The following is a 72089-nucleotide window of genomic DNA, read 5'->3' on the forward strand; positions in this document are numbered from 1 at the left end:
ATAAGAACACCGTGAATTCATTGTCCCAGGAAGGGGAAACTTTATTGACACATTCCTGGGGTCAGATACATCACATGATCACACTGACAGAACCACAGGCACATAGACACAGGCAACAGAGCATGCACAATGTCGGCACTAGTACAGTGTATATCCACCTTTCGCAGCAATGCAGGCTGCTATTCTCCCATGGAGACGATCGTAGAGATGCTGGATGTAGTCCTGTGGAACGGCTTGCCATGCAATTTCCACCTGGCGCCTCAGTTGGACCAGCGTTCGTGCTGGACGTGCAGACCGCGTGAGACGACGCTTCATCCAGTCCCAAACATGCTCAATGGGGGACAGATCCGGAGATCTTGCTGGCCAGGGTAGTTGACTTACACCTTCTAGAGCACGTTGGGTGGCACGGGATACATGCAGACGTGCATGGTCCTGTTGGAACAGCAAGTTCCCTTGCCGGTGTAGGAATGGTAGAACGATGGGTTCGATGACGGTTTGGAAGTACCGTGCACTATTCAGTGTCCCTCGACGATCACCAGTGGTGTACGGCCAGTGTAGGAGATCGCTCCCCACACCATGATGCCGGGTGTTGGCCCTGTGTGCCTCGGTCGTGTGCAGTCCTGATCGTGGCGCTCACCTGCACGGCGCCAAACACGCATACGACCATCATTGGCACCAAGGCAGAAGCGACTCTCATCGCTGAAGACGACACGTCTCCATTCGTCCCTCCATTCACGCCTGTCGCGACACCACTGGAGGCGGGCTGCACGATGTTGAGGCGTGAGCGGAAGACGGCCTAACGGTGTGCGGGACCGTAGCCCAGCTTCATGGAGACGGTTGCGAATGGTCCTCGCCGATACCCCAGGAGCAACAGTGTCCCTAATTTGCTGGGAAGTGGCGGTGCGGTCCCCGACGGCACTGCGTAGGATCCTACGGTCTTGGCGTGCATCCGTGCGTCGCTGCGGTCTGGTCCCAGGTCGACGGGCACGTGCACCTTCCGCCGACCACTGGCGACAACATCGATGTACTGTGGAGACCTCACGCCCCACGTGTTGAGCAAGTCGGCGGTACGTCCACCCGGCCTCCCGCATGCCCACTATACGCCCTCGCTCAAAGTCCGTCAACTGCACATACGGTTCACGTCCACGCTGTCGCGGCATGCTACCAGTGTTAAAGACTGCGATGGAGCTCCGTATGCCACGGCAAACTGGCTGACACTGACGGCGGCGGTGCACAAATGCTGCGCAGCTAGCGCCATTCGACGGCCAACACCGCGGTTCCTGGTGTGTCCGCTGTGCCGTGCGTGTGATCATTGCTTGTACAGCCCTCTCGCAGTGTCCGGAGCAAGTATGGTGGGTCTGACACACCGGTGTCAATGTGTTCTTTTTTTCATTTCCAGGAGTGTATTTTGCACCTTTGTAATTGTATTCTCATGTTATAAAATTGTAATTGACTCCAGTTCATCAAATTAAGTAACTTGTACGCATTCATTTCAGCGCACACATTTCTGTTGGTCATAGTATATGCACAATATGTGAGAAGTTGGGACTGTTAGTGTTTGCACATGTGTTAATAATTCAGCAAGGGACTGGGTAACAGCATTGCTGGTTCTAAGAACAATTACAAAAACTTTGTGAGTGCACAAGTGGTGGTTTATTGACTTGCTATATTGTCCGCAAGACTCTTCGATGGTGATTGTGCACCTGCACAGTCGCAGCAGATGGCTGCTGGCCATCTCTACAAGGACTACAGTGGGTCTACACCTTTGATGACCCACCAATACCATTATTTCCACAAGTACTGTAGTGGGTCTGCACCTTTGGTGGCTCACCCATACCGTAATCTCTGACAGGAATACAGCTGGTCTGCTCTGTGATGACCTACCTACCAATATTCTTCAAAACTTCGACTGACTCTGCTGTGGGTTTGCTCTGTTGTGGCGCATTACCTGTCTGCATGGCAAGAGTCAGCACTGTCTTCCAGTTGGAAGGACAATACTACTTCTGCAAGACTGCATGGAAATCCACATCTTCCATGTGCATTTTCTTCTACTGCTCAGACTTTGAGAAAAGAAAACTCTAATTACTATTGTGATGAATGATCAGGACTGTATTTATGAGAACAATTTTTGATTTTGACCAACACTGCATCAATAAGTGTGTGCGTTTGATATATTTGTTATTGTAATTATGAAAAATTTTGTCAAATCGTTATTGGCCACTGCCCAAAACAATTTGTAAAATTTTTTGTGGAGAGCATGGGGGCTATGTAAGGAGGCTGTTTAGGTTTTTACGTTGGTAACGACACGTAGCGCTCTACATGAAAATCACTGACTGTGCTGTGTGAAGTCTGTGGCTGGTTGGCATTGTTGGAATATTTGCTATTGTAGTATTCGGCAGTTGGATGTGAACAGCATGTAGCGTTGCGCAGTTGGAGGTGAGCCGCCAGCAGTGGTGGATGTGGGGAGAGAGATGGCGGAGTTTTGAGAGCGGATGATCTGGACGTGTGTCTTTCAGAGACAGTAAATTTGAAAGACTGGATGTCGTGAACTGATATATATATATATATTATGACTTTTGAACACTATTAAGGTAAATACATTGTTTGTTCTCTATCAAAATCTTTCATTTGCTAACTATGCCTATCAGTAGTTAGTGCCTTCAGTAGTTAGAATCTTTTATTTAGCTGGCAGTATTGGCGCTCGCTGTATTGCAGTAGTTCGAGTAAGTGAGGTAAGTGATTCGTGAAAGGTATAGGTTAATGTTAGTCAGGGCCATTCTTTTGTAGGGATGACTGAAAGTCAGATTGCGTTGCGCTAAAAATATTGTGTGTCATTTTAGTGTTGATCAGAATAAGTAAAGAGAGAAATGTCTGAGTACGTCTAGTTTTTCTCAGTTGTTTGAAAATCAAATAACGTAAGAGGTTTATCAACACAGTAATTCATAAATTTTTCTGAGGGGATGTTTCAAAGTTCAACGGTGACAAGACATATGTTAAAAGTGACGAATCTTTCAAAATTAGGTTTTGCAATTAAATCATCCGCCCCAACGTACCCCTCAAAGATGTTGCAAGTCTAAAGTCCAGTATCTTCCGCAAATTTTGTACGGTTTTGCCAAATATGGCGTTGTTCATGAGGTTGATTAAATTTTCTCAAAAGAATTCCGTGCACTCATGCTGTTACTAAACGATAAGGTTCGATGAATTTTCTGAAAAACAGTTCACTTTTCAAACATTGCTTCAAATTTCTGTAATGAATGACACAAATTTTCTTATAATTCAAGGTCGAAGACAGTTTTTTTTTCTTGTTATCTGATGGAGGTGCCATTTTTTGCAGACATAGGGAAAATCTGGATGTAAATTGTGAATACACTCACGATATTCAAGATCTACTACCAGTATGTACCCTGTGTTTACCTGATCTTGTGGTACCTTTCCTACATCAAAATTTATGGGCTCTCTGATGGAAGCCACTCAAAATTAAATACGAGTAGATGTTGCAAAATCGCCGAACTACAGAAGCCGTTCACATCAAGGTATATTATTAAGATTCACTGACATATTTGTCGTAATCAGACATGAATCTGTTGTTGGTAACTGCATGTCTGCAAGAACAATGAACAATTCCGCCTCTGATGCCACGTTACGCAATTTGGATTTCTCGTTTATTAGCCGCGACTCCTCTTTGGTAATTTTCTGCAGAGCGCCCGTCCCACGCCAAACCAGGTGCACTAATACAGCATGGTCAGTCTGAAAAGCTTTTAGGGGTGCTTCATGTATAGGTTCTGCTGAGAAAAAACTGTTAAGAAAATAATTTGATACGTTGCACCATTTTCGAGTTAATTACCATTGAAGTTAGCCAATGGGGCCGTGGCACAGGCAAACTCAAGTAGAGGTGTTTTTAGTTAGGTTTTGTGAAACTGAACAAAAGAGAGATACAAGAATTGGACCTGGGACGGTAGTAATTATCGAATCCGTGCCAAACGCTGAGCAGTCTCGTACGCCATCATTTGCGCCATGGGAACAACTAACTAATTATATCTGGCGAGCCGCTTGAACACGCGCGCAGTGACCTGACTGACTAAGTTCAGTGCTAATTAACTAGGAAACAGTACAAAGAATCTACATTTTTTCCGTGTCAATTATTTCTCAGCACAATCTGCCATGCAACACCCTTACAAGCTTCTCACAATGATTCAGACCAACTTGTATAATGTTACAAGCAGAATAAGTTGTTGTGAGCTGTTCTCAGAGAATGTTGCTGGTTTCAGTCCAAGTGTGGAAATCTAATTTTGGTAAGGTTGAACAGCACGTTCTTGTATCATTATTAGTACGGCTTTTAAGAAAAATTGTTAAGTTTCGATATTTTACGTAACTGCAGTTTCAATTAACTGAGGCTGGTTTATAGAAACATATTTAAATTTAAGCGAATTTTAGATTGTATCGAGCGTTCATTAGTGTTATACGCTGCAGCCTACACTTCCACTCTGTGATTGAGCCCATTAAATTGTTTTTCTTGATTTACTTTCATAAAGCATAATTTACTGCAGAACAGTGTCAAAATTTTACCTTGTAAACAAAATAACTTGAATGTTCAGGTCAACGGTTTTGAATAGAGTCATTGATCATTTCATACAGATGTTTAAAGCTATGCTCTTTTCATAATATTTTTAACTGCGTATTGAAACGGAATGTGGTAAAATCTTTTTCAAGGTGGATCACCTTCGCCCAGCATCTTACCAGTCCATGCACGCTCCTTACCATTACAATTGGATTATTGAGTCACCATATACCTTAGCCATTTAGCCGTTCTGCGGTACTCGCTAAGATTCGACTGCTTTCTAGGCGTTCTTATTCATAAACAAAATGAATTCAAAATATAATGAGTAGACACCAAAATCACGAAGCAAATTTAAGAAATCGTTTTCCATAGCGAAGAATATAAAGAAAACCTATGAAAGCAGCAAAGCAACGTCGTTAAATTTTCAACATATAATGAGAGGTCAGTAAATCCGTATATCCTAGCCAAGTAAAATCAACGATGTTATGTATTCGTAAACATAACATTGCAGCGCCGTATTCTGTCACTGATGTAAACTCCGGAAGACGCTTCTCTTACTGAGGTGGGAAAGCTAATAGCGCCACCTATAGGGTTTTCGGTGTACTACGAAACTAATAACGTCGTCTGTTGGTTCCTTGGTGTACTACTCCATGACGACTAACAACCGAATTACTAAGCGCAGTAGAGGACTTTAGATAAGACTTTAAATTACGATGTCCTTTCTTCCGAGATCCGATTTTGATGAAATAAAGCCTATATGTTGCCCCAAGCTACGCTCAAATCTCCAGTGAACTCTCCATGAAAATTCGTTTGGTTATTTTGGAGATTAGCGTGTTTACAAGCACAGAAGGACACAGCAGTTATACAGTTTTATTATTAGGTAACATTCCAGAGAAGTACACTGAGACCCGTACTGTTCGTGGTGTATATTACTAAGCTTGCAGGCAGTACTAACAGTAACCTCAGACTTTTCGCCGATTATCCAGTTATTTATATTGAGATGACTAAAGTCATGGGGCATGCACATATGCAAATGACGGCAGTATCTCGTACACAAGGGAAAAAGGGGCAGTGCATCGGAAGAGCTGTAATTTGTACTCAGGTTATTCATGTGGAAAGGTTTCCGACGTGATTACGGCCGCACGACGGGAATTAACAGACTTTGAAAGGAGAATGGTAGTTGGAGCTAGACGCATGGGACATTCCATTTCGGAAATCGTTAGGGAATTTAGTATTCCGAGACCCACATTGTCAACAGTACGCTGAGAATAGCAAATTTCACGCATTACCTCTGCGGACAAGGCAGCGATCAACGGCCTTCACTTTACGACTGAGAACAGCAGCGTTTGTGTTCAGTTGTCCGTGCTAACAGACAAGCAACACTGAAGAAAATAACCGCATAAATCAATGTGGGGCGTACGACGAAAGTATCCGTTAGGACAGCACGGGGAAGTTTGGAGTTAATGGGCTATGGCAGCAGACGACCGACGCGAATGTCTTTTCTGACGGCACGACTTCGCCTGATGCATGTCTCCTGGGCTCGTGACCATATCGGGTGCACTGTAGACAACTGGAAAACGATGCCCTGGTCAGATGAGACCGGATTTCAGATGGTAAGAGCTGATGGTAGGGCTAGTGGCTAGTGTGTCCGCGCAGACCCCAAGAAGCCATTGATAGAAGATACCAACAAGGTACTGTGCAAGTTGGTGGTGACTCCATAATGATGTAGGCTGTGTTCAAAATGGAATGTACTAGGTCCTCTGGCCCGACTAAACTTGTCATTGACTGGTAGTGGTTAGGAGGTTTGACAATAAAGTAATGATTTTCTTTGCAAGATGTGGCAACCCTGCCGGCTTGCGTAGGCGCAATATCTTTGACCTTGGTCTATAAACTGCTTCTTGTCCAAGCGGCACATCGATGCAACTGCTCAGTCCTGAGTTGTGCTGTAATAAATTAACATGTGTTTGTGTCTCTCGTCATGGAAATGGAACCGCATAACATCGCGCAACGGTATGCCATTTCTTTTTGCGTTAAATTGGGTGAAAACGTGACGACAACTTACAGTAAGCTTCAGAAGGCTTTTGGAGAGGAGGCTATGTCAAGAGTTCAAGTTTTTCGTTAGCATAAAATGTTTAGTGAAAGCAGAACGAATGTTGAAGATGAAGACCGCAGTGGACGACCATCAACCTCTCGGATGGATGTCAACTTGGCCAGGGTGCGTGAACTCGTACGATCTCGTCGAAGATTATCCGTGAAAGTGATTGCAGAAGAACAGAGTATCAATCGAGAAAGGGTTCGTCTAATAATAACTGAAGATCTTGGCATGAGAAAGATTTGTGCAAAGTTTTGTGCAAAAATGGTCCCCAAAAATCTCACACCACAACAGCGAGGAACACGGAAAAATGTGGCAGCCGATCTGTTAGAGCAAACGGAAATCAAGCCAGAATTTTGAGCCGTGTTATCACTGGTGATGAAAGTTGTTTTTTTTCAGTATGATCCACAGACAAAACGCCGAAGTTCGCAATGGTGCTCAGTCAAAGGGATCACCCAGACCAAAAAAAGCTCACATGTCAAAGTCAAAACTGAAAAGTGAAATGCATGCTTGTGCGCTTCTGTGACTCCAACGGAATTGTTCATAAAGAGTGGGTGCCTCCTGGGCAAACAGTGAACTCATATTACTACAAAGAAATTTTAGAAAGACTTCGTAAAAGAGTTCTTCGTGTCCGTGCCAACAATGCTAATAATTGGATTCTACATCACGATAATGCGCCATCCCATACTGCTCTGTCAGTACAGCAATTTTTAACCTCAAAACAAATTTCAGTACAACCACAGCCATCTTATTCATCAGATATCGCTCCGTGCGACTTTTTTCTATTTACAAGAGTCAAAATGACGGTCAAGGGACACCATTTCCAAACAACACAAGATGTCCGAAAAACTGTGACGAGGATCTTGGAGAATATTACAGAAGATGAGTTCCAGAAAAGTTACCATCAATGGCAGAAGAGATGGAAGAAGTGTGTGCAATCAGAAGGGAACTACTTTGAAGGAGACAACACTAAACATGACTAAAATGGTAAGCAACATTTTTTTTTTCACATGAGTCTCATTATTTTGTTGTCGCACCTCGTACAGATTTCATGTTCACAAACTCAGATGTCCTGCCACCCGGCCACAATTGTTGTGAATGGTTTAAAGCGCATTTTGGACAGTTCAAGCGAATGATTTGGCCACCCAGACCGCTCGACGCGAATCCCATGGAAAATTTATGGGACATAATAGAGAGGTGAGTTCATGCAAGACATACTGCAGCGGCAACACTTTCGCAATTGTGGACAGCTATTGAGCCAGCATGTCTCATTATTTCTTCCGCAAATTCCAACGAAATGTTGAGTCCATGCCAAGTCGAGCTGCAGCTATACGCCGGGCAAAACGGAGATCCAGCACGATGTTAGGAGGTACCCTATGACCATTGTCACCTCAGTATACAATGAAGTAGGTAGAGTCTGTCCTAAATTTTCCAAAAGAAGTCATACTAACTTTCTCAAATGAAAATGATAAGGGTAGGATTTCCCCAAGATTATTTGAAAGTAGAGTGAACATATTTTTTCATTATTTTCTTTCTTAAAAAGGCTGTACAGTCGTTCTAGTATTACCACTATAGGAGATTGTAGCACATATACATGTGATCAGCTCGCAGAAACACACTTCCCACCCATTCTCTCTGTATTTTGCAGTCTGCACATCGAATAATCTCGTCAGCAGACAATAACACAGTAGTCAGTTTCCCCCCTTGTGTGAACCGAATCTATCGGTGGACTTCTTATGAATAATGTTTTGTGAATAACACCATTCTGGTGGTGTGCAATAATGCTTATCTTTGATCACCGCACATTTTTGCATATAATAAGTGAAGCATTATGTATAAGAATTAAGCATTTTGTATTGTTACACGTTTAACTTGGATACCCTCCATTGTAATGTTGTTGCTTGGAGGCATTATGCGTTAAATGTTAGGCATTACGCACTAGGTGTAGGTGTTGTAATGCTGTGTACAGTCTTCTGATGCACAGACACGGCCAGCTACTGGGTCAGCTTGATACAATTTCTTTTTTTTTGCGAGGGTGGGGGGTATTTGATACACTTTGGGCAAGTCTATGCACTTCTGGGACAAGGTGATGCAGTTTGAGGTATAACTGAAGACACTTTCGGGGTATGTTGATACAGTTTGATGGCAGTAATCACTGATGGTCAGTGATCAATGATGGTCAGTGACCAATACGTAAAATGTATTAGGCATTTATTGTTTAGTTTTTACCGTTGGGTGTTTAGGATTTACTGATCAGCGTTAAGCATTTAGTGTTTACTGTTAGCATTCACTGTTTAGCGTTTACCGTTTAGCGTTTACCATTAGGCATTTAGAATTTAATGTTAACATTTACTGTTTAGCATTAAGTGTTTACTAGAAGGGGACATTGGGTATTGGTCTATTTCCATCAACTTGGATTGTTAATACTGTGCTGAAACGAGGAGGGGAGTGGGGTTATGATGCACTTAATTGGTCAGTATGTTACGTATGTAATTTGACTCGATTTTAATAGAAAAAAAAGGTTCAAATGGCTCTGAGCACTATGCGACTCAACATCTGAGGTCATCAGTCCCCTAGAACTTAGAGCTACTTAAACCTAACTAACCTAAGGACATCACACACATCCATGCCGGAGGCAGGATTCGAACCTGCGACCGTAGCGGTCGGGGTAGAAGGCACACAACTGGTCAGTTTGCGCTCGAGAAGAGGAGGCGCGCATCACTGGTGAAGCGCGCTACCTGTGCTCGGCCAGATGAAGAGCTGTGCCGTGACGCTAAGCAAATTGTCGTGCGTCGTTATTACGGCACAACAAAATAGTCGTGTCCTCGCGTCACAGAATGGGCAGAAACGGGCAGAAGAAGAAGGCAGACACAGAGAAGAAGCCTTCGACACCGCAACCCAGCAGGAACGCAGAACGGAAGCGCGAAGGACGTCATACACCTGTCCCATCTCTGTATATTGAGTGCAGTAGACGGTCGTGGACAGAGATGTGTGATGTCATAGCCATCTGCTGCAGGGAATAAGTAACCGTAGAGTCCCTGGACTCAGACGCCATCGTCCAACTGCAGGTAACGAGCGTAGCCGACCACCGCGCACTGGAGAGCGCTGTGGCCGCCCACATTGTTGAGCCACCGACTGTGGAGATGACGACCGCACCGAAACAGCGCGAGAAGCAATCCAAGGCCCTGATCAGGGGACTGCCTTGGATATGTGATGAGAAGGCGGTCCAAGAGGGGCTGTCACGTGCCGGATTCCGGGTTGCAACTACTCAGCTGCACAACCGTACGAATAAGAATAGGCCGCCGCTGTACATCGTCGTAGTGGGAACTGCGACGGATGGAAGCGATATCTTCGGGTTAAGGAAACTCTTAGGCTTTCCTGTGACCGCCGAAGTTCATCCTCTAGTATGGTTCAAATGGTTCAAATGGCTCTGAGCACTATGGGACTTAATATCCGTGGTCATCAGTCCCCTAGAACTACTTAAACCTAACTAACCCAAGGACATCACACGCATCCATCCCCCGGGCAGGATTGGGACCTGCGACCGTAGCAGGCGCGCGGTTGCAGACTGAAGCGCCTAGAACCGCACGGCCACACAGGCCGGCTCTAGCATGGACATTAAGCCACAGTGCTTCAGGTGCCAAGCCGAAGGGCATGTGGCTAAATATTGCCGCAACTCGCCACGGTGCCTAAAGTCTGCCGGCGCGCACGACACCCCGCCTGTGACAGAAGACGAGAAGAGGCGCAAACTTGTGCTCGCTGCGGCGGGCCACATGTGGAAAACTGGCGTGGCTGCCCGGCTTTCGCCAGCGACAGCTGCTCTGGAGACAAGGCGCAAACCGAGAAGACACGACGAAGGCGCCGTAAACACCTCCGAACGAAGACACAACCGAAAGGAGAGAAGATAGCAAATGCGCGAGGTGCACGCCAAGCTGGCGGCCGCGGCGGAAGAGGCGTTTGCGTCCTTCAAAGCCGCCATGGACGCAGATGGGGCAGCTTTTAAGGCCACCCTGACTGCAGAGACGGAGGAGGCATGCAGCCAACTGCGGCAATTGCGCTCGCAGATGGCGCACGACATCTGTGCGGACGCCACAGGCGAAGAGAAGACGCCTGCCGCCGCTCCCCTTATGGAGTAGCCGGCGGAAGGACACACCGCGGCGGACACACCGAAGAAGAAAACGAAAGCCGCCGAAACAACGTCGAAGTCCATCGGTTCCAAGCAGCTCTGCTCCGACGAGTGGGCTACGAGGGATGAGGACGCTCAAGGGCTTGGGCTACATGGTCCGCTACACAGGGAAGACTCAACCGCGGCCCACACTGAGCCTGTCAGCGCAACCAACGAATCAGTAGTAGTGCCGCTCCGCGACCACACATTTCCGAGCGCCTTGCTTCGACGCACGCCCACCAGATACCGATCGGCGACCTTGGCCTTCCCCCGCGCCAAGTCACCACTGACGCAGCGCCGCAGGTGTCCCTCACAGCCTAAGCCGCAGCACACTGTGCTGCAGCACCGTCACGGACTGATCTCTGATGACGAACATATGGCTTGACATGGTATCCGCTTGCATGATACCCGCTTCTAACTTAACCCATCCTTGCATGACGTATCGCAGTCAGCAAGACTTCCTAATCGACCTAACTATCGCAGAGGTTTTTTCCCTTGGCGCTTGCCTTGGCTCTTTCTTCCCTCTGCCCTTCAAACCGCTACCCTTCGTTCGCCTTTCGACCCAATCTATCTCCAGATGAGCGCGTATAAATGGTCAAACTTAACCAGATGTACGCAAACATCGCAGTACCCACATCCTGCGACACCTCACTTTAGTGAAAACTAACCCTTATTCAGAAATGGCAGGAGACCTTTTGAGTTGGTCGTCATACCGGTGTGGGCGTTGATGGGACTTTTAGTACTGCGCTATTGTTGGATGGGGATCAGTATTATGCTACGATTGGTTGCAGATAAAGGGATAGTAGTTTTTTTCCCTTAATTTACCACTAACACAGATGGACTGTTTCGACCATCTCAGATTTTTAATATTGCCCTATTATTGGCTGAAGATAAGGAAAAGAAAGGGGAGGTGAAGTAAGGTGTGGCTTCACACTAATAAGTAAGATGACATCACGATAACAGTTGTGTCGCTGATAAGGACTATGCCGTCATTTTTCAAGAATGGGGGCGCAAGAACAGCACACAAGTAGGTCAGGTAGTACATACCTACAGAGCGTTCTAGCAGTAAACCGAAGTCTGCCAGCTGCATTACCTATGACTGAGCTCACGTGATCATTCTACTTCACATCCCTACAGAATGTTACAAAAATTGGTTGAAATGTCTTTGAGCACTTTGGGAATTTCTGAGGTCATCAGTCCCCTAGAACTTAGAACTACTTAAACCTAACTAACCTAAGGACATCACACACACCAATGCCCGAGGCAGGATTCGAACCTGCGACAGTGGTCGCGCGGTTCCAGCCTGTAGCGCCTAGAACCGCTCGGCCACCCCGACCGGCCAAAATGTTACACACAGGTATATGAATGAGTTGACAATTCCAACTGTGACTAATGGTATTGTAGTCACAGGATACTACGTTTTTTCCGTTTTGTGAGATGCACAATTTTCTATTTTTGAAACTGATCGCAAGTTGCCAGTCTAGGCACCAAGATCTGACTGAATATTTGTGCAACTTTTCTTTGGGCCAGGCATGAGCAATCTTTTGTGATCCATGGACTTGATACACGTACTTACATAAGCTTGCGGGTCACCTCGCCACGTGACACGACAGTAGTGCCTACTTGCACATCAAGCCAAAACTATAGCGTCCGTGTCGTTAACATTTTCGTGTTACCAATCCGATATGAACGGCACATCTTTCCCTACAACCCACATCAACAAATATTGCCTTAAAACAAGCGTTTTTGAGAGTACTTTTATGTTCACTGCAGCTTCAGATCTTTACATCTATGCGTCAGAGCAATTATTGTTAATGTACAGCGTTTTGAAATAACTATCTTAAAAACTTCCATAGCAAAATTTCGCAACGTCGTAGGTAAAGACACAGTTTTCATGATACGTAAATAAATGGAAACATCTGAAGTTGGCGAGCTAGGCATTTTGAAATGTCATCATGGAAAGATAAATGCCTATAAAAGCAACCGGTTACATCGAATTCGCTATGAACTATCTTCAGTTTCGACATTTGCGGTGGTTTAGTACGTCCACAATGCACAAGAGTTAGTTGCTAATGAGAATACGAGAAAGAAGAGCAACACAAAATACGGCAGTGAGATAGATACGCGATCCCAGTCGACCAAGCAATTAGGAGTCAGGTTTGCCATTTTTGTGATATCCAGGTCAATCGGGTGTTTGAAATATTTGTCCAAAATTACGTTTTTTGACTATCTGCAAAGGCATGTGTTGTTCTTGTCACACTAAATAAATTAAGCCATCATTTCTTTGTCCACTATAAAAAGTCTAAAAGTCTAAAACGCTTGAATTTAGCATATATTGGCGGTATTATACAGAAGACAAATTGAAAAAATGCGAATGACCGAATAGTGAAGTGTCAAACTGATAACACTCGCCATCACAGGCTCAATACGCATCGATAAGACTTTAACAAGTGTTCTGGTCGACATCAGTACTGTTCGTCAGTATTTCTAGTATTGAAACACGAGAATATTCACTTTCAGAAGGTCATTATATTGATGTATTGATAACAATATTGAATTTATGTGGGCCGCCTAACTCCCATGTTACATTTCTACCATTGCAGATGATAGGCACGAATGGTATGTCATTAGCACTGCACGAAATCGCCGAAACGGCTCAAACGGCTCAAATCCATCATAGGAGAGCAGAAAATGCGTCGCGGGCAGCCTACAATGCTAGCACCTCGATGTTTCTCCTAGTAATTTATTGCATGGGATGGACTGAAAGCGAATGTGGGCTGTCGGTTGCCCATCCGTGCTTTAGACAGTACGTCATTATAGATAACTAGATAACCGGCTAAAAGTCTGAGGTTGCTATTAATATTGTCTGGGAAGTAATCTATACACAGCGTGAACAGTGCAAATACCAATCACTTCTCTCGGATGTTATCTCTATTTATACTAGGAATAAAACTATATCCACCATGTCTGTTTCTGTGTTCGAGCTCGCAAATCTCCAAAACTACTGGAAGAATTTTCATAGGATTTTCATAAGTGACTTGAGTTTAGCTTTTGGCACCCTATAAGCTTTATTTCATCAAAACCAGATCAAGAAGAAAAGCTATCGTAATTTAAAGTTTTATCTAAAATCGTGTGTGCTGTTCTTCGTAATTCGGATGTTAAAAGTCATCAACACATGGTGTTGTTACATTTTTCTACTTCAGCGACAGAAGTATTTTCGGAGGTTAACGTCAGCGACAGAATTAGTAGCTGCAATGCTGTGTTTACGAATACAAAACAACGTGGAATTTATTTGGCTAGGATATACGGGTCTAATGATTTCGCTTTGTGTATTACAAGTTTAACGACATTGCTCTGCTGCTTTCTATAGATTTCATTTATACTCCTTGCTAGGGAAAACAAATGTACTAAATTTGTTTTGCCATTTGAATGCCTGCTCATTAAGTTTTGATTTCGCTTTGTTTTACAAATAAAAATGCCTAGAAAATAGTGGAACTCACTGAACACACCAAATCGGCTAAAAGACTGAGGAATATGGGGTCTCAACAATCCAATTTCAGTGGTAGGGAGCGGGCAGGGTACGGTAAGATGCTGGGCAGATATTAACTGATTTAATATTGTAAAGATTTCATTACACTCGGTTTCAAAACACAAAAAATTATGAAAACTCGTAAGCTGAAAGCTTTAAACAAGTAGATGACATGATCAAAGACTCTCATTCAAGTTTTTTCTTTACAAAGTAAAACTTTGACACCATTCCGAATTTAAGTTAAGCTTTAAGACAGTGAATTAAGAAAAACAATTTAATGTGGTCAATCACGGAATGGAAAATTAGGTCACAGTAAGGAAAACTAGTGAACCATCAGTACAACCTGACATTTACTTACTACTTAAATATGTTTCTACAAAGCCAACCTCAGTTAAATGAAACTGTAGTTAGGTAAAATTTCGAAATTTTACAATTATTGATAAAATGCTGAACTACTACTAATACAAGAAGATGCTGTTCAACTATATCAATTATTTAATTTCACGCTTGGCTTCGAAGGCAGTAACATATTCTGAGAGTAACTCACAAGAATTAATGCTGCTTGTAACAAATGTCTGCATCTCGAAGCCTAAGCTTAATGCTTAAAGATAATATCAAAATTAGCGCTTGCAGAGAAAAAAAGTTAATGATAAGAATTACTTAAGTACAAGCGAGGGAAGTCGCAAGAACGTACATGAAGTTAACAACCAATTACTCAATTTATGTAGATGGTATCTTATTGACCCTTATCAGTACGAAAGTCAGCCTCTTTCATAGCGGCCATCGCCATATGAGTCTGCCACTGCCTATAGCTCAAGCTGAATTTGAGAATTCTGAACAGATCAAAACAAATATATAACAAATCCTTGTAACAAAAAGCGTACACAGAATCACAAAAGGCGTATCACTTACAAATTTAAAACTGAGTCTTTAGTTATCCACACTTCTCTGTTCAGAAAAGTTCAGTTTACTGTAGAACAACAAATAATTTGACCGGCATCTAGATCGCTGTGATGTTAAACACTACATGGAACACTGCAAGTTACCTAAGTGGTTCATGAATCATTGCGAGGTATCACACATAAAAACGTTCTTTAACCAGGGGTTAAGAACTAATCCATCAATACAGAACAATGTCTCACCGTTTTTGGTGAATATGAATATTGCAAAACACTGAGTATTACAGTTTCCTCTGACTGTAACTATAACAACACTGAGGAGACAGATTAGCCGCCCGGTGTGGCCGAGCGGTTCTAGGCGCTTCAGTCTGGAACCGCGCGACAACTACGGTCGCATGTTCGAATCCTGCCTCGGGCATGGATGTGTGTGATGTCCTTAGGTTAGTTAGGTTTAAGTACTTCTAAGTTCTAGGGGACTGATGACCTCACATGTTTAAGTCCCATAGTGCTCAGAGCCATTTGAACCATTTTTTTTTGAGATAGATTACCCGAGCAGGAATTACGAGCACAGCTCTCATGGTATACTTGTCACAATGTTGAGAAGGTGCCATAGTACTGGTGATAATTCAGCTCTGCTGTATATTCCAGAATAATGGCTCATCCACACTTGCACCTCATTGCGCTGACAGGACATCACCAATATACCCCTACCACTCGCATGAGTGGAGACTATTCTCACTACCCCAACAACTGACGATCGCAGGCACCGCCCTTTACCTGAGACACACACACGGTGGCTCGACCGTATCAGCACCTGTAGCAAACTTGCGGCATTAAACACCTGAAATACGCCATCGCTCCAATGGCCACATAACCCTCCAGAACCCTGATGTTTTCCGGCGTCACCGTGAACGCACCTAAATAGCTCACTTCTCTGTCCTCGCTACCCGCTGAGAAGAAGTGTCCGCATGCGTAGCTGAATGGTAACGTATTTGCCTACCATGCAGCGGGCTCGTGTTCGATTCGCGGTCGAGTTGTAGATTTTCTCCGTCCGTGAACTGGGTATTGTGTTGTCCGCATCATCATTTCATCATTAACGACACAGAAGCCGCCCAATGTGGAGTCACCTGAAGTAAGACTTGAACCCCAGCGGCCGAACTCCCCCCGCTTGGGACCTCCCGGCTAATAATGCCACACGATCATTTCATTTTATTTCTGAGGGGAAAACTAAAGACCATAATCGATCAAACCAAGGGGACGAAAAGGCGCAGCGAGATCGACGAGGATGACTGCAGGAAATGACTACGGGCACACCGTCTGTAACCTTTCCGTATATAAATAAAAATGATAATTTTTTGTTAGTTTATTAAATCATGAAAACTGATAAATTTTGAAGTAAGCAGCGCTACGCCATGGCCCTGTGAAATTAATCTGAAAGATTCTTACCTCATGAGGGTGTTTCCGGATAACGCCGTCTATATACCTGCTCGTAAATGGCACAGCTTAGTGCAATGCTGGCCTATCTATTAATACCGGACAACATTTGTCTAAGCTCTGAATTATTAGAAAAACTGACTTTGCTTACTGACACAGCTGCACAACTGGTAGTCTGATTACTAAAGAACACATGACTATGATCTGCCAAAATTTCTTAAATATTTAAACTTAAATAGATGACTGGATTGGGACTGTTAATGACTTAAGGCAAAATTATTCCTTCCTTTTTTGTAGACTGGTAAAAATTATATTCTGAAAATCCTTTACATTATTGACAAAGATCTACAATCCATTATCTGAAAAACTGAATATTACAAATCTGGGTCAACTAGTGCTGAAGAATCACAAAAAGATTGAAACAAATTCATATTAACATCTCCGACAAGTGACTTAACTACGCGCATGCCAGTAAAAATAATACAGTTTACCTTACAATACATGGCTGTACCAGCTGTACCAGAGACAGGCTACAACTGCTCTGTAGCAGCGAGCGACTGCAACTGCCGACACTGCTCTGACCTGCGACTCTATTGCAGCAAAGATATTTTCTGTAGCAGGCAGCGCGTGAGCAACACATAGAAAATACATTTGCTCCAGCAGGGTGGTGAACCCTTTACAAGCTCAACAATGAAGATCGTGAGGGGAGACTTGTAACCACCCCCTCACTTATCGACCTTAATGACAGTGAAAAATTAAACCGCGTGTACCTAATGGAAATTTGGGAAAAGCAATCGTCACCGAAGTTAATCTGTTGGTAAAGAGGGAGGAAAGGGTTACATCTAAATGAAAGGAAAAATGCAAATGAAACCGATGGAAAGTAATTTTGAAAAGGGGTAAAGTTAATAAAGAAAGTAAATGTGCGGCCGTTACGTTAACAATTAACTAGCGGTTATTAGATATTTGAGATTTGGGGGAAATTACGGTCGCCAGTCCTAAGGACAATTACTATAGTAATTGAAAAAGATATGTTATTATACATATAATTAGCACTAGAAGCATGGCAACTGAAGGTTGACACGTGTAGTGTGAAAACTGAAAGTTTGTCAGAAGTAATAAATTTCGGTACCCTCTGACTTAATTTAGCAAAAGAATTAACAAAACTGGATAATCGAAAGTTAATTTAGTGACTGAAGTTAATAGTGATCTTTCTTTCTGAAGCACTTCGAAATTCAGTAAAGTACGGTTAGTCTTGGACTACCTCAACAATAATTTCAAAAGCTACTTGAATCTACGCAATTTAGAAATAAGAGATTTAACTTTGGACTTGAATTAAATAATTCTGAACAATTAACAATAGTAAAATTTAGTACGTACCAAGCTGAGATGCAGTCACAGGTAAGCTAAAATACGGTAACAAAACTCGCACTCTGAATTTGTGCTTGTGTAATCTGAATATTGTAGCCAGCTATGAATACCTTAACTGAACTTTGAAATTAAAGCAGTGAAATCGAATTATATTACTTTAATGCTGGCGTTTGAATTTCAACGACACTCGGATTCATTTCGGAAAAGGAAGGGACCCTGCTTGGCAATGCAAGTGGGACAATGAGCAACAAAGGTTCGTGCTAAGTTGCTGTAATTTTGTGATGCAACAATTTTAAAAGCTGAGGTCTGCCATACAGTTTTAAAACTTTACATGCTTCCAGTCTTCCTAGTTGGCTGATTGAAGGTTTGAAGCTGTCGATCGAGGAGGTGGCGACAGTCACTCATTGTCGGCCGTCGCTGTTGCAGAAGCCTGATGTTGGCACGCCTTCTTCTGGACACGGGCTCTTGATGTGCGCCAGATAATGCTTCCCGTCCGCGACACCATGTCAGAAACTATCATCGCAAGTCGAGCGCAATTACATGCTGCCAAACCCTGAAAGCGCGGCAACTCGCGGGAGCTTCACACAACACACCTGCTCCACTGCACCACCCCAGCCAGACTCCCCCTCTGCTCGCGCTCCACGCGACAGAGTTAACACTACCAAAGATCCTAAACACTCTGGTTGTCCACACGACCTATCGACGTATTCGTTCGATAGCATAGTTTTCCCTAGGCAAGACCCAGCGTAAAAATACAAATAATATTTACAAAACAACCAATTATACATCGACATAAATGCATATATATATATATATATATATATATACACAAATAGTAAAACAATTACAATATATAAAGACACAGAAATGTCATATCTTCAGGTAACAAAATAAGGAAAAAATTCGCAGTGCAATAGATGGAAATAGGAGGATATGCATTTCCGGCGTTACAGACTGCGTGTGGTTTGAGAACACCAGGCCTTAACTTCTCTGCTTCTCGCATCATCTCGCTCCTTACAATCCTTCCCATGGGAGACTTGGGCTTAAAGTTACTTCTCTCTTGCGTAAAATAATAGAAATGGTGCAAACGAATCCTGCTTGTTTCTAACAGTTTACCATTTAGCTTCAATCGGGTACATTTCAGAGTGAGTTTATGTTATGTCATGGTCATAAGCATAGCGCAGGTCCAACGCGGCGTGTTGCGAGCATGGTCCTTACTGTCAACTCCTTTTCGCATGCCCAGCTCTGCGTGGCTCTCTGCCGTGTTAGTGAAGCAAACAAGCTCTTCCTTCACGTCCCCAATCATATTACTTCAAGTGTTGTAAACATTTATGAGTCAGAAGTAAATTCAACGCTTACGACACCTCGGGCACAGCTATGAATAAATACACAAAACCTCTCTTGTTTCTCAAGTTACTGAATATTAAGTTCGTGATCGCAACATTTCTCCAAATATACAGTTACCGCCAGCTTTTCCCCATTCTGTTGCGAACTCCGAAGTCTCTCCCACTGCGCTGTCCGCATAGCATCACTGCGAGAGCGGATACCACCCTGATTCAGAGAGGAAGGCGAGAGTGAACAGACAATAAGCCCATCGCTGCCCTGTGGAAATGTCGACAGTGAACACGGGCTGGATGGGCGCGCCGCGCTCACGGCGGTGTGAATATCACGTTTCGCGACAGCGCGGCGCAGAGCTGCGCTCTAGCGGCGCCTCTTATCGGCAACGCGTCACCACAGCCGCTGCGGGGACTCCGGTCTGTGAAACGAGGCGTGACTCGTCAAGTGAAACGTCATTTCAGAATACTCCTGTTCAGTTCTAATAACTGCTACATGAAACCTGTAAGCGCGTTGATTTGAACCAAGATGTCTAGCGTACATCTATACAGCAGACTTCAAATCTCGTGCCGATTTACAAATTAACGCGAGGTTTACTATCTGCGACCCCAAAAAAGCATGTTCTTTGAGAATTGTTTTCTCGGGATGTGTTACAGATATCAATCTCAAATTTGGCCAAAATGTTTATTGATATTTCCTCTACACATTGGAATTTTTTCGACCGGAAATGTCGAAGAAAAAAGGCGGAAGTGCCATCGCAACGAAACAAAATTTCGATGTCGACCTCCACGCGCGGTATGTCACAGGTCAGCCGGCTCGTCTGAAATCAAAACTGAGTTGACGTTAGCGAAGTATATAAGATTCTTCAGGAGTTGTACCTCGCTTAAGTTATTTGGACCATAGGAAACAAAATGGCGGCCATTTGAAAAAAATAGGGTTTTTTTTCATCGATATTTCGACTTCGCCGGCGAAGTAAAAATGTTTATAGTTTATGGGTCGGAATAAAAGTGGTACAACTCCTAGAAAATTTAGTTAGCTTCGTCGGAAACAAAGAATAATGCCAATCGGTTCAGTAGATTTGAAGTCACCATACTGCGCGATAAAAAAAGTCATTTCGCGAAAAACGCGTTTGAAGTTTTGACTACATATAAATGCAATATTGTGCAACTTACGTTCAATCTGCTATTCCGGGTCCATAAACTAGTCCTTCCTCTTCCTCATAGAGGGCGTTCTGCTCGATCTGGGCCATTCTGCGCTGCTCCAGAGCCGCTCGTACGGCCGGTGACAAGCGGTTTTCGGCCGCTTGAATCCGGTGGTCGTCCGAATGCTTGGTGAATTGCGTCAAATAGAGCCGTAGAAGGTGCTCACTGCCAGGAGAGTCGCAATCTCCACAGTCTTCGCACCAGAATGCAAATGCTTGGGAACTAACTTCCAAACATACGCGTTCAAACTTCCATTTCAATTTTGTGTGTTTTCTCCCAAGCACCGGTCCAATAACTCGTCCTTCGAAAGGGCCTCGTCGATCGGATGAATCACTTTTGGAACTTCTTTGGAGAGCGGTTGATCGTGCTGATATTCGTCCAGATGTCCGGTAGCCTCTGCAATGCGCCACTTGCACCAACTAGTTTCCCCAGCCAGACAATTTTGATGTTGTGGGTGGTCATCCCTCGAACACTTGTGGAAATACCTTGCCCAAATTGCGTACTTCATCTGTTCCACCGAATTCGAATGCCGTCGGATTGCCAAGCCGTAGTACGTCGTAAGCTCCTTGATCAATTTATCAGTTTTAGTCATGGGCAAGCACATAGAACAATCTTTCGCGGCTACAAAGTCGAAATTCCCGAAAAAAACTGGTGCGTGGAGAAGGCCGATTTCAGGCACGTGCATTTTTTTGATCAACCGAGAATAGCCAACATTTCCGTTCCGTATTCGGAAAAATCGTTTAAGGGGTGGATTCTAAACACTTTTATGGATCCAAAAATGTATTTTTCAAAAAAAATAGATTTTTTGAACCAAAAGATAGTAAACCTCCCCTTAAGGTAGAAAACAGTTGTAAGTTTCTTTTTATTTTTCCGATATACTTATTGTTTCAGTGCTGTGCAGAAATTTTTTGTACGTTGCAAGGAAACAATGGGCCAGTGTGGAAGTGCCTGAGTTATAGAAGCTATTTATAAAAGATCATCTGATACCGAAAGACTATTCATTCTATACAAATGATGATAGAAAATTATGGTTTATTTTAACCTAGACATAGAACTATGAAGTTTTTATTTTGAAAAGGACCATTCGAATTTGTACCCATATATCTCGCCTATGTATTGACCTACACTTCCTGATCAAAAGTATCCGAACAACTGTTAGTGGACATTAATATGTGGTTTGTCCACCTTTCACCTTTATTATGGTTTGAACTCATTTGGGGATACTTCCAGTCTGTTGTCTAAATGCCTTTGGAGGAATGGCTGCCAATTCTTCCTAAAAAGTCCAAACCAGAGATGGTAGTGATGGACGTCGACATTCAAATATTCCAAATGTCTTCCATTGGGTTCAGATTGAGACTCTGGTCAGACTATTGCCTCACAGATGCAGCTTTATGACAGGCTGGACTGTCATGCTGATACAATCATCGTTTCCAAACTGTAGGCAGCACATAAAACTGTAGAATACCGTTCCTAACAAGCGAATATTAATCAAATTGCGTGCATATGGAGTATCGTCTCAGTTGTGTGACTGGATTCGTGATTTCCTCTCAGAGAGGTCACAGTTCGTAGTGGTAGACGGTAAATCATCGAGTAGAACAGAAGTGATAGTTGGCGTTCCGCAAGGTAGTGTCATAGGCCCTCTGCTATCCCTGATATACATAAATGATCTAGGTGATAATCTGGGCAGCCGCCTTACATTGTTTGCAGATGACGCTGTAATTTACCGTCTAGTAAAATCATCAGACGATCAATTCCAAGATGATCTAGAGAGAATTTCTCCACGGTGTGAAAGGTGGCAATTGGCACTAAACAAAGAAAAGTGCGAGGTCAGCCACATGAGTACTAAAAGAAATCCGATAAATTTTGTGTATACGATAAATCGCACAAATCTAAGGGTTGCCAATTCGACTAAATACCTGGGAATTGCAATTAGGAGCAACTTAAATTGGGAAGACAACATAAATAATATTGTGGGGAAGGCGAAACAAAGACTGCGCTTTGTTGGCAGAACACTTAGAAGATGCGACAAACCCACTAAAGAGACAGCCTACATTACACTTGTCCGTCGTCTGCTGGAATACTGCTGCGCGGTGTGGGATCCTTACCAGGTAGGATTGACGGAGGACATCGAAAAAGTGCAAAGAAGGGCATCTCGTTTCGTGTTATCGCGCAATAGGTGTGAGAGTGTCACTGATATGACACGCGAGTGGGGGTGGCAGTCACTGCAACAAAGGCGGTCTTCTTTGCGGCGAGATCTATTTACGAAATTTCAATCACCAACTTCCTCCTCCGAATACGAAAATATTTTGTTGACACCCATCTACCTAGGGAGCAATGATCATCATAACAAAATAAGAGAAATCAGAGATCAAACGGAAAGATCTAGGTGTTCCTTTTTCCCACGTGCCATTCAAGAGTGGAATACTAGAGAAGCAGTATGAAAATGGTTCGATGAACTCTCTTCCAGGCATTTAAGTGTGAATTTTAGAGTAACCCTGTAGAAGTAGAATGCGCTCATGTCCTCCCACATTTAGCGTATTATAACACACAATAAGGGCTCCATCGTACAACTACGAAACACACACCCACACTGCAAACCACCACACATGTGCTTCGCAGTTGGCCGTACACATGATGGCACATAACGTTTTCCAGGCGTTTACCAAATTCAATACCTTCCATCGGTTTTTCACAGAGTATATCGTGAATCATCACTCCATATCATACACTTCCAGCCGTCCACTGTCAAGGAGCGTTGCTTTTTACACGGCCTGAACAATCGCCTACCATTGGCTACAGAAATGTATGGGTCATGAAGTGCTGCTCGACCATTGAAGCCCCTACCCACTGTAACTGTGCTAACTGGACTGCTGCTATCAATTTGGAGCGTAGCTTTCAATTTCTGCCCTGTCCGTCAGTACATGAAATCTGCCTGGTTTTGGTTTAGATGTGTGCGTCCAATCACGTCTCGATTTCACTGTCACATTATGAAAGGTGGCTACACTGAGTCACAGCGCCAGAGATTGCGCCAGAGAGTATTATTCAGCCGCCTCCACTGGTAGTAGTAGTTCAGAAGTTGCCGTGGGCAGTAGTAGTTCAGAGGTTGCCGTGGGCAGTGCTTGTTGAGAGGATGTCCATAGCTGTTCTAGTTGAGGCCATGTCGTGTGCAGTTGTTCTGATGGGCTAGACAGCAGATGTTGTTCGATTGGGGATGTTGTAATGATCAGAGTGTATTTTTCGTCAATATATATGAAGGTAACAAAAATTCTTTATTTCAAATTTCCTAAATAACAATGCCTCTTGATCACAGGTTCAGTCAACAAAGCATCTGGCTTGTGTTCATGTATTAGACTGTAATTCTGGTTTCTATGTGCAATTATAGTATTTGTGGTTTTTTTAATTACTTCATTGTAAATGGCGTTTAAAGCATCTTGTCGTATTGAGGAAGGACCGTGCCAGATGTGTACGTTGAATCACACTTCCACACACAGAACAGTTACACTTGTGCTTTATTGTTTCGTAGCCTTTATAGTTGCTGGGGACTTAATTAATTAATTGTGTTAACGCAAATTTCCTTTCATTCTTTATTGTTATTCTCTGCAGTCAGATTGCGTACTAATACTACTCAGGGCCAACCGGTTACGAGACTTCGTAGCCGGACATACAGCTACTAAAAATATTTGCATTTTATTTATTTAAGCCCCCATGCACGTGGCGAACGCTGCTTAATAATACGGTCGCCAGCCTAATTAGGCATTAACTTTCTTCCCTGAACAAGTTAATGTACGTTCATGCAAAACAACACGTAGTAACACTGCATAATAAGGTAAATTTTAGAACCAGAAAATCAATTGAACTGATAATTTTACTTTCTGTACTGATATGGATAAACCATAAATACACAACACTACGCTATAATGTTTACTACAAAACTTCGTACTGTCTATTGATCTGATTAAAATCGGGCATAGGTTACCCTAGAAATAGTAATTTCGAGCCACAAACAAATTGTCGACTTTAATAAAGATAAAACACTGATAAATTTTGGCTTTTATATTGACTTTAACTTTGCTGGTCAAATCAGTTTAGAACACTTCAGAATTCAAATGAATAAAAAAAGGGGTGGGGGACCCTGAAGCTGTTATGATCACTGTATAAAAAAAATTGGATTACTGAAATCATTATGTGCTCAAGATTTCCAATATATGAGTTACTACTCTTTTTATCTTATTTCCTGCTTATTTAAATATCTTTGTGTCTGTCTCAAAATAATTAAACTTCATTTCTAAATCAATATTAAAGTTATCTTCCAACTTTGTCAGATCTTCGTTATTCATTGAGTGATTCGTTAACAAAATACTTCTTTGATCACCATTCTAACATGGTTAAGTCTGCAGGTAATTATTATTATTAACACAAACTTTAAATTTTCATTTCGGATTGCACAACATTTAGAAAGGACCCTGTCTAGGTTAGTTGTAGGGATAATTAAATGGTAGGACAGTTCTGGTAAAATTTAAGTTGTTATTGAACAGTATGGAACAAAAGTAACACTGGTCCACACGAATACAGTACTAAAAGTTTCAACCTGTTCGTATCGATGCGGCGGTTGGCAGGCGGCGAGATGGCGAGGCACAGAGCACACGTACAACCACAGCAATGGCTCTTGATGTATCGGCACTTTACTTCTTCTTAGCGTCGCAATACTTTTCCATTTAGTGCCTATGGAATTTTGCCATGCTGTATGGGCGTTGGAACGGCATATCCGAGGCTCAATGAAACTGCGTCTTCCAGGAGAGCCTCCTCGATCCAGAACGTGTTGCTCAGACCAATGCCCAACTCCGACTACCACTGCTGAGTCCGTTATGCCGTGCAGCGCCCGCGTGCATTTTCCCGCGCTCGCCTGCCATCCACCTTTTACCGCTCCTTTACAGACAGGGTATTCACCCGAGGTTTTGCATTCTACATATCCTAATACATTGCCTACGTATGGACCAGACGCACAGTTACAATTTTAAATATGTTAGAACAGTTTCAACATTTGTTACCTTTCAATTCTATTACAATATTGCTTGACATTTGACCTAAACATTAATATTCACATTGAAAATTGTTGACAGTTTTCTTAACACAATGGCATTAAACAAAACAAAAAAAATGAAATCAGAACATCGATTACACTAATTTATCGAAAATCAGAAGAAAAAAATATTATTATATGTACAATAGTACAGCGTTGTTGTTGTTACAGACTCACAAATATGAACAATTAAAACAGAGATGGAAACAATGGAAACACGGTTAGACTCACGAATAGGATCATGTTTCAAAAACATGAAAGATGAATTAAAGAAAGAAATTAGAGAAGAAGTACAAACGATTTTGAATGCTCACAATAATAGATTAATTTCAATAGAAATTAGACAAAAGGAACAGGATAGAGAACAGGAAGAAAGAGATCGCGTGATAGTACAAAAATTTTCATACTTACATTTACAACGTGCACACGATATGGAAGAAATACTTGAAAGAATCGAGGAATCAGTACCAATCTACAGAATAAATAACCTGACGCAACAGTATGAACAGTTAACTACTAAATGTGTCAATACCGAAACCCGAGTCGCGACACTTACGGAAGACGTAAATAAACAGAAAGAACAGATAGGTGACTTATCGGAAAGAGTTGAGGAGATTTCAGATAAATTGACAAGTCTTTGTTTAAATGGGGACAGAGATTCAGATGATACAGCTCCATTGCAATTTGCAGAAACAGAAGAGTACCAGAACATAAATAAACATGTTGAAAATCAAGGAAAATTTAATGAACGCGTTAAAAGGGAATTTGAGGCGTTACGAAAGCAAGTCAAACAAATTGAAAGGGAAATCGTAGGAAAGGACAGTAGAAGAAATTTAGAATCACAGATAGCAGAGGGCTTTGAAGAAAATAATTTATGTCATTTACGAGAAGCAACAAGAGAGCGCCAGGCACGCGAACTTGACAATAATCGACATTGGGATTGGGACAGACGCGGTAGGTCTTTGTCGCCACGAGGTGAAAACTTTGACTATAAACACTTTTTAACTATTCGGAAATTTAAGATCTTTCGCAATTCTAAGAATGACATACATCCACGTTCATGGTTAGATCCATTTATGTACGCACTTCCACCAAATTGGCCACTAAGTCACAAACTGGAATTTATGTGTGGATATTTAGAAAACGAACCGGCGACGCGCATGCGCGCACTTATTAGAGATTGTAATAATTTAAATGATTTTTATTATGCATTTCTATCGGCATATTGGTCCGAAAACACGTAAGACAGAGTCAAACATAGTCTTATTATGCAGCGTAATTTTAAACAGTCTGAGTTCCGCACGCCAGCAGAGTACTTTGAAGACATGATTCGAAAGAATCAGTTCCTTTCCAACCCTTATAGCCCGACTGAATTAATTCACATTTGTTTAACTAAGCTGCCACAATCGATAAGACAAATTGCTTTAGCAGGAAGATGTAAAGACGACATTGAGACTTTTAAGACTTTGCTACAAGAACTTGAGTATGACAACGACGACGGGACTTCTTGTAATTTTTTCAGTAACGGTAATCACAATAGATTTTCAGAGAGAAGGGATAATGATCGGAACGGACGTTATATGGGTAATTTTGAGAATGACAGACGAAACAGACAGGACAATAGATACCAGCCTTATGACAATAACAGACGTACTAACAGAAATTACACAGACAATTATAATAACGGAAATTCCTACGGAATGATCAATCATACGGAAACAGTAATCGGTATCATCAAGACAGAAATTATTCATACAATAATAGAAATTCTTACTACAAAAATAACCAGGGTAGTAGATATAACAATAATTTCAGAAGTGACAGTCGAAATTACACAAGAAGCAGTCATGCAGATAGACAGGAAAATAGAAATTTTAATAACAGATACAACCAAGAATTTACATCTAACAGACAGGAGGGACCTAATTGGCATCTTCCGCGTGACGGAAATTCCGAGAGACAAGTGCAAATCGTAGAAATTGATCCGCGAAATAACGCGAATAATCAAAGACGTGACGCAAACAATCGACATTGGCTTGTAGCTTCGGCTTCTGGCAGCAATATAGACGGTTCAGAAAGTAATGACACTACGACTTTACACTACGCACGCCTGGAAGACGTGAGAGATATTTTGCTAGACGAAAAGGAAAATAATGTAGACGCATTTTTACATCCTGTTATTGAAGTATGTGTGGGTAAGAATAAGTTCACTGCGGTTTTAGATTCTGGGTGCCCATTGAATGTTATTAGTGAATCAGTTTTTCGTATATGTGTAAGAACTATTGCTTGTCCTGTGTTACCGGTTTCTAAAACTACAATTCGAGGAGCTATTTCTGGAAAAAGTGTGGAAGTCAAACAACAGACCAACTTAAATTTCATTTGTCAAGGATACGAATTTTCTGCTAATTTTATTATTGTTCCATTACTCAGTACACAAATTATATTAGGTATGGAGTTTCTTAACACACATAAGGCAATTTTAAACTTTAAAGAAGAAGTGTGAATTTGACTGTTGCCGGAATGCCGAAATGTTTGAAATTTTTCGAGTGTTTAACAAAATCTGAATCAGACACAAAATGTTTAATGTTTCTTACTTCTGATGTTTTCGCTGAGCATTATGACGACAATGTGTTCATTCATGACAACGACAATAGATAAAGAGATGCGATGGATGATATAATTAATAGCGAAGAATTAATTAATGAAAAGGTTAAGAAAGCTGAAGTGCCAGATGACGTTTCAAGAGAAGAACTGCACCAAATTTTGACTTCACATACTACAGTATTTAGTCATCACACAGGAACTATACAAGGCTTACAATATTTATTTAAAGTAAAAGAACACACACCATTTCGGGGGAAAACGTACGCTATTCCTTTGGCTTACAGAAACAAGGTTGAGTGAACTTCAATACATGTTAGATCAAGGCATTATTGAGCCAGCAGTCGGTCCTTATACGAGCCCATTACATGTCGTTTTTCAAAAGGATGGGTCAATTCGTTTGGTTCTGGATTCCAGACAGATAAATAATATCATCATTCCTGAGACTGACCGTCCACAAAATTTAGATGAACTTCTTCAACATTTCCATGGAATTAAAGTTTTATCCACGACTGATATGCGCGCAAGTTTTTGGCAAATAAAACTTCACCCTGATTGTAGAAAATACACTGTCTTTTTAGCCTTTGGTAACTGTTATCAATTTCGGAAATTACCATTTGGACTTACTGTATCTTCAGCAGCATTCATTCGTAGTTTAAACGAAATTTTACCTGTTTATCTTCGTGACAATATTACTTCATATGTTGACGATATTCTTATTGCTAAACGTTCTTGGAGTGAGCACAACAAAATTTTGGATTCATTATTACGTATTTTTGTAAGAGTTGGCATTACAGTGAACTTGGAAAAATTTGAATTTGGTCGTTCTCAGGTGAAATTTCTTGGTCATATTATTTCTACAGAAGGTATTCTTCCTGATCCAGAGAAACTAGATGCTATTCGTAACTATGCTGTTCCTAATACAAAATGTGATGTTCGTAGTTTCCTTGGTGTCTGTAATTTTCTTAGACGCTTTGTTAGATTGGGCGATTTGGCCACACCTCGTTTATGTGAACTATCTGGAAAGAATTCTAATTGGTGTTGGGATGAGGAAGCTCAATCAGAATTTGAACAACTTTCTGTTGCTTTAGTTGCTGCTCCACTTCTTTCACATCCGGATTTATCTAAAGATTTTTGTTTGGCGACGGACTCATCATACAAAGGCCTAGGTGCACATTTATTTCAAGAGATAGAAGAAAACGGCGTTGTAGCACAGAAAACTATTGCATTTGGAAGTCGTGTTCTCTCTAAATCAGAAAAGAATTATTCGATTACGGAACTTGAAGCCTTGGCTGTTGTTTGGTCTTTCACAAAAATTCGGACATTTTTGTATGGGAGACATACTAAGGTTTACACTGATCATCGAGCTCTGGAATTTCTTATGTCAACAAAATTAACACATGGAAGATTGTCACGATGGACGCTGTATCTACAGGAATTTGATTTTAGTATTGTATAAATACTGGGTTCTTCAAATATTATTGCTGATTCTTTATCACATGCACCTATAGGTTTGAAACAAAGTGCTGAGGAGGACTGCAAGGAAAACAATTATTGTTTGATGTATATTAAAGGTGTTGCGTTTGAAAATTTTATTTCTTCTTCGCTCCAGGACATCGCTAAGGAGCAAAATAAGGATCCAGTCTGGAAGGACATTAAGGAGAAGTGGAGGAGGAAGGAAAGCGTAGCGATTAGACAGTATTATTTAGTTCGCAATGATATTCATTTAAACGAAAATCGGTCGACAACTCTGTTTGGTTAGTTTGCATTCCTGATGAGTGAGTTAAAAAATTGATTTGGTATACACATTTCAGTTATGTACACTTTGGTCCCAGAAAATGCTTTCATAAATTACGAGAAAATTGCTACTTCAGTAATATGGAAAAACGTATTCGATCTGTTCTTGTCAAATGAAAATTATGTCAAAAGGCTAAGCCGCCAACTATTTCTCACAGAGCACCGTTGTTTCCTATCATTCCAGCGAAATTAAAGGAGATGGCTGCAGTCGATTTGTTCGGTCCACTGGTTCGTTCTACTAATGGTTTTGTGTACATTTTGGTAGCAGTGGAATTGACATCAAGATATGTGTGTTTTACACCTTTACGCAAAGCAACAGCTCGTTCAGTATCTAATGCTTTCATCAAACATTTTCTTAAAGAAGTGGGACATGTTGATAAGGTTATATCAGATAATGGATCACAGTTTCGCTCTAAAATTTGGCTTCGTACTCTACGGTGTCGTAAGATTAAACCAATTTTCATTTCACTTTTTCACCCTCAAACTAACGCTTCAGAGAGATGGATGAAGGAAATTAATAAATTGTGTCGACTTTATTGTCATCAGAATCACAGAACATGGGATTAGTATCTTCATATTTTTCAAAACATTCTGAATGAACTCCCTAATGATTCAACTTCTTTACCGCCTCTATTGATATTAAAAAATAAAGCACCGACAAATCGCATTTCTGAAATAGTTCCTTTTCCGTCTACACGGAAACTGCAGCATTTTGAAGTAGTGAACCCGGCTCTGCAAAATATTGCATCTGCGGCTGCTAGAAGAGAGAAATCAGCTAAACGTCCTGGTCGTTTAAAAACCTCGTTAGTTGGTCAAAAGGTGTTAATTAAGTCTCATCGTTTGTCTCACAAAGGAAAAGGCTTGTGTCGCAAATTTTTTCTGCTTTATATCGGTCCATATAGGGTTCGCAAAATTATCCATGATAACACTGTCGAAGTAGAAACTCTTAAATCTCGGCGCTCTAAGGGAATACATCATATATTGAAAGTTAAAATTTTTTTGGAATGACATACTTTTGAGAAACTAACAGTTATACGTAAACACACGGAGAGTACAAGGATACCGCGCCGTGTTCCAGCGGCGGCACATACTCAAAGCAACTGTCAAGTCTGCGCGGCGCACAAGGCAGTCGTTGACCGCAAACAATTACTTCCTACATCACGCGTACCTAGAGCTGATCGAGCGTTCAGTGCGAATGCACTGACAGCCGTAAAGCAATACACAGTCTAATTTCTCTGATTAAATTCAGTATAAAGCTATAGTGACGTGATAAATTATTTTATTAACATTCAGTATTTTTCAGGATACGGTTGTATAAAATATTTAAGAACTTCAGGTAAATTCTGTGTGTGTCCGACGTTAAGAGGAGTTGCTATCGAGAAAATTTCAAGAAGAATGTAATTTCGAAGAAGAAACTAATAAACTAAAAAGTTAACTATTAATTGAGTTTATTTTTCAGGTAACATATTTACACTTAGGTACGTACTTTAGACGTAATTTGGTGCTCGCGATTACGTGATTTATACTTTGTGCTAAATTTTATGTTCTATGAATTTACTTGTGAAGCGACGTGCTTGCCTACATTTGCTAATTTTGACAATGTTTTATTAATGAACACTTGTGTATATTATGCATCGCTTGGCTGCTATGCTTTTTCACTGATGTCACATTTTTTTTACTATGTACCTGCTGTGCTTATTTATTTAAATTATAATTGTCACCTGATTAGTTGTGCTGACATGGTTATGTATGTAGGTTATACTTTGTGATGTATCTGCTTGCGCCTTCATGTTTACTTATTAAGATTACGTACGAACATTTATTTGCTTATGCCAATATGATGCTAATGACCTGTTTATTATGTAAGATATATATTTGCTGCTTTGCGTATGGATTGCGTATTTACACATTTCTGTTTTGTTGTCATAACTACTCTTTAATTTGGTATATAGAAATACTGATATATGGTGTACGAACATGGAGTTTAGGTCACACTATGGTATTAATTATAGATTGTTTGCTTGGCATAGCCTCGTTGTAGGGATTGTGCTGCATCCACTTGTTGACATTCTGTTCTCTACTGGTATATTTACTCGCTATTGCATGTTTTGCTTACGCTCAGTGCCTTATATTTTAAGATAAGATAATGAACTGCTATAATTCTACGAATGACATTGGTACAAGAAACTTCTTTGAAGTCACATGAGCTGGAGGTTTTATGGAAGCTGTATAAATTTATGCTAATAGGAAGGAAGCTAACGACATGACATACCAACACTAAGTTTAGACCATTGACAGTTATTACACTGCATTCTTCGTGAGCAATTGAAATAGCAAGTGACACTTGACACAAAAAATACTCCACGTTTGCTTCTGTTTTGCCATGATTCTTAAAGTGGTGTACATACTGTGAAATATTACGACCATTCACACTCCGTACTCGTACTTACTTACTGAGAGTTATTCAAACTAAAGGCTGTTAGAGGTCATGTATGCATTTCTTTTATTTAATGATGGACAAGGTAACCAAAATGTGTTTTATAATTCATAATGAGTAGAAGATTTGGGTAAGATGGATTACACAGAGGTTGTGTGTGAACATTGTGTCTTCGGATTGCATTGGATGATAAATTGAAGTTTGCACTAGGATTTTATCTGTACTTGTTCGAGGAGACTGACTAGAGGAAAGAGCTGTTATGGAAGTGAAATGATATTGGCGATAAGGTTTATATGTATCGATGTATTGAAAAGGTATTATTGAGGTATTGAGATTGTGTGAAGTTGATGATTATTGGAGTTTTGGTGGATAAGAGGTAAAATAAGTGAGGAGCATACTTTTTTTGGCTTATATGGAACAAGGAGGATGAAGATGGCAGACTAGAACACTCAAGTGGAAGGAAGATTGTCTATACACACACTTTGTTAAATCAATGAGCAGTATATACTTTTTTTTTGGAGAGAGGAAGTATTTGCACGTCTTGGCACACTGACAGTTGTTCAGCAACCGTACATTTGATTTGGCTTGGTAAACATTGGTCTTGACATGATGACTCTGACGTTGACTAACTATTATTGACTGTTATACACTGTGCCACTACTATTTGATATACATGTTGAACATCAAATTTTGACAGAATTGCATTTACACAGTTAACACTATTCAATTACACAGTAGTACTTAAGTGTGGGTGAAAGATGAATGAGTGTGTTTTGTGTGTTTTCCTTTCCTAATCCCAAATAATTGGTACCGACCTACCTCCTAAATATTATTTTACTTGTTTGTTGTGGCTTGCACTGACACCCATAAATATTACAGGTTTACTGATTTTTGTGTATTTGTAATAGTTAATATGACAATTATCTGATATCATTTGTGTGTTTATTATAATTTGTATGTTTAGTGTAAGAGCATTGATAATAATTTTGTAAAAGCAATTGTGTGTGCATTCAAACTGCTGTTCGTGCTTACACGTATTAACATTAGTGGATGCCACTTGGAAATGTTTAATTTCTGCTAATGAACTCTGATAAACTGTCTGATTAGTGATAGTGAATATTATGGACTGTTACCTGCACTTATTCAACAATGCTGGGTGCCACTGATGGAACTGCTTCTACTGAAATGATGTCACTTGTTGGTGTCTGCACCTGTTCAACGTTGCTGAGTGCCACTGATGGAACTGCTTCTACTGAGATGATGTCACTTGTTGGTGTCTGCACCTGTTCAACATTACTGGGTGCCACTGATGGAACTGCTTGTACTGACATAATGTCACTTGTTGATGTCTGCACCTGTTCAACATTGCTGGGTGCCACTGATGGAACTGCTTCTACTGATATAATGTCACTTGTTGGTGTCTGCACCTGTTCAACATTGCTGGGTGCCACTGATGGAACTGCTTCTACTGAAATGATGTCACTTGTTGCTGTCTGCACCTGCTCAACATTGTTGGGTGCCACGGATGGAACTGCTTCTACTGAAATAATGTCACTTGTTGCTGTCTGCACCTGTTCAACATTGCTGGGTGTTACTAATGGAACTGCTTCTACAGAGATGATGTCACTTGTTGGTCTCTGCACCTGTTCAACATTGCTGGGTGTCACTAAAGGAACTGCTTCTACTGAGATAATGTCACTTGTTGGTGTTTGCGCCTGCTCGCCATTTTTGGGTGCCACTGTTGGAGCTGTTTAAATACTGCTGATGAAATGTTATGAGACTGCTATTTGCACCTGTTGACCATTTCTAGGTGCTACAGTTGGACTGTCAACTACTCTGAGGAGTGCTACTTGTTTATTGAACTCTTGAAAGGATTTTATGTGAATATTTGTATAAACTGATTGTTTGTGTATTTACTGTGTGAAATGTTATGAGACTCTTACCTACCTATTCGTCATTGCTGGTGCTATTGATTGAATGATACTTGTATAAACTATTATATAAAATCACATGTATGCAAGCATTTGTATTCCTTACTGTATTTTATATATTAGGTTATTGAAGGGTCAGTGCAAAGCCAAAATTTATTAAGTTATGCGATATATACTTATTAATATTATCCTTTATTTTTGTCTGTATTTTTTTTGGACGAATTTATGGTATTTTCACCACCAATGCTGGTAAATATACCATAAAATTCTATCCCGTGGAGAAGGGGCATATGAAAGGTGGCTACACTGATCACAGCGCCAGAGATTGCGCCAGAGAGTATTATTCAGCCGCCTCCACTGGTAGTAGTAGTTCAGAAGTTGCTGTGGGCAGTAGTAGTTCAGAGGTTGTCGTGGGCAGTGCTTGTTGAGAGGATGTCGATAGCTGTTCTAGTTGAGGCCATGTCGTGTGCAGTTGTTCTGATGGGCTAGACAGCAGATGTTGTTCGATTGGGGATGTTGTAATGATCAGAGTGTATTTTTCGTCAATATATATGAAGGTAACAAAAATTCTTTATTTCAAATTTCCTAAATAACAATGCCTCTTGGTCAAAGGTTCAGTCAACAAAGCATCTGGCTTGTGTTCATGTATTAGACTGTAATTCTAGTTTCTATATGCAATTATAGTATTTGTGGGTTTTTTAATTACTTCATTGTAAATGGCGTTTAAAGCATCTTGACGTATTGGGGAAGAACCGTGCCAGATGTGTACGTTGAATCACACTTCCACACACAGAACAGTTACACTTGTGCTTTGTTGTTTCGTAGCCTTTATAGTTGCTGGGGACTTAATTAATTAATTGTGCTAACACAAATTTCCTTTCATTCTTTATTGTTATTCTCAGCCCTTTATTAATAAAATAAAGGAATGAAACAACAGGAATATATTATAGAAAGTGGAGTCAAGCATTGGTATTTTTCACCTTCGCACCCACCTCTGGCAAAAATTAGTGTCTTCACAATCGTTTATTCGTTGTAATAAAAATTTCTTCGTTGCATTGTACACCATCAAAATTTGCACTATAAAAATTTACCATTTCAGTAACAGTTCTGTTCATGAGTTGCAGAAGAAATTTTTATTTGTTGGTCAGTCTGGTGGTGGTAGTGGTTGGTGACTTCAGCGTAATTAGTGTCTTCTCTTGATTGGAGGCGAATAGATTTTGGCACACTGTAGACAACCATACTCAGCCCTCAATATCGTCAACACAGGGATTAGGAAACAAATCAAACAAACATCCGTATTACTTCCTGACACAGACCTTTCCTAACAATCAGACAAATCAGTGTGTCTATTACACCTCTGCACCGATCACCTAAAGATTGCCAACAACGCTACAGAAACTTAGTTAACAATAACTACTATTTGAACAGATGAGGCAGGTTCTTTGGCCAAACCTTGCCTCCGCAGTTACGAATTTCCTCATAATGTTACATTCGCAAGCATTCACAGCTTCGTAGACTCCTGCATATCAAAATTGTCAACCTACCCTCTCCTTTTATCCGGAAATAACGAAGTACCCATACACGCCATGCCCTTTAACTTCATTAAAAGAAAACAATATCCCTGCTTTGCCTGTTATTCAATTGTAGATTCTATAACATCAACAATAAAATTAATTAATCAAGCCTGTTTCTATGCCCAGAGACCTATTTTCAAAAGTAAAGTACAAGGGAGTAATTTGTAAATAATTACTGCAGAAATTTCGTTCCTCATTTATTTTATTCGATGCTCGCCTTCACCTTGGGTTGTCATCTGAGCAAATTGTATGTAATCAGCCACTGCTCTTTGTTACTACTGAACTGGATAGTAATCTGATTTGACTCGCTATACTGCCATCACAGGTGCATAGGCACTGATGTGAAATATATTATGTAGAACTACATATACAAGAAAATATTTGAAAGTAATGTAAACATGAATTAGGCATTTCTCATATATAATAACCTCTCTGAATAGCACTCACTAATAATATGTGCTTTTTATATTGAAAGATTGTTCAGACATATTGCGCGGAGTTCCGTGTATTATTCAAACTAGCGTCTGCGAGAACTGACAGGTAAGGTTCTATGGATGAAATTCTACATAATAGCAACCTGTCGGGATTTTCATGTGACTAAAAGTACCTGCAGTAAGCACAGTCTGGTTAAACACCAATGAATGCAAACTTTTTACTCGATACGAAAAATAAGCAGATTCGTGTATCTTCATTATACTGTTACACAGTTATTTATTTTATCCCGCTTAACGTCTGCGGACGCTACTTTGGTGACCATATTAAAGCACTCGATTACTAATGCATGTATTGTTTTCTTTTTGGCGCTTAGAACCTCGAATCCAACAAGACTGAATGTACATAGATATACCAACAGAGAAGGAAGAGAGAGAATTCCAGATTAGCCACACGACAAGTTTCATCGCTGGATTTATAAAAAGTCAGAATCTTACTTTTATCGCCACTCAATTTTCTGAACAGAGTAATAGTATTATTCTTTTTTCAAATTTTTAGTAGCCGGCCGTGGTGGCCGAGTGGTTCTAGGCGCTTCAGTCCGGAACCGCGCGACTGCTACGGTCGCAGGTTCGCATCCTGCCTTGGGCATGGATGTGTGTGATGTTCTTAGGTTAGTTAGGTTTAAGTAGTTCTAAGTTCTAGGGGACTGATGACCTCAGATGTTAAGTCCCATAGTGCTCAGAGCCATTTCAACCATTTCCATTTTCAAATTTTTAGTGTGTAGAAAATTTCGTAAGGACAACAATGTCAGCATTGTTGCATGACAGTAGCAGTAGCTCACGGAATGGCGGCATTCCTGTGCGGCAAGTGGTATTGAAAGAACCATTACTAGTTTGTTTCATTTTATAACTCGGCGCCATTATGTGCTATTTGACTACAGCAGTTAGGCACCAAGGAATGTAGATTCGAATGCTTCTGTAGTTAGATAATTAATTACTATTATTTTGTATATTGTTCGTAATTTTCATTCTTTTTAATTTTCATTCATAATGGAGTCTGATTCTGATAATCAGAAACCAGTTACAGGTCCCATTAGGCGAACTGATTTCATACTGAGAAAAATCGAAACACTGATTGTAGCAATGAGTACTGTTCTGTAAACTCACGAACGGACTGAATCAGAATTAATATCCCAAAATAAAGAAACTGCATGCGTACGGATCGAATCGTACACAGCGCAGGCGAGGTTAGCGACTAAAATTAACGAAATTCCTTTTGCTCAGCAAGAAATTGCCCACGCTCGGGGTGAACCGTGTAGGTCACAAGCGAACATAATAATGCAAATGAATGAAATTGCAAATACACAAAAAGGCATCGGTTGAACTAGTAGGAAAATTAGAAAGCCCCGCCACTGAGCTGGAAAAATTAATAACAGTTTGTTCGTCACCAGGAAGCAGGAAATGGTCAACTGCCTGCAAGAGAAAAATGGGAACAAGAACAGCAAAAGCGAAATAAATTTGCATTCCGTTCATTCGTGCAAGACACTGACAAATGCGTTAGCAAAATCATCTCGTCAACTGAAATGCACAGAAATGGAACATGAGGTGCGGATGCAAACCTTTCCATCCAAAGTAAATAATAGGAGAAATTCTGTCACCAAAGAGATTACAGCCTGTCGCGAACCTATATTGAAAGAAGTTACCTCCATTAAATAAGGTATGGGGAAAATCAATACGAGTGTTAACACGTCTAGTGTTTCAGTGAATAGTGTGTCTGCACTCGGCCGGCCGGTGTGGCCGAGCGGTTCTAGGCACTTCAGTCTGGAATCGCACGACCGCTACGGTCGCAGGTTCGAATCCCGCCGCGGGCATGGATGTGTATGATGTCCTTAGGCTAGTTAAGTTTAAATAGTTCTAGTTCTAGGGGACTGATGACCTCAGATGTTAACTCTCAAAGTGCTCAGAGCCATTTGAACCATTACATATACTTTTTTTCTTTCCTGCACTCATCGGTATTTCTATTCCGCGTGCTGGGACAAGTATGGAGCAGCAGTCTAATGTTACTACTGATGATCTGCTGTACAGATTAGCACCATTCCTGTCATTTCCAACGAAATGTTAGAGGAAAACATGATTCGGCATTGGTATTTAGCGTGTTTTCACCATAAAAGACATCTGACCACCGTATTGCACTTATATGGACGTTCAGTGGCATATTGTGGCATGGAGTGAAATACGAAATATGAAATTTGTGAGGAGATTTATCCAAAATGACGCAACTCTCTGGGTCACACATTAGCTATTAGAAAGTTCCTTAATGGCAAAGTACTGGTCAAGTGACGTTCAAGAAAGTTTGCAGAAGTAAATATTTAGTCTGGACCATTACAATAAATATGTAATTTTTGAGAATATTTCTCGTTGAGAACAGTAATCTGGTAAAAAGTACTTTGAAAACGAATACAGACAGTCTCGACCGCAGAAAACATTTATTTTGAGGTAACCGGTTTCGGTCAGTTTTTGAACATCTTCAGACCTGATACCATGATGGTCGGTGGTGCCATCATGGTACCAGCTCTGAAGATGGCCAAAAGCGTCAAGGAAGTCGTCGTCAATACATCGACAAATACACGAATAATACAAAGCTCTGGAAAGATATAACTGCAACTCGTGACATATTGCGAATTTTGAAAGCCAGTCAGCTGGACGCGATACAGGAGAAACTATTAAATACACTGTGTGAAGATCTGAATGCATTCTTATCTGTGTTAGAAAATATCGAGGGCGTTTAATAAGTAACGCAACACGTTTTTTCTCCACCAATTTCGATTAAAAAATGCAGAATTTCTTGCGAGACATCGCTTCAGCCCTTATAGTTTAATGAAGTTCTTCATGATGGCGACTGTAACAGATGTGCGTTCCAAGTAGAGAGCTCTCAGTGAGTTTCTTCTGGCGAAAAAAGTAGAGCATCGCACAAACTCATAGGTGCTTACTGGAGTGACAGTACTGGCAGTAAACAAAAGCACAGTGAGTCACCGGGCAAGGCGTCTGTCATCATCGTAACGAAGGGGTCAAAGCTGTCCGATTACCGCGTGCCGGCTGGCAGCACACATCTGTGAGGCCCACAGTGTTGGAACGTGGAAACACTCTGATTCGAGGAGATCAACGTATCACAGTCAAACAGGTCGTTCCAAAACTGGACGTCTGTGTTTGTAGTGCTGACACATTTGTTCACCAGTTGGGGTACTCAAGATAGCTCTAAGCTGCACCCTCAGCAGGTAAAGTCATGGCAAAAATCTTCTGGGACTCTGTTTCATGACCTACCTCATGGTGCAACGATGAACCCTGAAGTGTATTTTGTTATCAGCAAGAAATTGAAGAAATGACTTCAGCGTGTTTGTCGACTCAAAAATACAAACGAAGGTCTTCTTCTCCATAACAACGCAATGTTTCACACAAATCTGCACTTTCGCACTCACATAACTTCGTCGTCCACCCTGCAGGCCAGGTCTCGCACCCACTGATTTCCAACTGCCCAAAGAAAGATGCACCCCATGGGAAGCAGTACAAGTACGACCGGCAGGTTATTGATGCGATGCGCCATGTTGTTGGCTGCATTGTCGATGTTTAGAAAGATACCATGTGGACATACAGGCCCTCCCAGTAGGTGGTATAAAGCCCCTCCTTTGAAGGGAGATTATGTTGAAAAATTGAGATTTGTAGCCAAATAGTGGGGAATAATTTGCCGTACTGGATTCCTGAATAAAACCAACCTGGTTTCACAAAAAAATGTGTTGCATTACTTATTGAACGCCTCTCGTCATCGACGTTTTGAGAGCAGATCACACAGTCTGAACAATCAAATAATGGTGTCTGATACTGTGATGTTATCAGTCAACATTCCAACCATATGGAAAGCCACTGCAGCAGCATAGATCAAGTAACAATCGGTTCTCCCTTCTGTTCCAGTCTCGTAATGTTCGTGGAAAGAAGGATTGTCGGTATGCCTCTGTGTGGGCTCTAATCTCTCTGACTTTATCCTCATGGTCTCTTCGCGAGATATACGTAGGAGGGAGCAATATACTGCTTGACTCTTCGGTGAAGGTATGTTCTCGAAACTTCAACAAAAGCCCGTACCGAGCCACTGAGCGTCTCTCCTGCAGAGTCTTCCACTGGAGTTTATCTATCATCTCCGTAACGCTTTCACGATTACTAAATGATCCTGTAACTAAGCGCGCTGCTCTCCGTTGGTTCTTCTCTATCTCTTCTATCAACCCTATCTGATACGGATCCCACACTGCTGAGCAATACTCAAGCAGTTGGTGAACAAGCGTACTGTAACCTACTTCCTTTGTTTTCGGATTGCATTTCCTTAGGATTCTTCCAATGAATCTCAGTCTGGCATCCTCTTTACCGACGATCAACTTCATATGATCATTCCATTTTAAATCACTCCTAATGCCTACTCCCAGATATTTTATGGCATTAACTGCTTCCAGTTGCTGACCTGCTATATTGTAGCTAAATGATAAGGGATCTTTCTTTCTATGTATTTGCAGCACATTACACTTGTCTACATTGAGATTCATTGCCATTCCCTGCACCATGCGTCAATTCGCTGCAGATCCTCCTCCATTTCAGTACAATTTTCCATTGTTACAACCTCTCGATATACCACAGCATCATCCGCAAAAAGCCTCAGTGAACTTCCGATGTCATCCACAAGGTCATTTATGTGTATTGTGAATAGCAACGGTCCTACGACACTCCCCTGCGGCACACCTGAAATCACTCTTACTTCGGAAGACTTCTCTCCATTGATAATGACATGCTGCGTTCTGTTATCTAGGAACTCTTCAATCCAATCACACTATTGGTCTGATAGTCCATATGCTACTACTTTGTTCATTAAACGACTGTGGGGAACTGTATCGAACGCCTTGCGGAAGTCAATAAACACGACATCTACCTGGTAACCCGTGTCTATGGCCCTCTGAGTCTCGTGGACGAGCTGGGTTTCACACTACCGTCTTTTTCAAAACCCATGCTGATTCCTACAGAGTAGATTTCTAGTCTCCAGAAAACTCATTATACTCGAACATTAAATTAGCGAGCAACCTCGTTAGCAGGGATGGAGGTTTCTTGTTAATCTCTGTTTGGAATCTGGCTCTATCCCTTGTCAAAAAACAGAGGTACAGAGTCAATGCTACCTCACCTGCGAATACATAGTCTCACTACTGATAGCTCTGACTTTAGTCATCTTTGGTGGCACTAGTGTTCAGTGTGTGGGTTATCTTTCCTGCTTCAGTCCGAGAACCGAGGTTTTAAATTTGCATGTACGCCGCCCGTCCGTTGCAGTTTGCCTTGAAAATGGCGGGGTGTTCTCCCGCCGAAATATCGGCGGTCGCTGAAAGTGTTACCTGGCTGAATTCCCGGAAGTTATTTGAAAGTTGTATACGCCAGGAGAAACTCAGGTCTCATATTCTGAAGTAATCTCCTCTGACCGAGTGTTTTCCGAATCGAACCGCTTCATATGGACCTATCGCATCAAAAAAACTGCGCCTGCTTCCAACACATTGCAAAATTCGAAGAAATCGTAAATGACCTCGCCAAATATATCTGCTCATTACACTTCACAAGACTAATGTTAAATCATCAAAAGAACAACGAATAGAATTCACTTACTCCGAAGATATAATGTGAAAATGAAGCGTGCGAAGAAAAAGAACACCAAGCTGTTGTAACACTGAGAAAGCTAAACAGCAAAAGAAATTTTTCCATATAAGAATCAATCAGAAATATGCCTATCAGCCAGTTGTCAAGGATCTAATCTAGTATCATACTATGTCATCACTAAAAACAAAACAAAATAGAAAATGGAAATTACTATTTTCTGATACTTATGTTGTCACCATTGTACCAAATCCTGGCTGGTATTTGCTAGCCTATCCTGAATCAGGAAGGATAAAGGAGTTTTATCCTTCTCATGACAGAAATTGTGTACATATCCAGCAGACTAATATGTGTGCTTGTATATAGTTAATAACATTACATTTTTTCAGGTATAACTATAAAGCACATACTTACACGTACACGTTACATATATTCAGGATGAATCAACTAAAACTTGCACCGTAGATACTTCCGAAGCGGAAAGTGCTGTCGACGTGCGGTTTACACAGAATGGATTGGTAGTCTGGTGCTCATATTGATAACAAAATGGTTCAAATGGCTCTGAGTACTATGGGACTTAACTGCTGAGGTCATCAGTCCCCTAGAACTTAGATCTACTTAAACCTAACTAACCTAAGGACATTACACACATCCATGCCCGAGGCAGGATTCGAACTTGCGACCGTAGCGGTCGCGCGGCTCAAGACTGTAGCGCCTAGAACCGCTCGGCCACCGCGGCCGGCTATTGTTAACAAATGAACACGTTGTAATAACAGCCTATTCACATTAACAAACTGTTAGTAGAGGAAATTATAATTTCAGTGGTGTTTGTTGTAGGATTCTAGTGCAAGTCGTTTACGAGATATCGTATTCTGAAAAACCGATCGAGGTGGCACAGTGGTTAGACATTGGACTCGCATTCGGGAGGACGACGGTTCAATCCCGCGTCCGGCCATACTGATTTAGGTTTTCCGTGATTTCCCTAAATCATTCCAGGCAAATGCCGGGATGGTTCCTCTGAAAGGGCACGGCCGACTTCCTTCCCCATCCTTCCCTAATCCGATGAGACCGATGACCTCGCTGTCTGGTCTCCTTCCCCAAACACCCAACCAACCAACCAACATATTCTGAAAAGTTCCATGCCGACACTTGTATAATACCTGTGGTAGCATACACTAAATAACAAGTGAGTACACTAGTTATGTGAATTCTGATCAGTAACAAGACAACTGACCATCACAGGTTGTGTTCAAAAAGACCACCAGCAGGCAAAACACGCTTCTAGTCTGGTATGGAACGACTACTCCACACGTGTCAGCATTTCAGCGATGTCTGAGCAGACTGCAGTGATACTGCGTTGCATATCTTGCATATCATCGGCTGTAGTTGGTACGTTCTTGTAGACAGCGCCTTTCTGATTTCCTCACATAAAAGTCTGCAGGGACAAATCCGAGGAACGGACCGGCCAGTGTACAGATCCTCTGCGTCCAATCCAACGATTTGGAAACAATTTGTGAAGACATGCTGTGGTTCGCCGAGCGCTATGGGCTGGACAGCCATCATGTTGGTACCACAGGTTACTTCTAGTCTTGCGGCATCTGCGGAAGATGGTCCGCTAGGCATTTGTGATTCTTCTGCGTGTTCCGTGTTCTGTCTATGAAAACGGGCCTATGAGCTGATGGTTCACTATCCCACACCACACGTTTACACTCCATGGACGCTGACGTTCCACCTGACGAAGCCAACTGGGATTGTCAACAGACCAAAGCGCATGTTTGGGAGGATTATCTGGCCATGACTTGTAAATGTGGCTTCGTCAGTAAGCAATATACTTGATACATGTGGGGTTTTCTGTCTTAATGCCCGTGTACAGAAGTTAACACTATTCTCACAATTTTTTCCATGCAGCTCTTGATGGAGAGAGACATGTGACAGGGATGGAACCTATGTCGATGGAGAATGCCTAGAAGATTTGCTGATTCATGCCACTTTCTCGTTCGAGTGTGATGGAGGTAACTTACGGATCAATTGCAAGAGCAACATGAACATTAATTTCCCCGATCGTCACTTGTTTCCTTCTGTTACGTTGTCTAGGTTTTATACTACCATATTCAAGTAACTGGTTGAAGAGGCTGATAAATAACAGCCGCGATAGTTGACGTCTGTTGGAATATCTTGTTGCATACACCGTACAGGATCGAACTGCATTCTTCCTACACTCCCATACACCGTGAACATTCTGCTTTTCTCAGTGGTAAATCCCACTTCCCACTCACGAACTACTGCATGGACTGTCACACATTGACAAATAAGTCGCAATGCACTCATGGAACACACAAGCACACTGTAAGCAAAAATAATAACATCGTACCTAGCAACTACCCAAGTTGAATGGCACAAACAAGTATCGGTGTCGAAATTATTAGCCGGCCGTAGTGGCCGAGCGGTTCTAGGCGCTACAGTCTGGAACCCCGCGATCGTTATGGTCGCAGGTTCGAATCCTGCCTCGGGCATGGATGTGTGTGATGTCCTTAGGCTAGTTAGGTTTAAGTAGTTCTACGTTCTAGGGGAGTGATGACCTCAGAAGTTAATCCCATAGTGCTCAGAGCCATTTTTTTTGAAACTATTGAAAATACGATACCTCGTAAGCAATTCGACTAGAATCCTACAACAAAAACCACTGACATTTCTGTGCCATTTGAAAAGTGTACATTTTCACAATCTGTTTATTGGCTAACAATATTAGCCCCTAGCTACCAGGAATTAATCGCAAATAAAGTTTCTCGTATATGCAATATTAACTGTTAAGGTAATAAAAGTTTCAAACATTTTTCTTACATTTTACGTAGTCTAATGTCTTTGCTTTTAGATAGATTTATCCTTTTATAACTTTAAATAAATAATATCATGAATGTTTGTGACTATTGGTCATTTACTTTTTAGTCGTTGTTATTGTTGTTATTTGTAGCTGAATATACGAAGATTACTCCTTTCCACTTAATAGTAGCTAGTAAACAATAACTTAGCACGTTCCTTAATGTTATTACATTAGGACAGAGCGAGTTGCTCTTTCCATTATATATATATATATATATATATATATATATATATATATATATATATATATGACTTTCTCACAATAACTACTAGTACTATTTACCTTACATAGTTCCTTTCCATAATTCTTTGTTTATGCATGAGGTCAAGAAGAAATCAAGCAAACTTTCTTTAGAAACTCGGCACGGTTTTCTTTGCCTTCGGACACTCTTATTAGTTAATGGCAATTTATTTAGGAGAAACAAGCGAGAGAGCCCTGTTTGGTGTGTTCTATTTTAACATTGTTACCAATCTCTATTAAAGGCACTCTGCTGTGTCCTCGTGAGAATTATAGCTCTGGACACCCATGGTCCCTAAAACCATTAACCATCCCCTTTGGTTCCTACTATCCGAGTAAATACAAAAATATACAAAATTCCTTCTGACCTAATAACAAAATTTCTTTCACATAAACCATTTTTAGTTATTTTTAGTTATCTTTCCTTTCTTGAAGTACTGGTAGATTATTGTTGAACCCTTGTGTAAACTTTTTGTCATTTCCTTAATATGTACCTATCACAAAAAAGTTGCATGAATAAACCACCAACACTCGTTCATATGTAACATAAACTAAATATTAACTTCTTTAGGAATGAAGGGTTTAATCTGATCAACACTATATAAACCTTTAATTACACCTGACGAAGGTTCCATAAGAAGTAACGCTTTGAGATGTACAACCTTATGGACAACATATGGACCTTCAAAGGTAAAGAAAAATTTCCTACCTTCCTTGCCAATTTTCGAACTTTTAGGATTAGATCGTACTACTTGAAATGAGGGTTCTATAGGATGTTGATTATAACTTTTAAGTCTCCGTTCAGATTTCTTACCAATCTGTTCGTGAATTTTGTCGCTTGAAATGCATTGTTGGGTCTCATTTATTGGTGGCCAAGGTAAAGCAGCTAGTAAAGGCTCTCCTATAATTTGTTTGCCTAAAATTTCTATAGGTGATAACCCTGTCGTTAGATGAGGCAATTCGTTTAATATTTTTTCGAATTCAGGCATTAGTTTGGCCCACCGAGTATGTCTAGATGCACAATATGTTTTACGTACCCATCCTAATTCTTTCATGACTCTTTCTACTAAATTACTTTGAGGGTGATATTTTGAGGTTAAGATGCACCTTATTCCATACTGTTTTATCATATCTTGAAACTTTTGACTAATAAAAGCACTATCGTTGTCAGACATAAGTCGTTTAGGAATGCCCCAGTTAACAAAGTAATTTCGAGTAAGACAGCGCATAACGCTTGCTGTATTCGCTCGTTTCAAAGTATATAGTTTCACATGTTTGGACCAACATTCCATTATAACAAACACATAACTGAATCCTCCTGAACTACGAGGCAGAGGACCGAAAAAATCCAGTGATAGTATATCCCATAGACCTCCAGGAATTACCGCTAATAATTTATAATGCTTAGATTTGTTACTAACTTTAACTTTTTGGCAGATTTCACAAGTTAAAATAATGCTTTTTACAATACGGGACATATTGTTGAAATGATAATACTTCATCAGATGTTTGACACATTTATGAATACCAAAATGCCCGTAACTTTCATGGATATAAGTAACTACGAGTAATTCGTAAACTACAGTTTTCGGAATGCAAATTTTCCACCTCTGATGTTCCCTCTGTGCTTTCCAATACAACAACTCGTTGAAATATAACCACACACCTCTAGTATTAACTGTTTCTTCCCCATTACTAAGGTTTCATATAACTTCCCTATACTGATCGTCATTTCTTTGATTGAATTTAATAGCAGTTATTAACCATTTAACCTTACGTTCATTCTCCTGATTTAAAAGGAAATAAACATGGTAATTTGTTCCTGGTTCTTCTGCAATGCTAATATTCTCCATTCCTACTGTAATTCTCGACAAAGCATCCGAAACTACATTTTGAGATTATTTTATATACCTAATTTCGTACTGGAATTCCTGCAAGCATAATACCCAACGTAATAACCTACGGTGAAGTAACCGGCAATTATTTAAAAAGGTTGAAGCCTGATGATCAGTATATACAATTGTTTTTCTTCCAATTAATAATCCTCTAAATCTTTGAAAACCGCATACCACTACGAGAGCTTCCTTCTCGGTTACAAGATAATTTCTTTCATGTTTACTTAAAGTTCTACTAGCGAATCCAGTAGGTTGATATAATCCCTTTTCATTAGCCAAATCACCTTGGAATATTACGCGAGACACACCATAATCAGAGGCGTCTGTTCACATACAAAAGTCCTGATTGAAATCTGGGTGGTATAACGTTTTAGCTTCTATTAAGGCCCCTTTTATCTTATTAAAGACTTCCTCTTCCTCTTTTCCCCAGAGTCATGCCGATTTATCTTTTAATAAATCGAGTAATTTAGGATTCACAATATCCTACCCTGAAAGAAATCTTCTCAGAAATCCTACCATTCCTAAGAATGATTTCAGTTGTTTCCGATTTCTAGGACTCGGACATCGAGCAATAGCTTCAATACGTGCTGGGTCTGGCCTAATACCTCTACTGTCCGCTATATGCCCTAAAAATCTCACTTCTTCTTTTCCGAAGTAAGATTTAGATAGTTTTAAAGTAACTCATCTATCAATTAAACGGTTAAACAGTTCCCGTAATATAGTTACGTGTTCTTTCCACGTTTAGTGGCTACCAAAATATCATCTACATATAAGATAATCTTCTGTAATAATTGCTGACCCAAAGCAGAATCTAACGCCCTAATGAAAGTTGACACTGATTTATTAAGTACAAAAGGTAAAACTTGGAACTGATATGATCTGCCTTCAAAAAGAAAAGCCGTATATTACCGAGAATCTGGGTGTAATATGACTTGATGGTAACCAGCAGTTAAATTCATTGTACTCATGTAGCGAGAACCAGCAATTTTAAGAAATACCTCCTCCATAGGAATAGGTCTGTCTCTTTCCATCTCTATAATTTTGTTTAGTTCACTAGCATCCAGAATCAGTCGTACCCCACCAACAGCTTTCTTAACTACCCACAAAGGACTGTTAAAAGCACTATATGATCGTTCGATAATACTCTGTTCTGGCATCTTATTTACTTTCCTGCTAGCTGGTTCTTTGAATTGTACTGGAATAGGATAAGGTTTCTTAAAGAATGGTTTTTGATCCTTAATTTTAAGTTTACAAATGTAATCTTTGATTCTTCCCGGTTCATCTGAGAAGAAGGCTCTAAATTCTAACAATAAAGATTCTAGCTCTTCTTTTTCTTGTTCGGATAGACAATTCATAGAATAACATTGTTCTTTCACTTAGTTTCGATACTATTACTAGCCTCACATTGGTACATTTCGTATTCAAGATCATTAGAATCTACCAATAGGTTTATGGGCCGTGTGTGCTTAACTTGTTAAGATTCGTAACAATTTTCAGGTACTTGGTTATCAGAAAACACCACTTTAAAAGTATATGTTTCCTTATGAATGGTTAAGGAAGAGTCTTTAAAATATAATATAGCTTTATAGTTACACAACCAGTCTATACTTAAGATTATGGCCACGTTTAAGTTGGCTACAACAAGTAAAGAGTGAGAAAATGATTATTTAGAAATATCAAAAGTTAAATAAACGTCTTCACTAATATTCTGACTTCTTTTACCAGTAATTCCTGTAATTGTCACACCAGTTACAGGTAAGGGTGGAAAATTCCAGTATTTCCTTTTAGGTTGAAATAATTCTTTAGACAAAATACTTACTTTGCTACCCGAATCGATTATAATATTTACTTCAGTATCTTTAATATAACCTTTAATAATGGGTTTATAAGTTATATTATCTCTTATCTGATTGTCTTCACGAAGTAAATCTTGTTGCCAATCACTCTCCTTTTGACAGCTTAATGAAATATTGCAAGTGGATCTTGTATAATTTTGACTAACAGTTCCCTTTAGTCGACCCGTACTAAAGGACTTTACTAGTTTTCCGAACTTTCTATGATAACATCACCTACAACTTGACCCTCATTAATTACTTGAGGGTGATTTGTCTCATTATCGTTATTGTGTAATTTCCGCATTTTAGAGTTATTACCCCGATTTTGTTTCCTCTCTTGATCTTTAGATTGACGTTTTATATAACAAAACCGGCTATGATTGTTGTTAAATTTTCGCGGTTCTGAATTATTATTGTTTCGAGAATTTTCATTTCTACTAAATCTAAATTTCTCGTCTTCCCGTTCTCTACTAAGTATATCTAACTGTTCTAAATATCCCAGTAATTCGCAAGGTTGCGACCATTCCCTTTCTATCATTTTTTCCTTCACATAATACGGTAATCTACTAATTAAGACTCGTATTAGGTGACTTTCAATAATTGGTTCTTCAATTAATTTAGCGCGGTTTAAATGCCATTCGAAATAATTTCTATAACCTCCCCACCGTTTAGAATAAGGAGGAGGGTCTAACAAGTCTAAAGTTAAGTGTTGTTGTTTTCCTTTTTATCAATAATTTTGTTTAAACTGCTTAACAAAGTCCTCCCAGTCCCTAAATTCAGTCCTATGCAGTACCGCTCATTCTGCGGCTTCTGCTTCTAAATGCCCTATTACAAATTGAATCCGTTTTTCATTACTCCATTTAGGAGATAATGAAGTTTGAAAAGCCTTTATGAAGATTATAGGATGAAGTTCGCCTCCTGGTTTGAATACAGGAAATCGACTTGCTACATTTGAATTTGTCGTTATATCGTCCCAACATTCTGCGAGAGGCATGTCTGGATTTTGTTTAGATTGCAGAGAAGGAGTTGCGTCGGATTTGCTTGCGGTGGTTTCTTTATTTGCATTGTGGTCTTCCATGCTAGCAAACACGATGCGACTGTTCTCTCTGATTACGTTATTAGTTCTACTACTTGAAATGTTTTCATTATTATCTCATTCTGATAGCCATGTAGAAATTTGCTGTATTCGCATCTCTGTGCTGCATACACGGTTTGCTAACATCAATTCTTGACTATGTTCACGATGTGAACGCTCTGTACTTTCATCAACATCATTATCTTTGGGAGTATCGATATTACTGCATATTTCAGTAATTAAAGATTTTATATTTTTGATTTCAGTATGGTACTTTTCTACTCGTTGAGCCAATGTCTCTTATTCTATATTATCTATTGAAGAAATCTCTACGGTTTTGGTAGAGACTTCTTTAATAGATTCTAATAATTCTCTACGAACAGTTTGTATTTGCATAGTAAAATCATCTCATAATTTAACATTATTTTTCTCTATTTCATTTACAACTAAGACATTGACATTATCTAGTCTCTTGGTTAAGTCGGTAATATAGTTTCGATGCGAGCTTTTTCCTCAGGCGATTCCTGGATATGCTCTTCTAACCTTTTACAATTATCAGCAATCTTATTACTGAGTCCTATTAATTTTTCCTGCGTCTCAATTTTAGAAGCCTCTGTTTTACCACTTAGTTCTCGATTGGTTTCATTAAGATGTTCCTGTAACCTGTCTGTAGATTCTGTTAGTTCCTCTTTTAGTTCCCTTTTAAGTTCCTCTTTTAGTCTAACTACAGGCTCAACGTTAGATTGTTTCAATCTGGTTTCCATCTTAGCCGTAGCCCTAAAAAAGGATCTCATGCTCCTATCAGACACAGATTGCTCTTCGTCCGACATTTCACTTCCCGACCTTTTTGAAAAATGCTAACTAATTACACACGGAGACTTGTAATTACCAGTCCTATTAGAAGCACACTTCCCTAAGTGCAACACACCACATCCTACTTAAAACAGACTCACCGGGCACTAATATTGTAGTTTGTAGCTTTCGGTGATCAGTGTGCTGCTATGAGCTGCAGAAGTAACAGCCGTCGATGCAACCGCTGAGATGCTGCGACCCCGCTTCCGCAACGGCAGGACGCTGAGTCGAACACCGGAGACGTCACTGGCTTCAACCACGCCCAGCCGCAGCGTAGACAGGCGAAGCCCTCAGCAACACCGTTTATACCAGCCGGGGCCGCCCCAGCCGACTTACTGGGCCTGTTAGTTTAGGGAGAAAAAGGTTGTCGAGGTTTGCAGCGTTCAGCTGCTGCCCATCAGGTGCGCCTTCTCGTGGAATAACTGCGTGACCGTACTGCTTGGCTGCGCTCCGTCAGATGCCCATACCCGCGAAGTCGCTCCTGGCTGGTGAAGGCTCCACGAAGACCTGCGTTGACTTCCGAAGGACTCTTGATGTTTTAATTGTTTCGTACTAGTGTGTCTTTATTTGCACTCAAGTCCTGTCACTGTCGCCACGGTGTAGTGTAACGACGCGTATGACTCTATGATTTTTGTTTGAAATATGACCATGTGCAGACTTCGTCACCTACCTCGTTTCCAAAACACTTCAAAAAATTATTTAAATTCTTTTAAAGTTCTCTATAAAAGATTCTTGAACGAAACTGTAATTAAAACACCTTCAGTTGAGCCGTTTGTGAAAAATTACGTCACTCAGTCCAACTGGTTTGCGCAAAACTTTTGAAAATTTAGATGTCGTTTGTTTCTTCTTGGAAATTATATTCTTGCAAGTTATCTTATTTTTCCCATATTAAAATCAGACTGTAAAACCTTTACGATTCAAAAATCGAAATCAGACTCTTCTGAAAGTTAATATCTTGGAAAAATTCAGTAATAATTCTTCCTCAGTATAACTGTTCATAAATAATTCTCGAACACGCATTTAAGCTTTAGAGCATACACTGTTTTATTGTCTTCGTATATGCTATATACAGATGTGAACATCAGACTCAACAAAACAGGACTGAACAAAATACAACATGCACTAAACATTCTGTGACGTCATTACAATGGAAAATTACAAATTTTTATTTATTTTAATGTTGGAGGTTCGAGGCAACAACCTGGTCAGAGGATATTCTCCTGCCCTTTGGCCGTTGACCCGCGACGTCTACTGGTCAGCAATTTTCTTTCTGGTTCCGGCAGTGAAGATGTTTCCGCGAGTTGCGCTGCTCTCTCCAAACATGAAACATACAAAACAAAAATACAAAACTTTAAATATTTTGCAAACATAACGAAATATTACAAATACATAAACAAAACACTAAATTAAACTTATATTTACCTGCAAACTGAGCTGATCCTTGTGGGTGGGTGACGCTTTAATTTCGCGTCGCCATTACACAGGGCGACATCCTACACGTCCAGAATTGCTACCGAGTGGCTCCACGAGAATTGTGAGATTAAAAACTTCCCCTGGCCACCAAACTCCTCAGACATGAACATTATTGAGCATATCTGGGACGCTTTGCGATGTGCTGTTCAGAAGAGATTTCCGCCCCCTCGTACTCTTACTGATTTATAGGCAGCCCTGCAGGATTCATGGTGTCAATTCCCTTCAGAACTATTTCCGACATTAGTCGAGTCCACGCCACGTCCTGATGCGTACTTCTGCATGCTCACGGGGACCGTGGACGATATTAGGCAGGTGTACCAGTTTCTTTGGGTCTTCAGTGTATATATGGCGTCTATAGTAAAATACCCGATTCATTTGTAAGACACTAGTCTTGGGTCATAGCTCAGTGTTGTTATTACTGAGTGTTTAAAATGTTCACTATGTATGTTGTAGTCACACAGTTTAATTAGATACAGTCATATATATAAATAGGGAATTTCCGATAGCATTGTAGGGCATATGATTGTTGATCTGATGAGATTAGCATCCATGAACAGTCTTCGCTTTTCAAATGTAACGAGCTGTTTCATTTTGATACGCTTTTCTTCTGACAGTTACAATTAGTTCAGAGAGAAGATCTGAAGCGTTGAAGAAGGAAAAGTATCGTGTTCTATATTCGGTTCAGATCACGTGTGCATTTTATGCAACTATCAGTCAGCTGTGGTGAGGGGATGAGATTCATTCGAAATTTTATTCAATTAACGTGTATATAAGTGCAGAGGTGCCTAGTTAAGTGCATACAGAACTATTATTTTTTACTCATCAGTATTCTCTCTATTCTGTTAATATTGATGACATTACAGACTAACAAATCATGCACTGACTTGACTCGCATTGTTTACTGGTAAACTGTGTGTAGAGGCGTATGATTGTCCCTCTACGTTCACTGATAAACTGTGTGAAAAGACGAAGAAATTGTCTCATAATGTTTCTTGATAAACTGTGTATATGGCGCGAAGATGGAGAAACTCGGGTACTCTAGATAGCTTGTCGTAACGCGTTTGTCTAAATAAACTGTGAACAATGTTGGACGAGGAGCAGACTTTGTTTTAGTGAAGTGCTAGGCGGAAGCTTCGCACTACTGCAAGTGAAACATATGAAAGCACTCACCAATCATACGCTATCACTGTCGATGGTAAGTGTGTGCGATGTCTAATCCAGTGTACAGGTGACGATATCCTGTGAAAGACTTTCCAAGTTCTGAAGTGTCATGGAATCATACCGGGACACGCACTGGATGCTCGTAAACAACAACCGAACTAAATATTTCATTCTTTCACCATTACTATGGGCTTCAAATCTCGGCATGACAGTGATGCCAACGCTGCACGATTTGGTGTGCACTCTGCATACTACCTGGAGCGAGAGAATGTAAACAGCTGACGTCACGCCTCGCCTACCGAACTAACGCCAGAGCCATGTGGGTGGAATGCAAAGTACGAACTGCTTTCGTCACTACAGAGCGCTGGAACTGCTGTGCGCTTCGCTGTGCTTGAGCGTCAACTTAGAATGCCAAGCAGTGCGGTCGTGTGCATAAGAACTTCGTGCCTCTCCTGGAATCTTAACCAGTGTCCCTAGCGTCATTGACAAGAAACTAAATTGAACACAGATGCTACTAACGAATAACATTATTTTAATATCGCATCAATTATAAAAAGTGATTATGTACGCGTATATTTGTATTGTATTTTGTTTTCGATGTTCTTTGAGAGTCACTGATTATAAAGAGTGTATTGCAAAGAAATGAGGTCTTTTTCAGAAAGGACACTTGATTTTATAGATCTAATCTTTGTCGCACGACTGTTCTCATGCTTGATGTTCACAATATGCCTGAACCACTACCGGCTCATGGGCCTCTAGCGCACTTTCAGCTACATGAGCCCCTCCTGCTATTCTGTTAACAACAGCAGTTGGTATTTCTCCAGAGCAATATACCTATTTCAACACTGTGATAGTTCCAGCAGCTGCGACATGGTCGCGAATACAAACAGTGATCCAGGTTCTGTCAAATATTTTATTTTATTTTATTGTGTTTTTGTTATTCCAGTCTTTGATCACAATATAAATACCTTCGACGATGACCGGTTTCAGTCAGTAATTACTATCTTCAGACCTACAAAACAAAAAATATACACCTAGTGGGCAGTCTGTCTTTCAAAACAGTACAGCATTTCATATCGCAATATTGTATTGTATTGTATGCCGTTCGGTCCCCGATGCCCCCCCCCCCTCCCTAAGGGAACGTCTCACACCAGACGAGTGTAACCTCCATGTTTGCGTGGCAGAGTAATGGTGGTATACGCGTACGTGAAGAACTTGCTTGCGCAGCAATCGCCAACATAGTGCAGCTGAGGCGGAATAAGGGGAACCAGCCTGCATTCGCCCAGGCAGATCGAAAACCGCCTAAAAACCTTCTACAGACTGGCCAGCTCACCGGAACTCGACACAAGTCCGCCAGGTGGATTCATGCCGGGGACCAGGCGCTCCTTCCCAACCCGAAAAGCATGCGTTAGTGCGTTAGACCTCACGGGGGAAAGGAGGGGGGGGGGGGTTGAAATCTTACGGGACTTAACTGCTAAAAGGTCATTAGTCCCTAAGCTTACACACTACTTAACCTAAATTATCCTAAGGACAAACACACACAACCATGCCCGAGGGAGGACTCGAACCCCGCCGGGACCAGCCGCACAGTCCAGGACTGCAGCGCCTGAGACCGCTCGGCTAACCAAGCGCGGCAGACCTCACGGCTAACCGGGCGGGCATACCACAATATACTCTCACACAAACTGGGAAATGTACAATAAGATAAGGTAAAGCGTATCTGTCCCACATCAAGCCTTAATGTGATAAAGATAAACATTTCACTGTGGTAGTTGTACACCAATAGGAGCGTCCTTACCCAGGTTTCGGCTGGTTTCTTGTCGGACTTGGGAAAATGCCAGGAAATAGCAAGTCCAATCACAATTGCAAGATATTCCATTGTTTTGCTGCATGAGAAAAATCGATTTTGTAATATATTGGTCGCCTAGGCGTAGATGTAGTACACAAAAGAGAAAAAGGAAAATTCTTAGCTGTGTTTCATTGAATAATGTAAGATATGTTTCACTTCATACTCAGTTTTGTAACAAAGACTGAACTACTTCAAATGACGAAACTCAAATATGTAGTTATATCTACAAATATTATAGTCCGATTAAAATTACTTGATGGTTTGTGCTGTGTCAAAACGCACGGGTTACGCCCGCCCTTACTAATGCTGAGCATCCTACACTATAACTTAATACGAGGGTAATCCCAAAAGTAAGGTCTCCTACTTTTTATAAGTACATAGACCTGTTTATTTCTACAATGGTTTACATTAGTTTACAGCTTGAACACTTAGCTATTTTTCGACATAATCACCATTTCTGTCGATGCATTTTTCTAGACGATGTGGCAGTTTTTGTTTGCCCATGTCATACCAACTCGCCGCCATGCTGTTTAGAAAGTTATGAACCTCTTCTTTCACCTCGTCGTCGGAGCTGAATCGCTGGGACCACAATTAACGTTGACGAGTACTGTGAGACTCTGAAAAAACTCAAATGGGCCATTCAGAACCTGAGAAGAGGAATGTTGAGTACAGGCGTACACATTCTCCATGACAAAGCTCGCCCAGACATCGCTCGGCAAACCGTTACTTCCCAGCAACAGTTTCAGTGGAACATAATCACCCACCTACCCTATATTCCTATTATCTGTTCCCTAGGTTAAAAGAACATTTGGCCGGAAAGCGATTCAGCTCCGACGACGAGGTCGTTGGGATTACCCTCGTAATAACACCTGGTGGTTACTGTAAATATATTTGTACCATATATTAAGAGAAAAAAAAGTTGTCGATGAGCCGCGAACGTCGACGAAAAAACAGGTGGTGAGCGCGCGCGACTTCAGCGATGCAACGCTCGCCTTTGCTGGGTCCAGAGATAATGCCTGAGAGATGCGCAGTAGCCGGCCGCTGTCGTAGACAACCGACAGCAGCAACGAATAATTAATTAACTGTCAAAAATTGGCGTGGCGCTGCGTGTTTGTTCGTTTTAAATGGTTCCTATGGTATGACATAAAGAGTTAGTTCCCATGTAGACCTCTCACCGACAAAGTGGATATATCGGTGTGCGTCTAGGTCCGATAGTAGAGCGACTCACTGCGTGGTGTAGTGAGGCACCGCAGCTGGCGGTTGAGGCTTGGGAGAGGGTTCAAAAATGGCTTTGAGCACTATGGGACTTAACTTCTAAGGTCATCAGTCCCCTAGAACTTAGAACTACTGAAACCTAACTAACCTAAGGACATCACACACATCCATGCCCGAGGCAGGATTCGAACCTGCGACCGTAGCAGTCGCGCGGTTCCAGACTGTAGCGCCTTTAACCGCTTGGCCACTCCCGCCGGCGTTGGGAGAGGGAAAGGGGTCTGGATTGGTAGTACCAGTACTTTAATTTGGGTACACTTTATCGGAGGTAGTGTGGCAATTTAGTCTGTTAGGCCCCTGCTCATATACGTGGCTGTGACGGTTGTTTCCTCCCAAAGCTGAGCAACGGATTATACAGAGACTCTGTGGGATTTTCTGAATAGTCGCTGAAGATACACCGGTTTTGGCGAATTTAGGTATACGAGCTATCAATTGATTGTCGTCTTGTGGACAGTTTCGGTTGTAAAGTTTGCTGTGCTAATCCAGCGTGAGCCTGGTTATAGAGAGAAGTAGATTGTAGGTGCTGAGTTTTTGGTAATCGGTGGAACCGATATCCTGTCCGTGTTGTACGAATGATTAGTGGTCACAGCTCGCCAGAGGTAATTGGGTCGCTAGCTGTTTTGTTGAAGTGGTTTGTGTATGTGTCGAGAAGGGAAAGCCTCGAACACATTTTAAGTAGGCTGTTTATGTTTTCTTATTGGCTATGTTACGTAGCGCTCTGTATGAAAATCACTGGCTGTGCTGTGTGCAGTCTGTGGCTAGTTTGCATTGTTGTCTGCCATTGTAGTGTTGGGCAGCTGGATGTGAACAGCGCGTAGCGTTGCGCAGTTGGAGGTGAGCCGCCAGCAGTGGTGGATGTGGGGAGAGAAATGGCGGAGTTTTGAAATTTGTAAGACTGGATGTCATGAACTGCTATGTATATTATGATTTTTCAACACTATTAAGGTAAATACTTAGTTTGTTCTCTATCAAAATCTTTCATTTGCTAATTATGCCTATCAGTAGTTAGTGCCTTCCGTAGTTTGAATCTTTTATTTAGCTGGCAGTAGTAGCGCTCACTGTATTGCAGTAGTTCGAGTAACGAAGATTTTTGTGAGGTAAGTGATTTGTGAAAGGTATAGGTTAATGTTAGTCAGGGCCATTCTTTTGTAGGGATTATTGAAAGTCAGATTGCGTTGAGCTAAAAATATTGTGTGTCACTTTAGTGAATGTTTGAGTACGTTCAGTTTTGCTCAGCTGTTTGAAAAGCAAATAATGTAAGAGGTTTATCAGCACAGTAATTCAGAAATTTTTCTAAGGGGATGTTTCATATGTCGACCCTTAGCCGACGATACCTCACTGGATTCTTCTGATTTTTTCTTGTAGTTTGTGTAATTAGTGTAGATATTGTTTATTGCTAGCGTGTAATTGTAGAGAGAATCTCCTTTGTAATTGCAGTCTTTCATTGTTGTACAGTAAAACAGGTGTGGCACGCATGTAAATTTGCACCAAGTATTTCGCAGCTGCGCTTGCAATTAACTAGATATTATTTTCAGTGCTATGTTAATGTGTTCTCTTATTTTTGCTCTTCAAATTGTGTTTTTCTGTGTTGTCGTGTGAAATATTGTGACAATAATGGCGTGTGAAAAACGTAATACTAGACTCCAAAGTAAATTGAGAAATGACAGTGAAGACGAAAGCAGTGTGTTAGCGCCGCCGAGTAATGAATTAACTAATGTTCAAAGTAGTAATTTGGTAATTGTGCATAGGGGAATGGAGCGGGCTGCAAATAATGGCGTAGACAGTGAAACAAATATTGAACAGGAAAACATTATCGATCGATCGGTCGGCAATAGCTCGCCTCAGGAATCCGAAATGACAGGACACAATCTTGCAAATACTGTAGATTCAGGTTTTGGGTCCTCACCGTTTTCTCAAATAAATCAAGACACATTTTCTGCTTTTCAAAATGCGAATATTGCCGGTTCAAATGCACTGCCGAATAGCACTGAGAAACATGTTTCAGACACCAGAGCACTGTTATTACAGTTAATGCAACAAATGGGACAAAGGCTACAAAAGTTAGACACAACGCTTGAACAAAATCAGAAAAAAATGGGACAAAATCTTCAAAAGTGAGACACAATGGAACAATATCAGAGACAAACACAGCAAAAGCTTCAAAAGTTAGACACAATGGAACAAAATCTCCGGAATTTAGACACCACGCTTGAACAAACACGTGAAGATTTAACTACTGAGTTACATAACATTGAATCGAAATGTCAAAAAGTCTGTAACGACGTAAAAACTCAAATTTGTGAGCATTTCCAACCTATTTTTTCGTGGCATGAAAATGCATTACAGAATCACGAAGCAGCCATAAAAAAACCGCAAACTATTGTTCATGAAAATCATGAGACCTTACAAGCTAAAATTGACTCAGTTGCATCTACCGATTTGGTTACACAACTTGCAAAAACTCAGGAAAACTTAAAGGACACAGTAGATACTCTGAAAATTGGTTCAGAAAGACACATGGAGGAAATTAGTTTATTATCAGAGAAAGTATTCGAACTTTTGGATCAGCTAAATAATTTATCTACGAAGGTAGATTATAAGCTAAATGACACAAAACCGGTAGTCTTTAATGACACAGAAGAGTGCGAACAAATTAGGAAATTCAAATAAAATCAGAATCAAATTAATACGCAACACCAAAGAGAAATCCGGGAAGTACAAGATCAGCTGACACAGGTAATACAAGAATTATGTATTTCAGAGGACACTCGCGCTCCAATACGGGAAGAGGGACATAGAAATACGGAACAGCCACAAAATAATAACACAGCGCATTTCGGAAATTATGAAAGAAATTGGCAAGATGCAACGAATTTTGAAATGGAACCGCCGAAACGACGTAACAATGACCGATATGCGACTCGCCGACATGATGATTTTGACTATAAGCTGTTCATTACTACATGTAAATTTAAAACATTTAAGAATTCTGGCAACGACATTCATCCACAAGCGTGGCTCCATCAGTTCTCTCATTTTTGTCCTCCCAACTGGTCTTTAGAGCACAGATTAGAATTTATGTGTGGCTATTTAGAGAATGAATCAGCTGTAAGAATGCGATCGGTCACTCACGATTGTCACAGTGAAGGAGAATTTTATCATGCTTTCCTCTCAGCATATTGGTCTCAAGCTACACAAGACCGAGTAAAACATAGCATCATAATGATGAAACATTTCGAACAATCTGAATTTTCCAGTCTTGTGAAATATTTTGAAGACATTTTGCACAAGAATCAGTACCTGTCAAACCCATACAGCCACTCAGAACTCATCCAAATTTGCTTACTCAAACTACCTGAACATTTACAACATATTATTTTGGCAGGACGTTGCAAAGATGACATCGAAGCTTTTCAGGGACTCTTACAAGAATTAAAAATTGACACTGACAATCGCGCGACACAAAAACAGGAGCACAACAATTACAGGTCACATCCGTGACAATTCCGCGATGAAAGAAATAATAACTGGACATGACAAGGCTATTCTCACAACACAAATCGTGACCAAAACAGACACCACCCGTATGACAACCACTGGCAGAGTAATAGTTACAGAGAAAGATCACACTTCCGTAATTATGAATATGACAGAGATAACCATAGAAACAGACAATATGGAAACCGAAACAATTATTATCAAGGGAGACAGAATAACTTCAGACGCAACAGTTCAGCGAACAGTTACGATTCCGGGAGAAATTCTCCACCACATGACCGACAAACAAGAAACTATGTAAACTATCGACTAAACGACAGACCTGAATTCCATCAGAACTGGCGGGATTCAAACAGAGCTGGGCACTCTCGACAAGGTGAATTTGTAGAAGTTAGGACTCCTAATCCCAATAACGATGCGCGCCAACAAAGAAACAGACAATGACTCGCACTGCAGGCAGCCGCATGCGCCAGCTGGCTCAGAGAAAAATAACATAGATGCTAACCTTGAGAAAAATTCCAGTATTCCTTACCGACGTATACCGCATGACAATTCCGTTCAAGTTGAACCTCTGCGTACTAGGAAGAGTAAAGGTTTACACCACATTTCACATGTAAAACCGTTTATTGAAAGATAATCTGCTTTTTAACTTTGTCTTTGCCATATAACTTTTCACTTTACTTTGCTAGTATGCTTTGTCAGAATCTGCTAACATGCAACAATGTTTGAAGTTAAATATCCAGTCAAGATCCAAGAGAACTTATTTAAACAGAAATTACGAATGCATTGTTATTGTGAACAGACGACACAGTGTTATTGTGTGTGTACATTCTTGCCTGTTAGTTGCACGATTACGTAACGACTATATGGTTCACATACTTAGAACATTTACCAGTACTGCTAATGAGATTTTAATGCAGCATTTTGGTTTACTTGAAAATACATTCTGGATTTAAAGTACTTTCTGTGAGATACCAGATGACACAGTGGTTAGTTTATGTGACAGCTACATGATTTTATCATGACGCTACTAATGAGTGACAATTTACAATGTTGCTTTTGCAGTGTTTCTGTTTTATATCTGCACAGTTTTTCTGTATTATTCTGGAAAGTAAAACATGTTTTAGTAGTAAATTTTGTGGTATAGCTACAATGAGACAGCCTTTTCCATAGCACAACAATACGTTACAGCACAGTACTTTGTTCATCATGGCAATAAGCGTAATAAGTAAGATATCTATACGCAAAGCATTTCACATTTGTTTATCATGAGGTAAGTACATTGACTTCCATAGAACTTTGCTTACGGACGATGATAATTATGACACTTGGCACATTTTTTACGATTAAGTAATGACAGAGATTATGTTGCAACAAGACGCACAATTTAGCGCTACAGTACACGTATTTGAGTGATTAATTTTGTACTTAAAACATTTATTTTTAAAGATATTTGAAGTACAATGATACAAAGGTTTTACATGATACATTTCATTCCATTGCTGTAATCTGTAACACCTGAGGGTATAATGACATTAATCCTCAGGGGAGTACACACTTACTTTGTGTACCATGTGTTTGGCAAGCACAAGGAGCCCTAGCTAATATGGTATTTGCTTATACAACTTTACACATCGGTACCATATTTCTCTAACACATAAATTACACAGCTATCTGATTATTTAACAGAGAAACAAACATTTTTTTACTGCATCAGTGACACATGTTTACGCAAATACACAGTTGGATAACTTCACACTTATGAAACTGTACTTTGTCTGTACTTTGTGAACTGTTCATATTTTTTGGAACCATTGTGATACTATGAGAGCTTTGAATGTCGTATTTGGTATGGGATCATGATTTTTAAAGTACGTTTGAGGTAGATGACACTATTGAAATGAGTAGAGAGTTTTCTTTAGGTTTTGATATTATTGGAGGAAGCTACAACAATTTTGAGATTTGACTGAGGTGTTATGATGTTATTTTTATGACGACGATGTGTATTATGCTGTTGAGGTATGTTTATGATCAATAAGATGATGTCCCGCATCTCGTGGTCGTGCGGTAGCGTTCTCGCTTCCCACGCCCGGGTTCCCGGGTTCGATTCCCGGCGGGGTCAGGGATTTTCTCTGCCTCGTGATGGCTGGGTGTTGTGTGCTGTCCTTAGGTTAGTTAGGTTTAAGTAGTTCTAAGTTCTAGGGGACTTATGATCACAGCAGTTGAGTCCCATAGTGCTCAGAGCCAATAAGATGATGCTACCATAAATGAGGAATTTATTATGATGAAATATTGAAGAAGTGTCGACGAAAATGTATATGTGTAATAAGGTAAGGAGTAATGAATAGTGGTTAGGGACTCTGACTTGTGGAAAAGGATGTTGGAACCAAGAATCGTACTTTAAGAGTTATGAAATGTGTGTAAATGCGCGAATGTATCACAATGCCGACGAAAACTTTTTGAACACTGTTATATTCATAGGATTTTGTTTCTACACATTTGCAACGCAAATTCTCGACCTGTGAAATTTTTTATATGAGACTGTCACTGTAATGCAAACTGGTGTCGTAAATATATCAGTAAGAAAGTTAAGTGACCACCTTCACGTAATGAGTCGTGGGCACCCAGCTGCGCGACAGTCGCCTGCAAAAAGCCATTAGTGTGTGCCTTTCAGAGGCACAGGTAGAGAAAAAAAAGAGGCAATTATCCTAACTATTGACATTCCTTTGTAGAAAGCATCGCAAATACGACACGCTCAAACGTGAAATCATATGATTATACTGTGGAGCTCATAATTTGTGATATTTGCTAAAATGCCTAATGAAATGATGAGAAACATTTCATGGCCTTCGTCTTGCTAGTTGAGAGAAATGCCATATGACTTCCTTTATGTATTTATTTACTCATTTTGTTTAATATCTAGAGTCTAGCTGCACTGCAGCATTGGTTAAAATAAAATTTAATAGATGTACTAATATAGTTATTTTATACCTTCAGATTCAGTCAATTATAAATTTATGATCTACTTCCAAGAAAACGAGGGCACATAAATAGACATTTCCCTTCACAGGAATTGCATAAATAATTTTTTTACGGTTTGGTAATTTATCTGCTAGTGTAAGTTCTCGTGATGCATCACCCTAGTGTTAAGATGTGACATAGGTATTAAACATGGCCATTTTTACTGTAATATTTTTTCTGCTTGACCTATGTCATGTTTAGATATAAGTTATTGCAGTTGCTCCTGCTGTTTGCCAGGCATAGTGCTATTGAATTTCACTTTGTATTACTCTGTTAAGCCAGTTTTACTACTGATTTATTTTTCTTGTTTGCTGCACATTGACTTATATTAGTTGTAATATTGCAATTGTTTTGCTAATTTCTATAATGCTGCTTGCTTTGCAAATCAGGATTTTTTGTCATTGCTGTTTGTGGTAATTGTTTTGTGCTGCTGCATTGCCTCATCCCTTAGTTTAGCATCTGAGCTCAGTAGATTTAAGTTAGCTTAAGATGGGGTAGGCCATATAAGAGAACAAGTTGTGATGAATTGGAAGAAATGCATTGAGAAGCTATAAGAAAATGGTTTGGTCAAAAAAGTATTTTGAAAGAGGATATGAACCAAAAAAGTAGGGTTTAGGGACAACAGGTTTAGGTAGGATTTTCTTGGAAATAAATGATGAGGTAAGACAATGGAAAATAAATAATGAGGTAAGAAATATGTGAACATATAAATACAGAAAGCATGCTTGGATAGGATTTTTTTGGTGGAAACAAATGTTGAAATAAGATGAAATATCTATAGAATGAAGTTTTGGGTTGGACTGCAGTACCAAATGTTACACTGAAAAGAAACCCTGTACTTTCCTCTTGTGTTATTCTGCTATGTGTTTGTGTACCCTTGTTTATTTGTGTTTTTCCTGTCTTTATGTGTTTAGCTGATGAGAGTTATGTTGTAGAATTTTTCTAATACTATGTTATTTACTTTGTAAAGATGTTTAGACATTATTTATCTGTTCTGTTTTGTTGCTCATGTGTGAAGTTGATGTTTCAAAAGTTATTCTGATCTTTTATGTATGTACTCATTCCTGTAACACTGATGTATATGTTATTTCGATTCTTTTGTAAAGCCTGTACTGCAAATGTTATCTGCAATGTTATGTTCTTTAATGATGTATTTTGTACCTTTGTAATTGTATTCTTATGTTATAAAATTGTAATTGACACCAGTTCATCATATTACTAACTTGTAAGTTACATTTCACTGCACACGTGCCGGCCGTGGTGGCCAAGCGGTTAAAGGCGCTACAGTCTGGAACCGCGCGACCGCTACGGTCGCAGGTTCGAATCCTGCCTCGGGCATGGATGTGTGTGATGTCCTTAGGTTAGTTAGGTTTAATTAGTTCTAAGTTCTAGGCGACTGATGACCTTAGAAGTTAAGTCGCATAGTGCTCAGAGCCATTTGAACTGCACACGTTTTTGTTGGTCATAGTGTATGGACAATATGTGAGAAGTAGGACTGTTAGTGTTTGCATGTGTGTTAATAATTCAGCAAGGGACTGGATAACAGCATTGCTGGTTCTAAGGACAATTCCAAAAACTTTGTGAGTGCACAAGTGGTGGTTATGGACTTGCTATATTGTCCGCAAGACTCTTCGATGGTGATTGTGCACCTGCACAGTCGCAGCAGATGGCTGCTGGCCATCTCTACAAGGACTACAGTGGGTCTACACCTTTGATGATCCACCAATACCATTATTTCTACAAGGACTACAGTGGGTCTACACCTTTGCTGACTCACCAGTACCATTATTTCTACAAGGACTGCAGTGGGTCTGCACCTCTGGTGGCCCACCAATACAGTAATCTCTAACAGGACTACAGTGGTCTGCTCTGTGATGACCTACCTACCAATATTCTTCAAAACTTCGAGTGGCTCTGCTGTGGGTTTGCTCTGTTGTGACCCATTACCTGTCAGCATGTCAAGAGTCAGCATTGTCTTTCTGTTGGAAGGACAACACTACTTCTTCAAGAGTGCATGGAAATCCACTACTTCCGTGTGCATTTTCTTTTACTGCTCAGACTTTGAGAAAAACACTGCAATTTTACTGTGATGAACAACCTGGACTGTCTTTATGGACTGTGAGAAAATTTTAGGTTCTGAGCAACATTGTATCAATAAGTGTGTGCATTTGATATTTTTGTTATTGTAATTATGAAAGATTTTATCAAATCATTATTATTCGCCACTGCCCAAAACAATTTGTAAAATTTTTTGTGGGGAGCATGGGGGCTATGTAAGTAGGCTGTTTATGTTTTCTTATTGGCAACGTTACGTAGCGGTCTGTATGAAAATCACTGGCTGTGCTGTGTGCAGTCTGTGGCTAGTTTGCATTGTTGTCTGCCATTGTAGTGTTGGGCAGCTGGATGTGAACAGCGCGTAGCGTTGTGCAGTTGGAGGTGAGCCGCCAGCAGTGGTGGACATGGGGAGAGAAATGGCGGAGTTTTGAAATTTGTAAGACTGGATGTCATGAACTGCTATGTATATTATGATTTTTCAACACTATTAAGGTAAATACATAGTTTGTTCTCTATCAAAATCTTTCATTTGCTAATTATGCCTATCAGTAGTTAGTGCCTTCAACACTATTAAAGTAAATACATTGTTTGTTCTCTATCAAAATCTTTCATTTGCTAACTATGCCTATCAGTAGTTAGTGCCTTCCGTAGTTTGAATCTTTTATTTAGCTGGCAGTAGTGGCGCTCGCTGTATTGCAGTAGTTCGAGTAACGAAGATTTTTGTGAGGTAAATGATTTGTGAAAGGTATAGGTTAATGTTAGTCAGGGCCATTCTTTTGTAGGGATTATTGAAAGTCAGATTGCGTTGCGCTAAAATTTTTGTGTGTCAGTTTAAGGACAGTCATGTATAATATTTCTAAGGGGATGTTTCAACAAGTTCGTGGTTGTTGTTTAAGTACCACTATCTTACAGCGGACCGAGAATAGGCTCGAATAAATACGAGCTGTTTCACTATATTGTGCTAGAGTGCACCAGTAGTCGAGTGGATAAGCGACGAGAAAATAAAGGAACCATTTTGCAAGCAGCACGCAGCTAAACAAAAACTTGGTTAGCCAAAGTGACGAGTGTCCGAATTCAAGTAGGGAACTTAGCGGGTCACGTATTGTAAACGCCTGAAGAGGTTCAGAATTGTTTTAAATTGTCAATTAAGGTTAGATTTAAAGTGGCGGTGGCACTTAAGGTTTTTGTTTAGTTATTTAATTACTGAATTTCTGTCCTGTTCTTAGCGTGTTTATCACTGCCAGCGATGCTTCTTGGATCCTCTATAGAGTGTCGAACCGACGGCCTTTCAACTTGAGTTTCAGTTTTGGGAATAGCACGAAGTCGTAAGGTGCCAAATCTGGCGATTACGGTGTGTAGGGTACAATCACCATGTTGTTTTTTGCCAAAAAGGTGCTGGTGAGCAAGAACATGTGACAGGGTGCGTTGTTGTAATGCAGCAGCCAGTTCCCTTGACGCCAAAGTTTCGGGCGTCGTCGCTACACATTTTCTCGGAGCCATCACAAAACGCCACAACAGTATGTAGAATTCACTGTTTGGTTGGGTGGGACGATTTCTTTGTGCGCAATTCCCTTGGTAACAAAGAAAACGATGATCATGCTCTTCACTTTGCTCTTCACCTGTCTCTCTTTTTTGGGTCTTGGAGAGCCTGGGCTCTTCCACTGGGACGATTGTTGCTTTGTCTTTGGGTCATAACTGTGAATCCAGCTCTCGTCACTGGTGATAACCCGTGACAAGAAGGTTGGATCATCAGATGCGGCCTGCCGAAGGTCCGTGCATACTTCAACATGCTGTGCCTTCTGATTGGCAGTCATGATCCTTGACACAAATTTTGCGGTGACACGATACATGCCCAATTCATCAGTCAACATTCGTTCAAATGTCCCATAACCAGTACCCACTTCATCTGCAAGGTCTTGAATGGTTCGATGTCGATCCGCACGAATCAATTTTTGAAGTTTGGCAACAATGTCTGGCGTTGTGCAGCTAACGGGCCTTCCAGTGTGAGCATCATCTTCGACGTCTGCACGGCCGGCCCTGAACCGAGCATGCTACTCAAACACACGCGTACAGCTCATGCTCTGTCCCCCAAACACTTGTTGAATCATTGCAAGGGTCTACATAGCACTTTTCCCGAGATTCGCACAGAATTTGATACACACGAGCTGTTCTGCTCGTGGATCCATCGTAAAATCGCCACACACCAAAAACAGATTATTACGGAAACCACTGTGGACACACAACACGTCCTCCCAGCTGAATGGCACTCCGCATACTGACTCATTAGATATGCAGCTCTCGCCACCTAGCGATGCAAAGATCTACTACTCCTACTTTCCAGATGGCAGCACCAGTCCCGAAAACTTTGGATTCCACTACGTATGTCGGTTCAGGAAAAACAGCGTGCTCCTCGAATTCGAGGAGTTCGTCCACACATGCAGCACCCTCTTCTTTAGAGTGGCAGTGCCAGACCACACACGAGCGCTGCGACATCTGCGAAGTGGATCTCCTTCAATGGTCTCTGTACCATCAAGAAACCTTGCTGACCACTTAAAAAAGTTTTTCGACTTCTTCCTTCAGTATCACAAACAGTTTACATCATTTCAAAAGCATCTGTGGAACTGTTACCCTCTCCTTCAGCACGGCAGTGTCAGACTACACACCAGCGCCGCGTCCTTTCCAGCATTCCGACCTCATGGGTTAACTGTCATCTATCTTCCTCCATACAGCCCTGACTTGGCCACATTCGGTTTTCATCTGTTTCAAAAACATTGCTTCGAGCACTTTGTTTTGATAGTGATGAAACGTTGCAAACAGGGGTGAGATGGTGGTTTCGTCAACAACGTCGATCGGCTGTACCTTATGTTCGAGTATAATGACTTTTCTGGAGACTAGAAATCTACTCCGTAGAAATCAGAATGGGTTTCGAAAAGGACGATCGTGTGAAACCCAGCTCGCGCTATTCGTCCACGAGACTCAGAGGGCCATAGACACGGGTTCCCAGGTAGATGCCGTGTTTATTGACTTCCGCAAGGCGTTTGATACAGTTCCCCACAGTATGAGCATATGGACTATCAGATCAACTGTGTGATTGGATTGAGGAGTTCTTAGATAACAGAACGCAGCATGTCATTCTCAATGGAGAGAAGTCTTCCGAAGTACGAGTGATTTCAGGTGTGCCGCAGGGGACTGTCGTAGGACCGTTGCTATTCACAATATACTGTATATAAATGACCTTGTGCATTACATCGGAAGTTCACTGAGGCTTTTTGCGGATGATGCTGTGGTATATCGAGAGGTTATAACAATGGAAAATTGTTCTGAAATGGAGGAGGATCTGCAACGAATTGACGCATGGTACAGGGAATGGCAATTGAATCTCAACGTACACAACTCTAATGTGCTGCGAATACATGGAAAGAAAGATCCCTTATCATTTAGCTACAATATAGCAGGTCAGCAACTGGACGAAGTTAATTCCACAAATTATCTGGGAGTAGGCATTAGGAGTGATTTAAAATGGAATGACCATATAAAATTAATCGTTGGTATGGAAGATGCCAGACTGAGATTCATTGGAAGAATCCTAAGGAAATGCAGTCCGAAAACAGAGGAAGTAGGTTACAGTACAAATGGTTCAAATGGCTCTGAGCACTATGGGACTCCACTTCTAAGGTCATGAGTCCCCTAGAACTTAGAACTACTCAAACCTAACTAACCTAAGGACATCACACACATCCATGCCCGAGGCAGGATTCGAACCTGCGACCGTAGCCGTCGCGCGGTTCCAGACTGCAGCGCCTTTAACCGCTAGGCCACCACGGCCGGCGGTTACAGTATACTTGTTCGCCGACTGCTTGAATACTGCTCAACGGTGTGGGGTCCGTACCAGATAGGGTTGATAGAAGAGATAGAGAAGATCCAACGGAGAGCAGCGCGCTTCGTTACAGGATCATTTAGTAATCGCGAAAGCGTTACGGAGATGATAGATAAACTTCAGAGGAAGACTCTGCAAGAGAGACGCTCAATAGCTCGGTACGGGCTTTTGTTGAAGTTTCGAGAACGTACCTTCACCGAGGATCAAGCAGTATGTTGCTCCCTCCTACGTATATCTCGCGAAGAGAGATAAAATCAGAGAGATTAGAGCCCACACAGAGACATACCGACAATCTTTCTTTGCACGAACAATAAGAGACTGGAACGGACGGGTGAACCGATAGAGGTATTCAAGGCACCCTCCGCCACACACCGTCAGGTGGCTCGCGGAGTGTGGATGTACATGTAGATGTAGAAAGTCCAACAATGTGCAGTGACTATATCAAAAAACTGCTCTCTCGTTCAGAGATATGTGTTCGTCGCCAGGGTGAGTATGTTGAGTAGTAAATATGTAGACATGGACAATAAAATGCAGAATTTTAATAACGTTTGTTTTATTTTAAAAAATCGAAGAATTTTGACATAAAATATTCGGAGGCATTAGTTTTCAGTGTTCGCCTTCGGTGCATCAGTGCTTCTAGCACGATGTTAACCGTTTGGTGAAGACAGTAGAAAAGTTAATTTGCCATTCATTTACGCTTACCAGCCGTAAAAACGACTTTTCACATTAATTTTAAATGACGTTACAGGTTAATGGCAATTCTAACTTACGTTGAGGAAAATCGTTACTCCAAAACTGCACCCTTAGATTACTGTAAATACCCGATGTAAAGATACTAGAAAAAGAGTTAAAAATTAAAAAAAAATCCCTACCTGCCCGTTTGTTCTCAAATTTAAGACTCCGGAAGAAATCCAGTGTTGTTCTCCAGGTAGGCAGAAATTCCCTGGAAGATTATTTTCCCCTTTGAAACAACGTAGCATGGTCACCACGTTGCAACCACAAATGAAAAATATTCTGTCAAAATCGTTGCCCGCAGAGCGCTGAATTTGGTGTAGTCTATCAGCAGAGCGATTCTGTAATTTGTGAAAAAGACTCATAACGGTGACAGGGATATTGCTGTTCCGACTGTAACCGCAGCTGGAAGCATATTTGTGGTTTCATTTACCGCGCAATAACACTGAGAGTTTGCATACGTGAAAAAACGTCCCGAATATTGTATCGAGTTATTTGAAACCAGATGTAAATTTATTCGCCGAGAGAGTCGATAACGTGGCAAATATCGGTGTTTCACGTGAGAACGTGATTGTGTAGTAAAATATTTCTGCGGAGGGGCGTGGTGACAACGGAATACAAATGAGCGCCCCACCGAGGTCGCTGCGTGAATGAACTGCGTATAAATCGTGTCAATGGCGGTGCACAAAGAGAGGGAGACACACAGACGCAGAGAGCAATGCATTCTGTGCCCACCACTGGTCGTGAACGTTTCCTGTGGTGCGAACTGTGGTCACACAGCGAAAATAAAGCGTTATTAGAAACAAATGGGACATTTTAACGGTAAAGAACTATGAATGATGTGAATAAACGCAACACAAAAACTGTGCATCAATTCAGCTACTTCATAGATTCTAAAACTGCCATGTCCATGAACATCATCGTAGGTGTGACTATCATGATCATTATAGCGTACAAATTGGCTGAGCACTGTTTCCTTTTACTGCTTCATAGCTGCAATGCGTTTCCGTATCGAACGTGCATATTATCATAATTATCAATGTATAACATTAAGCATCACTTCCTCTCACATACTTTGATGGTCTCCTAGCTGATGTAAAAGACGTCACTATAGTTTCTGACAGACTGGTCAAGTAAATAAAGTCACGTTCTTATTTACTATTCATTCATTTCCCATTCATCTAACATAAGCAGTGAACTGCCTACAGGCCTCTCAGAATAGAAATCCCCGAATGGGATCAATCTATGGCCCTGTCATTCAAGTCGTTACATAGTAGCATAGTTTTCTCGATAAGCCTTTAGGAACTACAATATACTGAATGCGTAGGCGTAAAATAATTGGAACTGGAACTTTGCCGTTCTTACAGATTGCACTGAGATTGATTTAAAATAAGATGGAATTTGACTAGTATTTTCACCTTTTCTCACACAAATGGACTATCGCATTACAAAATGAACAGAATAACACAATTTTTCTGTAGAAAAAACGTTAACAAAACATGCCCATTTATGCTGGGAAGCAATTACCTGTGTAATCGTCATTTGTTTTAAGTCCGCTCTTTAGTTATGCGAAGTACACTCCTGGAAATTGAAATAAGAACACCGTGAATTCATTGTCCCAGGAAGGGGAAACTTTATTGACACATTCCTGGGGTCAGATACATCACATGATCACACTGACAGAATCACAGGCACATAGACACAGGCAACAGAGCATGCACAATGTCGGCACTAGTACAGTGTATATCCACCTTTCGCAGCAATGCAGGCTGCTATTCTCCCATGGAGACGATCGTAGAGATGCTGGATGTAGTCCTGTGGAACGGCTTGCCAAGCCATTTCCACCTGGCGCCTCAGTTGGACCAGCGTTCGTGCTGGACGTGCAGACCGCGTGAGACGACGCTTCATCCAGTCCCAAACATGCTCAATGGGGGACAGATCCGGAGATCTTGCTGGCCAGGGTAGTTGACTTACACCTTCTAGAGCACGTTGGGTGGCACGGGATACATGCGGACGTGCATTGTCCTGTTGGAACAGCAAGTTCCCTTGCCGGTCTAGGAATGGTAGAACGATGGGTTCGATGACGGTTTGGATGTACCGTGCACTATTCAGTGTCCCCTCGACGATCACCAGTGGTGTACGGCCAGTGTAGGAGATCGCTCCCCACACCATGATGCCGGGTGTTGGCCCTGTGTGCCTCGGTCGTATGCAGTCCTGATTGTGGCGCTCACCTGCACGGCGCCAAACACGCATACGACCATCATTGGCACCAAGGC

The sequence above is a fragment of the Schistocerca cancellata genome, chromosome 2 (genome assembly GCF_023864275.1).
Source record: "Schistocerca cancellata isolate TAMUIC-IGC-003103 chromosome 2, iqSchCanc2.1, whole genome shotgun sequence".
Taxonomy (NCBI): Eukaryota; Metazoa; Arthropoda; class Insecta; order Orthoptera; family Acrididae; genus Schistocerca; species Schistocerca cancellata.